Source organism: Natrix helvetica (assembly GCF_964273705.1).
Source record: "Natrix helvetica genome assembly, chromosome: 1".
NCBI classification, from domain to species: domain Eukaryota; kingdom Metazoa; phylum Chordata; class Lepidosauria; order Squamata; family Natricidae; genus Natrix; species Natrix helvetica.
The window spans coordinates 309,933,402-309,993,093 of NC_138548.1; the positions used below are offsets into that span (position 1 = coordinate 309,933,402).

Genomic DNA, 59,692 nt, shown 5'->3' on the forward strand with positions numbered 1-59,692 from the left:
GGTAGTCTTTACTTCATTCATTCAGTCATAGTTACTTCGCCTGAGAAAAGTGTTGATTCTGTTCTTATAGTCTATGAAAAATTGGGGAGCAGAATTAAGAACATTTGAACTGAAGAGGCTTCTCCCAATAGGTCACAGTTAATAAGAACTTCATTGGAACAGCTTACATCCTGTGACAATATCTGTAACACCATCAAACATCTACATCTTCTTATCCCAGGTCCTTGGGAAGGACTTGATAGGTGGACAAAAATGCCAAATCTACTCTGAACATCTGGCTGACCGTGCAACAAATCATAATAATAAGGGTGATCCAATTACAGACCAATCAGTCTGACTCAGAGGTGGGTTCCTACCAGTTCGGACCCAGTTTGGCCAAGTAGGTAGTAACTCAACCTGCCACGCCCCCAAACTAGTTCTATCGGCAGCGCTGTAGACACCGCCATCTTGTTTTTTGCTTCTGCGCATGCACAGATGTATTTTTTCAGTACTGTGCATGCGCACATAGCATGCATCAAGCATGTGCAAAGCACATGCACTGCGTATCCCTGAGCGAACCGGCAGTGGCAGTAGCCGGAATCCACCTCTGATCTGACTGATGTCATATATCTTTTGCCTAATATTCAAGGCTGGACAATTGAAAAGAGTTTATTAGTAAAAGAACAATCCTGTTTGAGACCTCACTATTCTACTGTTAACCACTGGTTCATTTTATGTTATTGTATAGAAAAATACAATTAAGGAGTTAATTGTTTACAACTTCTATAGACTTTGGCACAGGCCTTGATTCAATAAACAGAGACATACTCGGGGGTGGGGGGTGAAATGCGGCCCTGAACATGAAACCTAGATTCTGTGTCTGTCCAAGGTTTGAAATTCAAACTCTTATTTACAGGTATTTATAGGCATGCATGGCTCTCAAAAAGAGTACTGTACAGTGTTTGCATAGCTCAGCCATCGTTTCCAGCCCAGACTGTTTTCTAAGTTTAGGAGAGAAAACAGCTTGCTCTCTTGAAATCTCTCTGCAATCTTTCTGCTCTGTAAAAAAAAAAAAAGGGGGGGGGGAGATTTAAAAAACCACAGGTCAGGCACAGGACAAGGCATACTGTCTACAATGGGGATCACATGACTGAGGGAACACTGCAATGGTTATAAATGGGCCATAAAGGCAATGGTTATTTTTTTTCAGCACTGTCATAACTTTGAATAGTTGCTGCACAAATGGTCAGTAAGCAAATTATGAACAGAACCATGTCCTTTATATCAAGGGTCCCCAACCTCCATTCCATGGACTAGTACTGATCTGCAGCCCACTGGGAACTGGGCCAAACAAGTGACGGACATGTGTGCAAAATTTCAGGGGTGTCAAACTCGATTTCATTGAGGGTCACATCAGGGTTGTGTTGGATGTGGTGGGGTGTGGTCAAGGTGGGCATGGCCAGGTAAATGACAATCGTGGCATCTGTGGTGGCCCAGGCAGGGCTGGGGGGGATCCTTCTGCAGCCTTCTGCCAGTGAAAACAGAGACCCTTCCGAGCTCCATTTTCACTGGCAGAGGAACATCAGTCCAGTCCGCTATTTCCAGGGTGGCCCTATGGTACAGATCTAAGCAACCCGCAGGGCGGGTTCAGCCTTGAGTTTGACACCCCTGCTCTATTTGCATATGCGCAGGATTTGGTTGTGTGTCCCTTCCCCAACTGCTGCTGCCAGTCCACAGAGTCAGAAAGGTTGGGGACTGCTGCTTTTTATCAAAGACCATCCAGGAGAGAGTAGAATTTGATAGTTATTCCCCAACTCTGGAATCATCGAAGTGATCCTTGAGGGGGGGGGGGGGGAACACATTTTTAAAGCTGCTAGAGAAAACTAGAAGTTATGGGCTGCCTTTTGAAATGCTTCCAAATCAATAGCAGAGTCTCCACTGCTATTCCTTCCCTACTTTATTGGCACTGGGGCTAAAAACTGGGCAGTGAAGATATGTCAGAACCATTGGAAATCTACAATATTCTATATCTTCTCATTGCTGTTATATAAATCCATACAAAGCTGGAAACTATGTCAGCTTCAAAATTGAAGGCAGTGTATGTCTTCCCTTCAAATTCCTTTCTTTCACAAATGCAACTTTACACACCCAAAACCACACAATCACATATACAAATATACTGCAGGATAATATTACTTCCTTTATTTTTAAAAAAAAAATCCATTTATTTAGCTGCCTGGTTATCAGTGGCTATTCAGTTAAACATGTATCCAAAAATCTGAAATATTGTTACTATTGTATTGTTCTGTAGAACAGATATCAAAACTTGACTATTCTGCCATCTACTGATTGAAATAAAATTTATAAGAAAATAGTATTTTACCATTAGACAAATAAAAGTAAGTTCTGTTCTTGAATTAACATTATTTTCAAGTGTATTTATTAATACTGTACTCTTTGTAAAGTAGAACTAAAGTAGAACTTTGTAAAGTAAATGTTGGACTAGAATGAAAGAGTCATAAATTTCTACATGAAACTCACTGATTGACCCTTGTTCAATTAATCTCACAGGTGGCTGTGGAAGGATAAAATGAGGGATCTCTATACAAATCACATTGAGCTTGACTTCCCAGAAAGAAATGTAGAATATTGTATAAATCTAATAAATAACTAAGTCAATCAATGTCTGTGGATTTTAGGAGGAAAATAACCTTCTTAAAGCATCCTTGAAATTGAGCTCAACTGCTGAAACTACACAGAGATTTTCCTGTAATTTTCTGGACATTACCTGGTTTGTCTCCCCCCCAAGTACTAATTATAGTCTATCCTGCTGAGTATTTTTTAGATCAGCCAAGATCAGTCATAAACAGTACAGCCATATTAGTTCAACCACATTTTCAGTCATTGAGCATTTTAAAGTGGAGCATAAAACTCAAACACTGCTTAAGATGCCTTAAAAATAAAGGTGGGATACAAATAAATAAAATAAAAACGTTTATCAGATAAACTGCTTTACTGTAATCAGTTATATGAAAACCTATTAAATCTTCAAAGTTTGCTATTTGAATCCTTTCCCACCCAGTGAAGTGAGGGGAAGACTTTAGGTAGAGCCGGCATAGCCAAACTTCACTCAGTATCAAGGATGCCACTGTTGAGGTGGTCAACAGTATTAAGTACCTGGGAGTACAGATCACTAACAGTCTGAACTGGTGTCTCCACATGTCATCCTTAGTGAAGCGTGAAAGCCAGCATATGCGTTTCCTGCGTCAGATGAGGAGAGCACATTTTTCTCCTTCTGTCCTGGCTACTTTTTACAGAGGCACAACTGAGAGCATCTTACAAACTGCATCATTGTTTGGTTTGATGGCTGCAGTGCCTCAGAGAGAAAGTCAATTCAGAGAGTGGTAAGGACAACCAAGAAGATTATGGGAAGCTCACTTTCTGTCATTCAGGATACTGCTTATAAGCGCTATGAGCTTAGAGCTCAAAGCATTGTCAGAGACCCCACACATCCACTTCACGGTCTGTTTCTGTTGCTCCCCTCTGGGAGGAGGTTTCAAAGTATTTCTAGCAGGACTATCAGATTCTGTAACAGCTTTGTTCCCTATGCCACCTGTCTGGTAAACTTGCAAGATTCGTTTTTCTCCCCATGTACATGTATACATTCAAACTAGTCTGTGTTGTTTCTTCGTGTCATATAATATATGTGGGTATATATCAGAGATGGGTTGCTAATTTTTTCACTACCGGTTCAGGCGCGCTCCCACCCACGCGTGACACTTCTGCACATGTGCAGAAGTGTCTGGGTGGTTGATTGGAGCCTCCCGCTGCTGCTACCGGTTCACCTGATCTGGGCCGGAGTGACAGCAACCCACCTCTGGTATATACATAATTTTGAATTGCAGAAAGTTAACACCTACCCTTCTCCTAGATCCGTGATGGTGAACCTATGGCACATGTGCCAGAAGTGGCACGCAGAGCCGTTTCTCCTGGCACACGGAGCCATCCACCAGTTGTTCTTCCAGGTTCGGGTGCAGCAGCCAGCTGGTCTTCACACCATTGGCATGCCAGAAAGCAGAAGAGGAGCCACCCGGTGTGCGTGCGCACGCCAGGAAAATGATCTTTTTGTTTCCAGGGCTGCACATGCGCGTCGGCCATTTGGTGATCTGATTCCTGGTGCGCATGCACACGCAAAAACCACCAACAAGAAGAGCAATGGCCGCGCGTGCCAAAAGACGTGGAGACGGGATCCTGGCCGTCGCTTCTTAGCAGAGCAGAGCTGTGGTTGGGGCTTCCCTCCCTCCCCGCCCGAGTGGGCTTCTTGCGTGGCCCCAGCCCTCCAGGCCATGGCTCATCTGCGGTCCAAAGTGCCTGGCCGGCTCGGGTGCCCCAGAAAAGCAGCGGCAGCCACAAGTGGAAGGACAGGAGCAGCCGGCTCCTGCCTATGCAGCTACTCCCATACCAGTCAGAAGCAGTACAGTGACAGCCGCTGGGGGCGAGGGGGCAGCAGCAGCAAGGACGGGCAAGGGCTTTCCTCACTCCCCACCAGATCGGTCTCTTTGCACGGCACCAGCCCACAGCACTGACATGTGTTCTGTCCCATGATTCTAATAAATATGCAGATTCAGGCTTGACTGTCTGCCACGACTAATTACAGAGATAAAACCACCCCTTGGCTAGGAGCCTAGAACGCTATCTTCAAGAAACCAAGATTAGACTTATGGAATGCTTTCTCAATGGCTAGTAAAATGGACTGTTGTTTCCTGCAAAGATTCCCCTCCTGTCGCTCCACCTATAAACTCTTTGGGAGGGGCCACAACCTTAGCCAACTGTCCCTACTTCCTTCTATGATGTCTTCTCCACAGCTGTTCCTTTCTCCTCTCAGCTCTACGCACACGCATATCAGGGACAGCCTCCCTCTGTTCCTCTTCACTGCTCCCTGACTCAGATGCCACCTGGTGGCCAATAGGCCTCTCTAGTTCCTGCTCTGACTCCAAACACCCTCCAGAGTCTTCATCATCCTCCAGAGCAGTCCCACAATGGTCTGAGCTGTCAGAGTCCACCAACAGCTCAGCTGGTCGCTGCTGGGCCACAACAGACATATATCCACGGTCTGGAGCGCCTGGCTGGATTGGGTGCCCCAGAAAAGCAGCAGCAGTGGCAGCCACAAGGGGAAGGGCAGGAGCGGCCAGCCACTGCAGCCACTTCCACACCAGCCAGAAGTGGCACTGTGAGAGCTGCCGGGGGTGAGGGGGTGGTGGTGGCAAGAACGGGAAAGGGCTTCCCTCCCTCCCCACCCAAGCAGGCTACTTGCACTGCTCCAGCCCACGGCTCTGATGAGGATCCGTGGTCCGGAGGGCTGCCACTTCCAGCTGGGATATATTCTGCCAGGCCCTCAGTGGCGTCTTTATGTGGGTAGCTTGCCTTCCTGCCAGCAGCTCCTTCAGCGTCCCGGCTGGAAGCAGCAGCACAACAGTCACCGTTACTAGGGGCAAAAGGGTGGCGGTGGCAAGAACGGGCAACCGCCACCCCTTTGTCCCTTCCCCAGCAGCAGCTATTGCCCTGCCGCTTCCAGCCAGGATGCTGGCAGAGGAGCTACTGGCAGGGAGGCAAGCTACCTGCATAAAGACGCTGCCGAGGGCCTGGCAGAATATATCCTGGCTGGAAGTGGCAACACTCTGGACCACTGATCCTCATCAGATCCCATGCCCTGGAGCTATGCAAGAAGCCTGCTAGGGCGGGGGGAGGGACAGAATCCCGGGCCTGCCTGTTCTTGCCATTTCTACTCCTTCGCCCCCGGTACCGGGACACCGCCGAGGGCCTGGCAAAATATATCCTGGCTGGAAGCAGCAGTGCAACAGCTGCCGCTACTCTCATTCTCTTTGAGAGCCACCTTGCTTGCCGCGGCGTGAGGCGAGCGCTGCTGGGAAGAAATCAGCGGGAAGGGGAGAACAAAACAAACTTCTGTTAGGAATGCTTTCCTGCTCTCCCCCTGATTTCTCCCCAGCAGGGCTCACCTCACGCGGAAACAAGTGGTGTGTGTGTGTGTGTGTGTGTGTGTGTAACGGGGGCTGGATGGGATGGATCAGCTGAGAGGCTGGCAAAGAAGCCTTGACTTCCCCACTGCTGCGACTCTGGGAGGAAGGAGGCAGGGATGCTGGCTGGCGCTCATTTCTCTTATTGCTCATCGCCACTCGCTCCCTGGCCACTGTCCCAGCCCGCCGTCCAGCTAAGCAGGGTAGGCGGGGCCTGGGCTGCAGCCACCAGGGAAGGCGGTAATGCTCCATCCTGCAGGGGTGGCGGCAGTGAACAGTAAGGGAAGCAAATGCCAGCCAGCATCACTGCCTCCTTCCTCCAAGAGCCGCGGCAGTGGGGAAACCAAGGGTTCTTTGCCAGCCTCCCAGCTGATTGGTCCCATCCAGCCCTTTACACACACAGACACACACACCGCTTGTTGCCACGCGAGGTGAGCACTGCTGGGGAGAAATCAGGGGGAGAGGGAGAAGGCCTCCCTGGCAGAAGTTTGTTTTCTTCTCCCCCTCCCACTGATTTCTCCCCGGCAGCACTCGCCTCACGCTGCGGCAAGCAAGGTGGCTCTCAAAGGGAATGAAACAGGCGCAGCGCTCTTCCAACAACTGAGGAAGGAAGAAGAGCCAGGCCATCGGCTTCATTCTCTTTGGGAGCCGCCTTGCAAAATGGGGAATTTTCTGACATTTTTCAACCAGAGCCAGCCCAGCGCCCTATGCACATGGGCTGCCAGGGAGCCCCAAAGCTCACAACCCCGTCTCCTGAAGCAAAAACAGCCTCCCCCAGCCTCCTGGAGGCCCTCCAGAAGCCGGAAATGGCTTCAGGAAAGCCTCCGAAGGCTGGAGAAGGCAAAAAACGCCCCCAACAGACCATCTGAAAGTTCAGAAACAATCCGTTTCTGACTTCCAGAGGGCCTTTAGGGGGGCGGGGGAGTCCATTTTTGCACTCCCCAGGCTTCAGGAAAGCCTCCTGAACTCTGGATCCTGGGGAAGGGGGTGCATACGCATGCGCGGGGGTCACATGCGCAGTTGGGCAGGGAATTGAGTGGGCACGCGGGGGGGTGCAGTAGTGCCCACACGCGCAATTCTGGCACTCTATTAAAAAAAAGGTTTGCCATCACTGTCCTAGAATGAAATATTCTAGGAAACATTAAAAAGGTAGAATATTATACCTCCCTGGATGAGAAAAGGAGATACATGCTTTTGGAAAGTAGCCCCCATCCTTAGGATATAATAGGATTAGCCCTCTACCCATCTCACCACATGGCACCTGGGAAGATTATATCACCCAGCAAGATTCAACGAAGCCTGGAACTCAAGACAACCTACAAAGTTACCCCTGCATGGCCCCATGGGAGTCTGACAACCAATCAGAATACATTTCTTGCCACAAGACCAGGAAGCAAGTTCAAAGCCCAACCGAGGGTATAAATCTCTCTCCCTCTCCCACCCATGTGCTCGTTTTTGCCCAGGACCCCAAAAACCCACGTGGTCCTGTCTACCATTAAACCATCTTTCCAAGCACTCTCCATGTTTCCAGTGTCGAATCCAACCCAGAATCGACATTTCTTCCAACAGAATGTATGCCTGTGTTTATTTATATTGTCATGTTTATGAAGTGTACATTGGAAGTGAAAACCCTCGGAGAGCTGTATGCAATGAAATTTCATTTTAATGTATACCGATCAGTGTACGTTCAAAGTGACAATAAAGTCTAAATCTAAAGGGGCTTGGGATTCTATATACCTGTCTTTGGTCAGGATAACTCTTGGAAATCTGAAAACAAATGGGCCAAAATTGGTGTGGCGGAGAAACCAGCAAAATAAAATTCAAGTTGAAAAATGTAACCAATCCAGCCACAGCCAGCAAAGAAAAAAAAGTCCTAAAACAATACGCCCAACACTTCCTAATGGAAAGTCAATTGTCCAGCAATTTGGAACGTTGCTGATTTCTCCACTCTAAGGCCGTACTTCCTCCTTCCCAGTCATGTGACCAAACATAGAACTATCAGTCAGATTGGAAACAATTTCAGAACAATTCCAGAATCTGTTCTCTGAATCTTTTCTGTATTTGTTCCAACACCTTCCGGGTTGGTTGGTTTTTTTAAACTCATGATGTAATTCCTCCATGCCCCGCAGCTAAACCGCAGGGATGAAATTTCTCTGGTGGTCCAAATCAGCCTTCCCCTACCTGGGGTCTCCTGATTGTGGACTTCCAACTCCCAGAATTGCTAGCTGGGGGGAGAGGGGGAGTTCTGGGAGTTGAAATCCACACGTCTTAAAGGTGCTGAGATTTGAGAAATATGGTTCTGAAGCAACCCTGATGCCTAAAGGACCTTTTAGAAAAGAAAAACGGGAACGCTCAGCGCTACTTTGCCTCCGCTTCGGAAAAGCGTGCCCGGAAAGCATTTCTATCGGCTCTTCCGCCAGCGCCAGCGAGCGAGAAAACGAGGTCCTCCTGGACTACAACTCCCACAATGCTTCGCAGGCGGGGAGCGCTACCCGATAAGCGAGAGCGGAGCTCATTGGTGAAAGAATCAGGGCAGCCGCAGGCCTATCAGCTCGTCTTTCATTGTGCGGTGGCAGCAACCGACATACACACATTAAGCCGAGAGCAGTTCAAGAGGGGAGGGTGGTGCTATTCGTGCTCCTCTTGCTGCCGCTGCCGCTGCTGCTGCTACTGCTCTCCGCCCGCCCGCTCGCCCGCCCTTGCAGACGAGCTCCTGCGCTCTTCCGCGGAGCAGAGACGCAGCCATGAATCTGGGGTAAGGAAGCGAAGCCCCGCGGCAGTGCCACGTTCTTGGGTAACCTCGTCCTTTGGAGTGAGAGCTGGCGGGAGGAGGCGAAATCCTCTGCCCTCCAGCCGCAGCGATCGTCCCTCTTTGAAGCCTGGAGTGGCTTTCCCAAGGGGTTGGCCAGAGCTGCTCCTGCCTAGCTCTGCCCGCCTTGGGAGCCCGTCCGTTTCGCGTGGCAAGTGTACTGAGCTCGGTTGGTTGTGCGGTGTGTGTATGTGTGTGTTTTATCATCCTTGCAAAAACAACGCCGTGCGTAGTGATGTTGAGGCTTACTGGGTAGGAATGCCGGCTGCCCTAATCCACGCCAGGAGCTGGACAGTTTCAGCTGCAGGTTTTTCTCTAGGTTGTCCCAAAGGTGCTTTTTTTTCAAGAAGGAACTGGACTTTCTGTTTTTTCTTTGAAGACGTTTCGCTTCTCATCCAAGAAGCTTCTTCAGCTCCGACTGGATGGTGGGGAAAGGAAGATGGGAAGCAGTGAAACGTCTTCAAAGAAAAACCAGAAAGTCCAGTTGCCTCTTGAAAAAAAGCACCTTTGGGACAACCATGACCTGGATGACTGAGAATCTCCATAGACGTTTCTCTACGTGTGACGTTTTGATAACCATCAGATATTTGGAAGTAAATCTTATTGAGTACTGATCGGAGTCCTACAATCTAGAATTCATGAATTCATTTTTTATCCCCCTGCCCCCCCAACCGGTGAATTCAAGTTGTATTCTTTTTATTAGGGAAACAAAAACACATTCCATGGAAAATAATTGCTCTGTCTAACAACAACAACAAAATATTAGTGCCAGGAAAGAAGGAAAGCATTTACACAGAAAAGGGCTGGGTTAAAAAAAATAGGTTTGGTAGGGTGAGGAAGAGATGTTAGCAGGAATCTCATGAATGTGGAGAAGACAGCAGATCTGGCTGTGAGCAATTGCAGCCACCCCAAATTGCATCACATGTAACAGACTTTCTCTTATTGGATGTGGGAGAACTTCCATGTGGAGCCTCCTGGCTGCCAACTACCAGCCTATTCTTTTTGAAAATGATAAAACAAGATTGGTCATATTAATAATATTAATAGTTGCAAAATGATATTATCTAGACCACTTGTGCATGAGGCAGGTCATTGTTCTGTAATACATTTGTGTGCAAACCTGAAAGAGGTTTGTAGACCCCTTTTCCAAGGAATAGAGAAGGTCATTCTGTTGTGCGACTTTCAGTTGTTATTAGGTCCAATATCACATTTGTCTCTTCAACCTTGATAAGGGACTTTCCTCTAATTTGATTACTGGATGGGTACTTTATTAGATTAGGACCTGGCAGATTATATTTATGCCTTTATATCTTAAAATATGATTATTGTTCAAATATAGTATATGTAAGTTTGCTATTAAAGACTGTGGCTTCCTTGCAGAAAGTAATTATTTGGAGCACATGATTATTTGATTATAGAAAGCTTTAGATTTCCCAACACAATTCAAGTCATGTTTAACTGTGATCCTTTTGTGACTCAACAAATAAGTTAAGCAAAGATGTGCAAAATTGGACATCCAATCTGTTATTCATAGCAAATATTAGTAGCTCAGTTCTGTTTCACCCCTATGTTATTTGAAACAGCTATGAGGTTCTATAATAATGACGACGACTACTACTACTTCTTCTTCTTCTTCTTCTTCTTCTTCTTCTTCTTCTTCTTCTTCTTCTTCTTCTTCTTCTTCTTCTTCTTCTTCTTCTTCTTCTTCTTCTGTCATATCCCTCATTGCACGTTGGTGATCATGTTGGTGATCCTATTTTTATCAACAGCTGCACGAAAAAGTGCTGCTGAGTTTTGTCCAAACCAGTCCCTTAGATTTTGAAGCCATTATGTTCGTCTTTTGCCTGGATCTCGTTTGTTTTCCATCTTTCTTTGGAGGATTAAGTGGTATGCTGTATTTTTATTGGTGTTGCATCACGTTCCAAAATATTCTAACTTTTGCTTTTTAATGGTTTTGATGATTTCCCTTGTCTTTCCCAGGCGGCTTATCACCACCTCATTTCTGATATTGTCAACTTATACGTAACAGCCACCTGTAAATACACATTTCAAATGTTTTTAGTCTCTTCAAGTGGCTTTCTGTCAGATACCAACTCTCCACTCCGTAGAGCAGGATAGAAAAGATGTAGCATCTGACGAGCCTGATTTTCAATTTAGGTTTATGTTGTGACTACAGAAGACCTTCAGTCATAATGAATGACTGAAACCTTCTTTCTCCTACTCTGCAGATTTACAATTATATGCAGAGGCTTTATTCTGAGAAAGGAAAGATAAGAGATGGCTATGTTTGCACATCATGCTAAGCTAGGAAGTTTTAGCTGCACTTTGTTAAACAAACAAAGCTGTGTTTTAATACAATGTGTAAACCTAGCTACAAATTCCACAGTGAACCATGGAGACCAAATGTGCTATGTAGATTGTTGATCGTTGCTTCTTTTCCAAACCAGTCGATCTAAAGTTCTGAAATCAGTTGTGAATAAAAATATTTCAGAACTTACGCTTTATTTCCTTTCTCCACCCCTATGTGGAAGAATGTTTTTTTAAAGGCCTGTGATACAGTCCAGAAGTAGACATATATAGCATAGGTGATGATTTTCCTAGTTCTCTTCCCATAAGGACTAGAAACACGTAAGCTTAAGGATCAAAGGTTTATGCCTTTTTCACTCACTTCTGTAAAATGGCTTTTGGAAAGCTCTTTTTTAGCTTTTGTGAATTTTTAAGGCTAAATTTGCTGGCGGCATAATCCCCACAGTTGGCAATCTATTTGCTGATAAGAGAATGGTTACAACAACCTTTAGTGGATAATCAGGATTTATTATTGATTATTTTAGTGTTGTCAGGGTTCCAAGTAACAGCCCCCACCAAAAGAAATCTCCCAGGCATGAGTTTCCTCAAAGGTCCACTTTATTTGAGATGTCATATTGGCACATCTGAGAAAAGCCGAATCTGAAAGTTTCCAGGTTTTCCCCACTCAAGTGAAAGTTCAAGTCCCTGCCCAGCATCCACATGTCCATCTCATGGTCCAATCAGGCATCGTCCAAACTGGAGATGCCTTACAGTCACCTCATTGCAGCTGTAGGGCAAAGTGTCCTTGACTCTCTGAGAAAGGAATGTTATTTCAACTATATATCTCCCATGCTCCATATAATCCCCCATCCCATTTCCCCACAGTAGAAAATGTGGCAGGCCTGAAAGCTCAATGGCTTCCAGGTCTGACAAGTATCCTTTGTTGACATTTTAGTTATGACAATGTACATATATATTGTAATATGCATAGTTAAGGTTAGATTTGGTGTTAAAAGTATGCCATCACCAAAAACAGAGGATGTTTTTATCTAATTTTCAAAGATGTTTTCTGGTTCATGGCCAGGTAAACTTATTCCTTCTAGTCAAGTTGCACATGCTAAAACTGGATCTGAACCATTTCTTAAAGACTGCTGTCTCATTTGAGATGATATATACATTTTCAGGAATATAGAAGTTATTGTGTCTTCCCCTGTTACAGTAATTTCTGTGTGTATGTGCGTGCCCGTTACCATATACCGTATGTGCTCAAAATCTTTCCCCCAGTAAAGCAACAACATAAGATTTCAAAAACAAGTTAAAGCTTGCAAACAGGAGTTGCACAAAGTGTTAATGAATCAGTGTTGTGCCTTGCATTTAAAAAAAAACTAATGCCATATCTGTATAAGCATCTGAGAGTAGTAAACAGTTCATTTTCCTCTTTTAGGGATTGGGTTTAAGGTTTCTTTATTTTTACTCTTAGAAAATAATGTTTTTATGCCTGTTGTCTCTAAAATGATTTTTTTAATGGGATAATCTTATTCTAGCAGTTTGACTTTTGTAAATATACTGGATAATTTCCATTCTGTATAATATAGTATTGCTTTTTTTAGGAATTTAAGGAAAGAGAGATAACTTTAAAAGTGGAAAGGGAAAAAACCAGAATATGTCAAATTGCATGTAGTAATCACTTTTCTTTAAGATCTTTATTATTTTCTACAAACAATGAACTACATTTTATTGATTTATTTAAAAATTATGCTCCATACCCTATTTTTTCCAAGCTGATTTCAATGATAGAAACAGTTAACTTTTTTTTTCTTTTTTGATTACAGGGATGGTTTAAAGCTTGAAACTGAAATACTGGATGGAAAACCTAGACTGATAGTGGCTCCTTGTGGTATGATTATTCTTATATACAAAATTAGTCCATATTAATGATCACCAGCAGTTTTTTGCTTGCTTCTTTTTTTAAAAAGCCTTAAATTTTTAATCACCTTAATCAGATATAATCTAATTGTTTGAATTATTTTTCACTGATTACTTCTGAAAACAGTAATTTTCCCAACTTAGTTCATCTACAGATATGTGGATTTCAGTCCCCCAAATTCTTATCTATCGCTGCATGATAGAAGAGAGTATTTGTAGCTCAAGGTTGAACTGTGGGATCCTTGGTGCTCTCTAAGTTTAGTGGTTTCCTTGCAGATGTTTCATTATCAGTTGTTACCTACTTTGGTAATGAAACATTTGCAAGAAAACCACCGAGCTCAGAGGGCACCAAGAATCCCACACCACCATATATACTCATTGTGTAGGTACCCAGGAGTGGGTTTTTAAAATCTTATCTATTTGGAATGGGTATGCTGGGGATATGGGTATGGGGGGGGAAGTGTGTGTGTGTGTGTGTGTGTGTGTGTGTGTGTGTGTGCACATACTGTATGTTCTGATGAAAGGGTTGATATGCCTTAAGGCAGAGGTCCCCAAACTTGGCAACTTTAAGACCTGTGGACTTCAACTCCCAGAATTCTCCAGCAAGCATAGCTGGGAGCTGAAGTCCACAGGTCTTAAAGTTGCCAAGCATAAGGCCTCAATTATGGTTTGATTTTGATCTAAATTATATATAGGCCTGTACTGTTGCTAGAAATGTCTCTGAAATAGGAATATTTCAGGAATATTCTCTTTTCAAATTGTTTTATCTCCTATAAACTATAAGAACTGTCTGATTTACGAAATTTATGGTTAGGGTTAGAAGCTTCGTATTTCCCCTTATGTATGATTGGGATTAAATGTAAATCCTTTTATTTATTTACTTTTAAAAATGGGGGCTGCCCCACTCGCTTTCACTTTAATTGGTTGTAAACCTGAGCGTGTTTCCACTTTAGTGAACAGTCTTAAGAATAAATAAACTGTATTAGAGAAATATTGCATTTGATACATAGAGTATGCAAGTAGTCCTCAACTTATGACCGTAATAAACCCCGCCCATTATAGTTGTAAGTCATGATAGTTGTAAAGTGTGTCATCACATGACCAACACAATTTTATGACCTTTTTTATGGCGGTCATTGCACAAATGATCGTGGTTCTTAAGTGAATCTGCTGTTCAGCGAACACTGTGTTGTTAAGAGAACCCATTGTTCACTATGGGGCTTTTTTTTGCCAAAACTAGAAGCAAAGATCAGTTTTCAGCAAAAATATCATAAATTGGGGTCATGTGACTGTGAGACATTGCATATGGCTGTAAATGAGACCACAGGGAGGTGTTCATCAGAAATATGGAACTGGGTTATAAGTACCGTATTTTTTGGAGCATAAGACGCACCTTTTTTCCTCAAAAAAGAGGCTGAAAATCTGGGTACGTCTTATACATCAAATACAGCATTTTTTGCCTCCCGAAGCCCCGCCCCTTCACCAAAATGGCCATGCATAGCCTTATGGAGGCTTTCAGAGGTCCTGGGGGCTGGGGAGGGCAGAAATGAGCAAGAAGCAGGCCGTTTCTCCCCCTCCCCTATCCTCCAGGAGCACTCTATAAGTCTCCATAAGGCTATGCATGCAATTTTTTTGACAAATACGGGCCCGTTTTCATGAAAAACTGGCCATTTTTTGCCTGTTTTTGGTTCCCCCCCCCCGAGCACTCTGCAAGCCCCCCCCCCAAGGCTATTCATGCCTTTTTTTTTTTTAACCAGGCTCGTTTTCACGAAAAATGGGCCGTTTTTGGGAGGTACGCAGCATGCAAAAACTTTTCCCTTTTGGAAATCTCTTTTACTGATTGATGAGAATTATATTGATCAAGTACTGCGCCAGCAGAAACAAGTCTTAGGTGCTGCAGATTGTCAGCAATTTCCTTCTCCAGCACATGGATAAATACACCTGGAAACCTCTGCCTACTCTCTCTCTCTCCCTATCTACCTACTGTATTTCTCTCTCTCTCTCTATTTCTCTCTCTCTCTCTATCCCCTTACCTACCTACCTACCTACTCTCTCTCTCCCTACCTATCTACTATATTTCTCTCTCTTTCTCTCCCTCTATCTACTTACCTACTTTTTTTAAAAAAATTGCCTCTTCAAAACCTTGGTGCGTCCTATACTCCAAAAAGTATCTGTTTGGGGAGGGCTCTGTCAGAATCTTGAGCGTTTACAAGTCAAGGATTACCTGTATTTATGGATGGAAGAATATGCTTCATATTCACTTAAATTTCTAGCCTTCTTAGTGTCACTAGGATTTTGCCAGTCAAGTTGAGATGTAAGTTAAAATTATCCTGGACCTTTTTCTAATGTGCTTTTTTCTCCCTTTCATAGTAAGTAACTCGAAACCAGGCATAAGGGTAAGTCTTAAGTCCTGCTTATAATGTTGAAGGTGTGAAATCATTCTGTTTAATTTCTTTGATTGCAAAATAAATTGTACCTACATGTATTGAAATTTCATTTTACTAAGAAAGTTTGTAATTTAAGAAAATCTGGTCAGCAACATGTTAAATCTCATTTTTGCCCTTAAAGCCCTAAAATATGTGAACCCATGCTTTCTTAAGATCTGTGTTTTCTTATAAAAATGCAACTGGCTTAATTCCTTGGATTTTCCAGGCAAGATGTAGGATTTAGCTATTACTTCAGGAACCTTCTATTCAATTCCTTTTGTTTAAAGGTGTATGGGTTTTTTTAAATATAAAAAAATGGCTTAGGACAGCAATGGTGAACCTTTTTTGGCTCATGTGCCATAAGGGGGGGCGCAGAGGGGTCGTGCGTGGGTGTGCCGCACCCATAATGCAACGTGCAACCCCACAGTGCATATGCACGCATCAGAGGTGTTCCCCCCCATTTTTTGCATGTTTTTTTTTTGCCTTACCCGGGCTCCAGAGGCTTTATAGGAGCCTGGGGAGGGCAAAAAGAGCTTTCCTCTCCCCTGGAGGCCCTCCAGAGTCTTCAGGGACCTTCAGGAGGCTTCCCTGAAGCTTCCAGAGGGCAAACTTCCGGTTTGCCCATAGGGCTGGTTTTTGGCACTCTGGAGGCTTCAAGGAAGCTCCTGAAGCCTCCGTGGGGCGGGGGGGCTCTTTTTGCCTTCCCCAGGCTCCTATAAAGCCTCTGGAGCCTGGGGATGGCAAAAAATGGCTTTAAAAAGGCTGAACTCAACTGGCCAGCAGACGCATACGCACTGGCCAGCTGACAGGGCAACGCCTCGTGTGCCCTGACAAATGGCTCCCGTGTCACCTGTGGCCCGTGTGCCATAGGTTCGCCATCCCGGGCTTACGACATTACTCTCTGAAGAACAAGAATATAAATATATTGCATATATTCAGTTTTTGGTTTTGAAATGTATATTAAACATCCATGGAGGATTGGGTAAGGTAGGTGAAAAGCTTTCTATCATGTGTTTTTTAATTTACAGTCACAGACATACACACATTGTCTGAGTGTCTGTCTGTCTATCATCTATCCATATATTTCTATCTCATTATGTACTGGCACTTCAAAAAGCGTACTTTATTTTGGTAGAGGTTGAGGTAGGAAACTATTATTTCCATTAAATTTATTTTGCAAACACCCTGTTTCTTTACTTGGGGAACTAAAACATTTGTACAGCTTAAAACAAATTCCTGGAGGAAATAATAATAGTACTGTCTCTATTCCATAGATATGTAATAAAAACAAGATTTTAAAATACACGACGAGATCAAAACCAAATGGGCATATTCTGAAATCTGCGCAAACATCCTCTGACAAGAATGAATGTTTAACAAAACAGAAAACCGGATCAAGACTTTCACTGGCCAAAGGTAGTAAACATCCTGAAACTGTGATGTTTACCAAGGATTTATCAAAAGGACCCTGTCATAAAGATGATGCTTTTATAATCCAAAAAGACAATGCAACTTCAAAGCCAGATAATGTCAGAAATTCAGTTAAGAAACCTTTGGCATCCAACAAGAAATTTAAAAAGCATTCTCTTTCTGTTGAGGATCTAAGGGACAATTTGGTATGTTTAACACAAGAGCAGCTGGAGCAGATTTTAATGGCAGTAAAAGAAGGAACCCAAGGAGCCACTCAGGTTCTGGATGAAAAGAAAGGAGATACAAGTAAGTGTTTTTTTTTCTTTACCCAATTTTTGGGCCTTCTTCGTGGGGAGAGGAAAAGTAAGAAAGCACATTCATGCCTTCATTTTAGCATTGCAAATCAAGAGAGACAAAGCAAAACAAACAAAAAAAGAGCACTTTAAAAATGTGTATGTAAATTAATTTCTTTTAAATATCTTATAGTGACACTTGCTGAATTAATTAACTAGGTTCATTAAGTTCTGTTAAGCCAGTGCTTCTCAAATAGTGGGGCGGGCCCCCCAGGGGGGGCCCGAGGCTCTGTAAAGGGGGGCTCAGCTCAAATTATTTTATATATTTTTGTTTTGCAGGTTAAAGTTTTGTTTAATATTGTGTTCCTTTAAATCCTGTGCTCCTTTAAATCTTTTCTGCTACAGTTAATAAAGCTATTCTTTGTTGTAAATTGATCCACATTTCTTTCTTTTTTTATTCTCTTATACGTTAATAAGGATACAGTGTTATGCAGAGATGTACTTATAACAATTTTATAGACAAATGATACTATTTACAGTCGCGCGGGGGGCGCGAAATGTTTTCTTCTTCCTAGGGGGGGCATGACAGAAAATAATTGAGAAGCACTGTGTTAAGCTGCTAGAGTAAAAATACTAACTTCAATTACTAACATGTATTCACCAATGATACAGCTTTTACATAGCTATAATTAATTCCTCCTTGTTCTTTTATTTATCACAAGGTAGGTGCTATTTCTCTGCAAGGGCCCACATTTTAACAAATAGTTACGTTGCATGACTCTGCAGTACTTTGGCCTTTTTTACATTTTGGTGAATTTTAGATTATGTGGGTTTACCAAATTAGAGCTTTGATATACCAATTTTAAGGTTTAAATCGTTAAATCACGCTGTCTCAAATTGCCATTTTGTTGTTAGGTTTGTTGTTAAATTTTAGCAATAGCAGTAGGAACCACACAAATATGTCTTGGCAGAAGGCAGCGTGCTGTTGTCCTTCTCTGATTTAACAAGAAAGTTTCAGTTACCAAACAGCTGTGACATTTTACTCTGTATGGTTTTTAGATTGTTTTGATGTGTGGCCCTTTGTAAACTGATTCAAGATGCTTTTTATAATAGGTAGAGTAAAATATTACCACAATAATAATAAAAACTTTATGCATATCATATTCAAAAATGCTTTTGGAAATGAGTATTCAATAATGACTAGGGTCTGAAGGATCTTGGCTTGTTCCAATCTGAAGTGCTGCACAGTTCTTCTGAATATTTTGGAAATGTTTGTTCAAATTTCATTCACAAATTGGTCACAATTTTAATTTTAAATATATAATCCATTAGGAGAACTAAAGCAAAGGATGGTGCAATGGTAAAGCTTCTGTTACTGCTTTATTGCAGCAAAAACAAGGAGGAATCTACTGCTTCTGCTGCTGAACTAATATTAAATCCTTTTTTTTTTCATTCAGACACCAAAACTCTTGATGATCAGACTTCAGAAGATCATGTAATGGGATTGCTTCAGAAAGTCAGTGATGCTCCATCTCTTTCAAGTGAAAGTAGTTTCTGTTCAAAAAAACCTCCAGGAATATCTAGACATGCTGAACAGAAAATAATAATGTAAATACATTAATGTAAATACATCTTACCAGTCAAAAATCCTGATCAGTTTAAATTTTGCTTTGGGATGCTCTTGAAAAAAAAAAAGTTCATTAGCATCAGGATGAATGGAGAAGGGACCCTTGTGTACTGTGTATCAGGCTAGATACCTCTCCTCTACCGAGCCAGTAGGCGCATTGGACATTTTGAGGGCACATTGTGCATGCTCTCGGAAAGTGGCTGCCATCTGGGAGTTTATAGGATTTTTTTCTCTCCCTTTCTCTTTTATTTTTTTCTGGGCAGGCAATCCCATTTCAGACAAGACACCAATTACTTCCTGATATATATTTATATGTAATATTATATACATGATATATACATTATATAATATTATATACATAAACATGCTTAACATGCAGTGAACCCTAGAGTGCTTCATGTGCTCAGGTTATCCAGTGCAAACGAAAACCAACATTGCTTTAATCTGTCAATTTAATTTGTCAATTTAATTTTTCAGTCAATGTTCAATTTGTTTATTTAGGGAATGCCTTTAGAATGGAAATATAGTGAAGAGGACCTTTCTTTCTTGCATAAAATGAGTTGTGTTGTTTGGTAAAATTCTAATGAGCAGAATGCTTGGACTTCTTTCTGGTCCTAATAGTATAGCATAATGTATGGATTTCTAAGTCATATTTGTTTTAATATTAGTGGGTGTTATGTAAAAGTCTGTTAAATTTTCTTCACCAGGAATTCATGGAAGCCAGCTGACATATTTAGTACTCTGGGAGAACGAGAATCAGATAAAACCTTGTTAGATGCTAAGAAATCTCAGTGGAAGAAAGAACTAGGTACTGTATAATTTGCTGTGTTTCTACATTATGCAATTGATAATTGATTAGCATTTAACGTTAAATATTTTGTTTCTGAAGTAACAGGTGGGTTACGCTTGTTCTAGTAGTACGGATTTCGTTATTCAGTGTTTAAATATTTCAATATGTCAATATTTTTCATTATTTTTAGACTTAATAAATATAGAAATCAAATAATTATCTGAAATACACGCATCATTTCCAAGTCTTTTTTCCCCTATACTGCTTTTTAATAAGATAGAAAAAATGTGGTGGAGTAGTTTCTAGCTCTACTTACTTCCATTCTAGATGTGGCATCTCTTGTAATAATAAAGACAGTCCCAGTCAGTTCTGGCACATCTTATCCAATGTGCTGCAAGTGCAACCAAATCCTCACCCTATTCTATGCCAGCGAGAGAAATAAAATGGCACCAGCACATGTGTTTTTAGATTAGAAGGAAGCGTGTCAGCTAGGTTTTGTTTGCACGTTTTATTTATTTAGAGTTTAAAGAGGGTTTGTGTACTAGAACTGGTATTCAGGATTGTTGGTTGCCAGGCCTTACTGTTTGTGATGCTTTGAATTGTGTTCTGAAGGATTACTGAAATGAAGGAGCAGAGTCTAAAGATAACGAAGTGCTGGCTGTGAGCCCTATTTTATTGCACCCATGGTGCTGTGGAGGACTAGAGGGACAGTGAGCAGCATCTGTGGTGCTGAAACACCATAGAAGTTGCCATGACCTGGTCAAAGCTGGTTGTCTTGAGGGTGCTTGTATCAATGGATACTATATTTTGGACCCCACCTTGGAAGATAGCAGAAGATTGATAAAGCAAGGCAGCGATTTTTCATCAAGAAGTCAAAGTGGTTGATGGAAAACTGTTAAAAGTTTTTGATAAAATGGCCAGCGAAACATGGCAGAAAAACACTTTTGTTAGAGGTATCATTGCAGAATGTAAGCTATTTTGAGCAAAGCTGCATTTTGCAATTGACTGATGGGTGATTTTTGTCAATGCCAATGTATTCAAGTGGTGTTTAAGTAATTTTGGGATTGCGCTCAAGATGGTTGTTGTTGTTGGTGGTAGTATTAAATAAAGTATATTGTTGACAATGCTGTTCTTATAGGCATTTTTGACTGAAATGGTAAAAACATTATAAGATATCTGTAATCTAGAGACTACTTGGCCCTCATCCAGTAACTAGGCGCTACATGCAGTACATTGAAGTATATTGAAGAAAATGGTATATGGATATGGAAGAAGCAAAGATGATATACAAGGATAAAAAGAAATGGAGAGATATAGTGAATGGTTGATATAAATTAGATTTAGCGCTATTTCCTTTCCTCTTTTCTTTTCTTTTTTCTCCATATCTCATACTTTAATTCATTTGCCTTACTGTTTCTTACTCTTGTATTCTGAAAAAGAATGGTGTGATTCTTATTTTTCAGGTAAATAGAAAAAAAGAATGATAGTTCCCTTGTTTAAACTGAATTGAGTGATTGTATTGATCTCTGTTAACCAATTAAACTTTTTCCATTTCCTGGGAGAGAAAATAAATAACTTCCCGATGAACTTGTAAATGATAAAATAAAATCAGATTAAAATGCATTCTTAAATTCCATTTGTGATGCAGTTGAAGAAATGTATTATTAACTGAAACATCTATCATCAAATGTGTTACTTCTAGTTCCTGTTTATTGAACTAAGCCATTTAAAATTATGACTTAAGAAATGGACTTCTTTCACAACAAATGCCGATATAACTAGAGTTTAGGACATGAGTGTAGGCTAAATTACATGTAATGTTAACGAAGAATGTTAAAAGGTCAAGTCATCTTGTGGTGATATTAGAAAGACTTGGAAGGAAGAAGGGTAATATATACAAAGCTAAGGACATTTCTAGTCTCACTTCCAATGTGATCAACCATTATTTAATGTCATGTAATGAATGTAGCTGATAGCAATTGCAATGATTATTTCTGTCTTTAAAGATGAACAGGTAGCTTTAAAGAAGAAACTAAAAGAAACCTTGGAAGCAGACTCCAGATACCACCCGCGGCAGGTAATTGATACAGTGAAAAGATGCTTAGAAAAAGGACAAAACAGTCAAGTAAAGATAAAAAAATAAAACATGTTTACTGTATCCACTGCTGCTTGTAAGAAAAATGCTTATATTTATATTTCTTTCTCTACTGCAGGGATGACGAACCTATGGCATGCATGCCACAGGTGGCTCACGGAGCCATTTTGTCAGGGCACGCGGAGCATTGTCCTGTCAGCTGGCCAGCGCGCATGCACGCGCTGGCCAGCTGACTTCAGCCTTTTTTTGAGGCCATCGTCCTCCCCAGGCTCCGGAGGCTTTATAGGAGCCTGGGGAGGGCGAAAACAGCCTCCCCCGGAGGCCCTCCAGAGGCTTCAGGAGCTTCCCTGAAGCCTCAGGAGTGCAAAAAAACGGCCCTATGGGCAAATCGGAAGTTCGGGAACGGACTTCTGGTTTGCTTGTAAGGCCGGTTTTAGCCCCCCTAGAGCCTTCAGGGGCCTTCTGGAGGCTTCCTTGAAGGCTCTGGAAGGTAAAAAAATGACCCTATGAGCAAACCGGAGAGCCTCAGGGGGGCGGGGGAGGCTGTTTACGCCCTCTTCCTATAAAGCCTCTGGAGCCTGGGGAGGGCAAAAAAAGCATCCAAAAAATGGGGGGGAGCACTGGGCATACACATGCGTGCTGTGGTCACACATTGCATTATGGGTGTAGCACGCCCGTGCACGATCCCCCTGCACTCCCCCTGCTTTTGCCACGCAAGCCAAAAAAGGTTCGCCATCACTGCACTACTGCATGCTGTTAAATAGAATAGATGCTTCCATTTAACGTGCATTTACCATATTTTTCAGATTATAAGACACTTTTTTTCATCCAAAAAGAGGCTGAAAATCTGGGTGCATCTTATACACTGAATAGAACATTTTTTGCCTCCTGGAGCCCCACCCTTCACCAAATTGGCCGTGCATAGCCTTATGGAAACTTTCAGAGAACTCCTGGGGGCTGAGGAGGACAGAAATGAACAAAAAATGGGCCGTTTCCCGCCCCCAGCCCTCAGCAGCACTCTATAAGCCTCATAAGGCTATGCATGCAATTTGTTTGACAAAAAACGGCCCCGTTTTCGCAAAAAACAGGCCTTTTTTTCTCGTTTTGGGGGGGCACTCCCAGGAGCACTCTGCAACTCCCCCCCAAGGCTATTTATGACTTTAAAAAAAAAAAACAGGCCCGTTTTTGTGAAAAACGGGCCGTTTTTGCAAGGTTTTATTATTTTGTGGGTAAAATTAATTACATAATATAGGAACGCTTATAATGTATTTGGTTTTAACATTCCTCTTAATGTATAATGTTTGAATTCACCAAAATACCTTGTTATAGATGATGTCATCAGACAACTTGACTCCAGCAGCAGAAGATATCCATAGTCACAGAACTTCAACCGCTGAGCCGAGTGACACTTCTCCCACTGTGTCCAGTGGTCGAACTGAACAGTTCTCTAGTTTCAGTTCTCCTGATTTGCCGGCTGCTATCCGAACAGCATTTGTGTTAGGGGTAAGTGGATTTCTGAGCATTGTTCTATATGTTTTTTAAAAAATTATTCATGAAATGCCTTTCCTTGGCAGTTTCTAAGAGATTGGTTTATGACAGGGGTGTCAAACACAAGGCCCACAGGCCACATCCGTCCCATGGGGCCAGCCTAGAAATATTAAAGGAGCGGCCACAGTGCCTCTGTCAGCCAAAATGGGGGGCCTCCGCATGGCCCGTTTTTGACTGTCAGAGTGCTGTAGGAGGCGTCTGTCCCATCTCCTCCCCCAGCCCCGCCTGCCGGCCCGTGGAAAAAAACTACAGTGCTGATCCGGCCCTTGAAGAAATCCAGTGGGACACCCCTGGTTTATGGGATGTCACCTGGAGTTGCCTTGATATACTTTTAAGGCAAATCAAATGAATCCACTTCGGGCCATACTTTTCATGGGTACTAATTTAGTTACAGTTAAAGGATGTGCAGAAAATGAAAAATGCAATTAACTGCTCCTGATATTGCTCCTACCAGTGGAAGGGGATGGGCCAGGTCCTTTTGCGTCCACACTGCATCACTCTCAAGCCTTCTTTAAATGTCTCTCAATCTTGTGAAGATTGAGAGATATTTAAAGAAGGCTTGGGAGTGACAAAAATTGGAGGAAACTGAAGAGAAAATCCTATCACATTAGCAAACTTTTACTTGTTTCCGGTTGATTTCATTCGTTGTTCATTTCATTCATTATGGTTGTCAAAAATAATCTCCAACTTGATTTTATTATAAATGGTCAAGATGTAAGGTACTAAACGTATGTAACTTTTCAAACCATCTCCCCGCTCCCTCCCTCTCTTTCTCTCTTTCTCTCTCCCCCCACCCCTCCCTCTCTCTCGTATACATATATATACACACACACACATCAAAAACCGCTGCATATTGATTGTACACTATTGTGAATTCTTTATTTATTTCGTGCCATAAAGTTCCTGGACCTATACAGGTTATTCAGATACATAAAAATGGTAGATAGAGATACAGATCTCTAGGTAGTCTTCAACTTACAACCACAATCGGGACCAGCCATAAGTTTTTTAAGTGCCATTATAATTTCGAGTGGTTGCTAAACAAATGGCTGTAAGTCAAGGACTACCTGTATATTCAAAACACGCAATAATTATAATTAAATTAAATTATATTAAAGTTTAAAATTAAAATGTCCCACCTAATCGGTATCTCAAGTTCAAAATATTTGATGGTTCAGCAAGGATTTTAATGCTGATACAATTTTATAAAGACTTAGTATTACCTAGTAGATAATTATCGATGTAAGGAAACAAGGGTTGTCACAAATGAAAGAATACTAATGGTAACTTGAACACATAATGCTCAATGAAATATTTAATTATGTTTAATGGATAATCAGTGACTTTATTCTTAATTGTAAAAACCGTTGCACAAAAACTTGTAACCAAACGACATGCTTGATGAAATTGTTTTTTTTTTCTCCTCCTTGCTCTTGTTCTGTATGTGTTGTTTTGTCTTTTTTAAAGAAAAAAAAGAAAATTTATTTTAAAAAAAAGAAAGGATTTTAATGCAACCATCTTGAGGAAATAACTAGTTCAAAGACAGGGCATCTCAGTACCTCAGTACCTCAGTACCTCAGCAGGGGGTTGGACTAGAAGGCCTCCAAGGTCCCTTCCAACTCTACTATTGTATTGTATTATTGTATTATTGTAAATTACAGTCAGAAATATTATGATCATTACCCACAATATGTAGGGCAAAGGTTAAAGATTAAAGTCAAATTGGATATACTGAATTTATTTAACTTCCTCCTTTTTTATGTAAGTGTATGTCTACTTATTGATGAAAGTAAGGGGGTAACGAAAATAACCAGTGTTCTTCTTTTAGGAAGCAACACCAATAGAGCATCCTTTCAGTGCTGTGAAACGTGAACAACAGAAAAAATGGCTTGAAGAGCTTGATAAGCAAAAGGAAGCGGACAAGTTGCGAAAAATGGAAGAAAAATGTAATTTTTTGAAGGTAGTCATGGTTATAAAGGCCACTTTAAGGAAAAATGGAAGGTCTAATAAAAATATTTATCCAGCTGTTTTCTTAGAAAACGGAATTATAGCAACCGAAGTACAAAACTTGCATGTTCAAATTGCCCAGTGAAAATAAGGATTCCACTTAGCAAAGAAAATTTGAACCCTGGCTACTCAGTTCAAGAACCCTCAAAATAAATGGTCCAGTGAAATCTACAAATGCTTCTCAACAATTTGTCAATATATCAAACATTCCTGAACTCAAAACAGTCCTTGCTTGGCGTGAAGGATGCCTTTAATATATTTCGGTGGAATTTTTGAGATGTAATATTATATTGTCCAGAATATAATCCTAATCCCCTTGCTCCTTGGTTCAACGAAGTCTGCCTCACAGCTAATCAGATGTGTTGGAGCATCCACAACCTTTAAGCTACCTAATGAACTTACTTTATATCTGTGTCCTATAGCCCAGACTATATAGCCCTATGGAAAAAGAGAAAAGTGGAAATATAAAAGGCTGTTTGGAAGAAATTGGCACAATCCATATCAAAAGTCCCAGTGTTTTAGTGGCATGTTATCAAATAGTTCCCCTAGATTGAGTATTCAGTCCCATTCAAGATGGGATGCATATTTCTATGGCCCTGTTTAATATCCACTCTAGAGATTCAGATCTCTTGCCCATAATCTCAGAGCATCTTCCTGACTGGCATCCCGCCACCATTTCAGAGACCTCCCAAGTTTAGGGAACAATTGATAAGTGAAAGTTCCCAGTGGCACTTCTGAAATCTGATTTAGATTTGTGGGGTCCTGGCTTGGTCTTCCTATTTATGTATATTGATAAATTCTTGCAGGTGCCTAAGGAATAGGGCTGACCCCTATTCTTGATGCCTGGCCAGGTGGAGCGTTTTTAGGAATCCAAAGTGACCGCCTAATTTCTTTGAGGATGGCTGCCCTGAGCAAGCAATGAAATGCGCCTGCTTGGAAAACAAATCAATAACTGTCCAGATTACTCTTTCCACTGCTGTCTGGGAGTTCGACAATGAAGTCCATTGCGATCTCTTCCCATGGTCAGCTAGGGCTGGCCACTCATTGTAGTAGTCCAGGGGGGTTCCCCGGTCATGTTTTCATTGTTGCACAAGTAGCACAGCTTTTTACATAATCTTCCACCTCTGACTTCATCCTAGGCCAACATTTAAGAAAGTTTATAAACTTCAGTCTAAACCGCTAAGCACCCTGTTCTGTGATTCTGTTGTGCCCCTAACACTTTTGTTTGAGGTTCATAAAAGAAAATATGGACATATATTTAAATATTATTTTCTTTGTATTTCTTTAGGGTGAAGAGCATGACAAATGGACAATACATTTTGATTCTTTCAAGAATCATGTGAATTCATTTACACAATATCCTTTAAATACAACGTATGAAAAGACCCCTGAGACCATGCAGTTCTCCCAGGACAATACAGCTTGTTCATCTTCAGCTTTGTCTTGTCTCACACCTACAGAAATAGAGATTCCAGGAAAAGCAATTGGAAACTATATTTCGGAGCCAAATCAAAAAGCCAGGTGACTGCTTAAACTTTTCCTTCCAGGTTCCAATCTGGCATTAATTAGCATAACCTATACAACTGTTCTTTCAATAAATTAATTTTACTTGTACTTGCAACTCTATGTGCATAACTGTAGAATATCTTTTTTTCTTGAGATTTGTCTCAAGAAATATATACTTTTTAGAGAATAAAGCTACTTGTGTGAAATTATTTTCAATATAATAGCTAGTCTCCTGAAATGTCACAGGACCTTTTTGCAATACTTTTGAATGTTTATGTATTAAGGGGGTTGTAAGTAGCTGGTAAATCCAGCATTTCATTGTATTTTTCCATCTTCTCTTGGAGAAAATTCAAACTGGGAAAGGAAATTAGAAGTTTATTTTTCTCCACTCAGAGCTGGCTGCAATTTGTTAGGGTAACAAGGACTATAGAATTGAATTTTCTGATTGAGGCAAGTATATAGTCTCTACTGAAAAGTCCTAGGAAACTTGAAATCAGTAAGGTAAATTTGTGAGAGGGAAAATATAGGCAGTTTTTTTTTTTCCAGAACCGCTTTGTTCAGTGAATGTAGTTTTATTTTTGCTAACCTTATCTCTGTTTCTTTATCTGTTGATTTCTAACAATTTTATGTACATCTAGGCCTCCTATAATTTAATTCAGATCTCTCAGTCCCCTAGTTAAAAGTGAAAAAGTGACCCTGGAAAATATTGAAGGGTGGAGGGCGTAGGAGGATGGAAGATTCTAGGAAAAGATGTGGTGTTTTGTGACAAAGAGCTACAGTTTGTTTAATTACATGTCTTTCCAAATTCCCCTGTGCTGATAGTTTCCTCCGTTCAATGACTGCTCTTCTGGATCCTGCTCAGATTGAGGAACGAGGAAGACGACGCCAAAAACAATTAGAACATCAGGTAAAATTACTACAACGTTACCTTCTAGTTTATTGATCTATGTTTTTCCATAAGTAGAGAAAGCATTAGCACTGGATTTTTAAAAAACCACAAATGGAACAAGTAACGTGAACTGTGCCAATGGAATGAAGTTTAGAATGTGATTAGGACCATGACACAGCTTTTCTCAACCCAAAACTAATTATTTTTAAATAAGTTTATTTATGACAGATACATTTCAAATCTCTTATCTGTATCATTTCTTCTTTGAATTTTTAAGGGAGCCAGGTGGTGTCAGAGTTTTTATAATTTTAAGAATGGAGGTACATTTTGAGACCTATGACTTCATAATCTTTTTGTTGTTTATTTGTAATAATAATAATAATAATAATAATAAATATTTATTTCTTAGCCGCACCCTCTCCCGAAGGACTCGGGGCGGCGTACAACAAAACATAGGAAATAAATATATCGACATACATATAACAAAACATATACCAAGACATATATACGACATATACAAGGAGGAGGTGAACTGATAGATAAAAACAAGTAAAAACACAATGTTTAAAAACCCCTAAATAAATTGAATGCAATTAAAATACCCCAAATAAAAAACCCGTCAGGAGCGATATAGTTGGATCAAAGTTGAGCCAGGCCAGCAACTTGAAAAAGGTGGGTCTTGAGCTTTACACGAAAGGAGCGGAGGTCAGAGGTATTCCTAATATCCGGGGGGAGGTCATTCCACAGGGCTGGGCCCGCCACAGAGAAGGCTCTACTCCTAGGCGCCGCCCCTCAACACTGTCTGGTGGACGGCACCTGGAGGAGGCCCTCTCTGTGCGAGCGGATTGGTCGCAGGGATGTATGGGGCAGAATACGATCCCGCAAGTAACTAGGTCCTAAGCCATGGAGCGCTTTAAAGATTGTTATCAAAACCTTGAAACGCACCTGATAGACCACAGGAAGCCAGTGCAGCTCGCGCAGGAATGGTGTCACATGGGAGTACCTAGTACTCCCCATAATTACCCGCGCTGCTGCGTTCTGGACCAACTGTAGCCTCCGGGTGCATTTCAAGGGAAGCCCCATGTAGAGAGCGTTACAGTAGTCCAAGCGAGACGTCACCAGCGCATGAGTGAACCATCACTTGACCCTTTTCTCATGCATCCATTTAAAGCAGAAATTGTCCTAAACAAAACGATGGTAAGTGTTGTCAGCAGTAGAAAACACCATCTCCCAGCTGCTGCTCTTGATTTCCTTTTTGAGAAACCTCTTCTAAGCTTGCTTGAATTGGAGAAGCCTTTCAATTGAATGCAGCAATTTTTGAGTCCCAGTAGCTTTACTGTATGTTTTCAGGAGTAGGCTTCCAAAATTTCAGCAACGGGTTCTCTGCCCGGTTGCTGGGTGGGTGTGGCCAGGGTGAGTGTGGCTATCGGCCTCCAGCACCACGGCGGTGGGGTGTTCTCGCCTTCCCCAGGCTCCGGGGGCTTTCCTTGAGCCTCTGGGTGGGCAAAAACTGCCGCCTTTGGGCTCCAGAGGCTGGAAACAAGCCCTTCCAGAACTTCCAGGAGGCCTGTTTTCCCCCTCCCCAAGCCTGTGCACGGGTCCTGCACTTATCTTGCATCCAAAACGGGCTGCGTGAAGACACCTGGGAGGGGTGGGATAGGCGGGGCCAGCCAAGTGGGAGATTTGGAGGTTTTCCGAACTGGCCATAATGTTAGCTATGAGTTCTCCCGAACCTGGGCAAACCCGTAGCAGCCCACCCTGTATGTTTTTCTGTATATACTGTATGTTAAACCAGTTATACCAAAGACCGATACAAAGTTTTAATGACTCAGAGTCAAAAAAGAAGAAGAAAGATACCTAAGCAAAACAAATTAAGAAGATAGGAAGATAGAAGCTTTTAGTGTAGATTAAAACGTGTTATAAATTTGGTTTTCTAGAAAGCTATAATGGCTCAAGTGGAAGAAAAGCGAAAAAAGAAACAGATAGAAGAGGAACAAAGAAGACTTGAAGAACAAGAAGAAGAGTGCCGGCTTGCTAGAGAACATGAATTGATGAAGAAACAGTTTGAAGAAGACCTGCTAAAGCAGAAACAAAAACAGGTAAACATTCACATGTTCCATGGCAATAAACTATCAATCCACACCAGCCTCAAATAAGTGATATTTGGTGCAGATGAGAGCTTTCTGTTTATTAAAAAGCATATTGAAGGGAAAGGTTCTGTTTCAATGGCTTTATAGCTCTGAAGATACTTTATGATAAAGTCTAATGAAATTGCTGGGATTGGAGAGATTTTTAAAAATTATTAAGAAATCCCCATAAGATTGGGCAAAACGGTGTATGCCTGCCTGTCAGGTTTTTATTTAAGCTGGGTTTATTTACCCTCAGACTGAAGAAATATCAAAAATTAGCTGAAATTGAAAAATGTCCACTTAAGCCTTATTCAAGCAACAAGATATTTCTGAATTTTTCATTTTTATTTTTGCCCCCATTTGCTTCTTCACTGAGGGCTGAAATCTAGCAAGGCCAGAATTAAGCCCAAACAAAATTTAGCAAAAAAAATCTGCAACATTCAAGGCTTAAAAATAGATGACAAAAATCCATTACTACTTATGGTCAAGAGAAAGAGCAGAATTTGAACCCTGGCACTGACTAATAAATATGGCTAGATTTCTAGATTTTGTAGTAGGTGATGTTTTGTATTGTAAAAGCATCTTCCATATTTGTAATAAAAACAACTTACCCCTTCCTTGAATCTTCTGTTGCTAAGCTCATGATGTGTATGTGCATTTGTAGAGAGAGGTTTATTGCCATGCCCAAGGTAATGCTCTGATATATTTATTTCACTTAGTTTCTCAGTTCTGTCTGTTTGTCCCTTTGTCACTTCTGATTGCTATTTACCTTCTTCCTCCCTTGGCAGCATCGCGTTAGAAACATCTTAAGAAATACTTTATCTCTTTCAGATACTCATACAGATTTCTCCTTTGAAAATCTTATAATATGCAAAAAAACATACAGTGTTTTAAACAGGTTTAGTGTTTATTTTTACAGTACTCTTGCTGAGCATCTATAACTTTTTTCATCCTATTAGGAAATCATGACCCTTAAAACAAAAGAGTTGTATCAAACAATGCAGAGAGCTCAAGAATTAGCTCAAAGATTAAAGCAAGAACAGCGGATTAAAAATTTGACTCAGAAAGGACATGACACTTCAAAACTGCAGAAGAACCTTGGTGGCGGTTAGTATCATACTTAAAAATAACACAGGGATGAATTAAAATACGTTTCCATGTTCCTTGATGTGAGAAACTTCTTTAGAATACATATTAAAAGATTTCCCAACAGCAGATTTTTGAAAATGTTTTGGAAAACACTTTGAATACAGTCTCTTCTTTATGCTGTATTATAACTAAATTTAAATGCGTGTAACCAGAATATTACGCTTTTTCAATATAGCACCACCTCACTTTTTCTCCTCAATTTTTCTTTTTATAATATACTTCTGTATATTTTTATCGAATTCTTTTCTTTTACACATATGCTGTTTTTTTTTAAATGCTGATTTCTTGTAATATGTACTGTGTTTCCCTGAAAATAAGAGCTAACCTAGCCTTTTTAAAGCATGCTCCTAATATAAGCTCTACCCCCAAAATAATTCTAATCCTAATATAAGCTCTACCCCAAAAATGATTCCCAGTTAAGGTCATCAGCCAGGGGTTTGTGTGGGTGGGCATGGCCAGCATTGGAAGCGGCGAAGATACTAGCTGCATCGCACAGGCCATGGGAAAGCCTAGAGTGAATGAGCTGCTGGCGGCCACATGAGGCTCGTCTTTGTGCAGTGGCAGCAGGCGGAGGCAGAGTCATGGGTTGGAAGCGATCCCAACACGTCGCACAGGCTACAGGCAAGCTAAGAGGCACGACACATCGGGATCGTCTGCCTTTCCCCCGTGCCTCTGCCTCCACCTGCTGCCAGTGCCACTGCGTGAAGACAAGCTCCCACAGCCACCTGCCCGCTCCATCCCACTGTCTCTTGGCTTGTCTGCGGCCCGCACAGTGCATCAGGATCACCTGCCTTGCCCCCGCACCTCTGCCTCTTTCTGCTGCCGGTGCCACCGCGTGAAGATGAGCCTCTCACGGCCGGCCGGCCACTCTATCCCAGCAACTATCAGCTTTCCAGTGGCCTGTGGAGCGCGTCCGGTTGCTGTGCAACCCCATATTGCACCAACCAACGGGCTGGTGGGCTGCTGCTATTGCCAGACAGCGTCTGGCCCCATGTGCTTGCTGCCTCTGATCACCCTGATACCATGTTTTCCCAAAAATAAACAATGTGGGTTTTTTGGAGAGAGACAAAAAAATAAGACCAGGTCTTATTTTCAGTGAAACAGGATATATTGGCCCATCTTTTTCGTTTGAAGAGACTGATATTGGGGTGGTATTTTCATAAGTATGCATGTTAATTAATGCCCATGCACATATATAATTTCCTTCTTCCTACTCCACCACCTACCTTACTAAGTAGTATTTATGTTAAAAGTATTGACAAAAACAAAGGTTTGAATTCAGCATTAAACTGATGTTAAGTATATAGAGTTGGAGTATTCTTTGACTTTTTTCCTCTTTAGGTGATGCAACAAAGGAGAATGATTACTCTGACTTGAATGGGATTTTAGAGACTCTTGATGATCAGAAGCACTGTTTTTCAGAGACTAACAATGAAATAAATGAGAGAAAGAAAACTAATTTCTCTCCTCAGAAAGACACAGCTGTGCAGACAGGTACATTAATTCATTGTGCAACTTTTTCTTTACGTATTTCTCCACCCTATATTGCCTTTGGCAGACTCTTGTTCAGGGCATTACCCATATACCCTTTTGCTAAGTGTAACAGGCACACACATTACTGGGACACTTTTGCAGATTTTGTAGCTAACAAAATATTGTGCATTTGTTCGGAGCTGGACAGTCTGCTGAGATGATTTGAGAAACGTTCGAGAGAGCATCTGGAATTTTTCCAAGTTTGTAGAAACTGAGGAAGTAGATAGGGTTCCCTTAGCATGAGTCCTTCCTGCTCTGGATTGGATTTGTGCCCCACCTGTCTCCTTTGGGGCAGTTGGATAAAGGGTGACGGCTGAAACTTGGGAAGGTAACCCCTGCCATTAAAGCAGTTGTGTAACCCCTCCTGAAGGAGCCATCTCTCAATCGCTCACATTGGATAACTTGTACACAATCCACCTCCCTCCCTTTTCATCAATTACAATGGCTCCTAGAGAAAACCTGTACTCTTTTCAGCTTGAATTCGTATGTAGACCAGCTTGAATTCGTATGTATTTCCTGTGCGAATGGATGGAAAATTACTCTTTCATAAAATGTAAAAGAAGAATTATAAAAGACTTTAAGTCAATGACTCTTACTGCAAGCCTCAGTAGCAAGGCCAAATAAAAACCACAAACAATAAAAGAACTAAATCACTGTGTGTCAGCGCGATCTGAATGTTCAAGGAAATAAGCCCACGCTCTGGACAAATTGTAAAAGACAAGATAAAGTAGATCCTGTTGTAACTAGGCAGGGATAATCACACTTGTCATGAACACAGAATGTAAGGGATCTTAGGGTATGTTGTGATGTTTTAAAATCTCACAAGCCTTTATTTGTTTCTTTCAATGTATAAACAGTCAAAATAGAATGAGACAAAGCAGTGTACAGACAAAAGTACATCACAGAATGCATTAGAAAAACCAACTGTGAGGGAACTAATCAAAACAAAAATCATTTCATACGCAATAATATATCACAATGTGAAATACAGAATAATAATACAGTGTTTTTTTCCCCTGGAAGGAAATGTTGCTTTGCCAGTTCTATAAGGGAAACTATGTTAGACTAGATTTATTACCAATATAATGCAACTCTCACTACAATATCATATTGGAGCTGATTTCCATTGGATTTAGTGGTCATATACTCACTTTGGATGAGATCACTTTAAGAATTTGAATAAACATTCCCAGTTTTAAATTTTTTTTTACTAATGCTGATTTTTTTTCCCATAAGGTTATCCAGGTCTAAATTTCCCTTCCGGACTGCCTTAAACTCTTTTTCCAGCCCAGCTGTCCCCTCCTCCAACACCACAATTCTCTGTTTATTTTCTGTAGTATGATGTTGTACCCCTCTGAGTTCGCCTTTGAGATCTGCCACCTCCTTCTTCAGTTCGTTTTGACTCCTCGTAATTTCCTGAAACATTTGGTTGACAGATAATTCTTTTGAGCTCTCTCCAGCCTCTTCTTTTTGTAACAATGAAGTAATTTTGGTCTGCTGCATGGTTGGACTGGAGATTGCAGAGGCAGGAGCTGAAAATGACTTGCCCTTTGGTGGCTTTTTAGGTCCCATTTGTCTGAATTCAGAGATGATAAGTCTTTTACAAAGAAAATGGCGTCAGCGGTTTTTTTTTCTTAGCTGGTATTCAGAGTAAAAAGTTTAAGAGTAGTGTTAATTATTATGAGTGATGTTTGAGTAAATATATTGAAGGAATTATTTAAACTTACTTTTTTTTTTTTGCTAGAGTTTGCAATCACTGATTTTCCCACCGATTCTGAAATTTCTCCTACGCCAGCAGGGGAAGGAAGAATGGACTGTGCAACTCCAGATGTTGCTGTAGAATACATAATGGACCTCAGCAATAAAAGAAGCAAGAAAGAAGCACAATATCTAGATAAAAGGATTTCAGAAAAAGAGAATATTATCAGCTGTTGCAGTCGCTATGAACAGTGTTCCCCAAAGCAGAAACATCCCAAGGCAGTGGGGAAAAATGGGAAAAAGATGGACTGGAACATAAACAAACCTTGCAAAAGATACATTCCGGCCTCTGAGAAATATCCCAGACTCCAGCAAAAGCAGAGGGAAGAAAAGAAAGCACAGCGACAAATGGCACTGCTTCAGTTGGTTGAAAGAAACAGCCCTGGTAATCTTTGCAAGAAAAAAAGTGTTTCTCCAGATAGAGCCCTCTCACCTCACCAGGAAGATGAGGTCAAAAGTAAAGTAAGTGCCTTCAAAATGTGAGAATGGCCTAATCATAAACCATTGCCTCAGACAAGTATAAATACTTGCAGCAGTGGTGAAATAGAATAGAACAGAACAGAATCTATTGTCACTTCAAATGTACACTAATTGGCATACCTTAAAATGAAATTTTGTTGCATACAACTCTCAAAAGTCACCACCTCCAATATACACTACATAAACATGACTAAATAAATACAAAATTATGCATATACCCACATATATTATATGACACGAAGAAACAACACAGACTAGTTTGAATGTATACATGTACATAGTGAGAAAAACAAATCTTGCAAGTTTACCAGACAGGTGGCATAGGGAACAAAGCTGTTACAGAATCTGATGGTCCTGCTAGAAATACTTCGAAACCTCCTCCCAGAGGGCAGCAACAGAAACAGACCGTGAAGTGGGTGTGTGGGGTCTCTGACAATGCTTTGAGCTCTAAGCACATAGTCCTTACGAGCAGTATCCTGAATAACAGGAAGTGAGCTTCCTATAATCTTCTTGACTGTCCTTACCACTCTCTGTATAGACATTCTGTCTGAGGCATTGCTGCCAATTGACTGTTACACACTGAGAAATGGAGAGTAATTGAAAATACCACAAAATCAGCTATAAATAATTGAATTACATTTTTTGAGAAGAACAAAATAATAGAGCCAGTTTGGTGCCATAGTTAAGGCAGCAGCTAAAAGGACTGTGAATTCTCGTTCTGTCTCAGACATGAAAGCTGGCTAGGTGACTTTTGGCTAGTCACACTCCCTCAGCCCAACCAATCCTATTAGGCTGCTGTTGTGGGGAAAATAGGAAGAGAAAGGATATTATGTATGTTGATTTATCTTGATTTACCTATGAAGTAATGAAGGTTGGATAAAAACTAATTAAAAAATGCAAATTCCTCCAGCTCAACCTCAGAAGTATTTCTAAGAATGATGTATGCTGCTGTCCAGTGCTAAGTATGCTACTGGTGCTACATTACACCAACACCTCTTCTTCTTCGTCCTCTTCTTCCTGTTCTCATATATGAAACTACAGTGATTAAAAGAAGAAAAAAGAGCAATATATTAGTATAATAAAATTAATTCAGTCCTTATATTTATCTAATCCAGAACACATAGAAATGCATTGTTGCATTTTCTTATTTTTACTATATATATATATACTATATTATATATATATAATTTTAAAACAGTTGTGTGTGTGTGTTCCAGCATAACTCTGGAACACCTCGAGCAATTTCAATCAAACTTGGTACACAGATGGTTTACTCTCTGGAAACAAATACTGTGAGGGTAAGACACCCCTAAAGCCCCTTGGTCCCTTTGGGGAGAGGGGGCGGTATAAAAGTCTAAATAAAAGTAAAGTAAAAAAGTTGGTGCGAGTGTTCTGTTAAGAGGCAGCCTGTTGTTCCTTAAAATGGTTTCTACTGTACTGCCATAAAACGGCTTCTACTGTGCAGCGCAGTGGAGTTGCCATGGTGACGGCTTCACAGTACTCCACAAAGGTGCTCCCTCTGATAAGGGAGAAAATCCAACATTAGTAATTACTTTGGGTCTGGATATTTTCTCCCTATAAATAAATACGGGGCAATGTCCGGTTATCGGCTAGTACACTTTTAAAACATTGATAGAGGGATAAATCTTGAAGGCGTTAACATCAGGAATATTTTCCCCCATGTATGGTCAGTAGAGCCAGGGTTCTTAATACACACTTCATTTTCTGTTGAATTTAATTGATTCTTTAGATATATTTTTTATGCTTCTTGAAATTTGGACCCATTTATTTTCTGAAGTTGGATATTTGAATTTCTCGTTCCACATTTCAAACATATGACCAATGTTTACCTTCATCACATTTTTTGTTTTGAATAAAATTGTATTACTGATTTCACTTCAAATACAGTGTCTCAGAGAGAGATTTTAGAATTCCAAGTATCTCTGAAACTGCTAAAGTATCTAGATTATATTGTTTGATCAATATATGTTTTCATTATATGTATTGCCAAGCCGATAATTTAGCTAATTTATTTATACTCAGCGTAGTCTGAAATCTTTAAAGTGAGCATTATCCATAAACTGGTGTAAAGGTATTTATCTCTTGTTTGGCCCCAAACTTCCAATAAAACAGTTTATCCTCTGTCTTCAAATTAGGTTCAGATCAAATTTCTCACGTGGATTTAGACCAAAAGTTAACCACTTAATTTAATAGTTAAAGTTAGTTTAATTTAACTGACCAAATATACCTGGCAGCTTTCAAAGCTTGAAAAGACAATCTCAGTTGTCTCTGCTATGACAAATTTCCTTCTAATCATCCCAAAGTGAATAATGTTGGAGAAAAAAACATTCTCATAGGCTGTAAAATAAAGGTCTAGTTTTAAAGTGGAAAATCTGAAAATATAAAGCATCAGCATCATGGGACAATTTAGGTGAAGAAATTTGAGCATCTTTATTTGGTATTAGAATTTTCATTATTATTTATTTATATAAATTGAATTAATATTGGAATCCTTCTAAAACTCTGCATCAGTCTAGAGCAGACCTGTCAATGGCGGTCCTCGGGCCGGATACATCACGCACAGGCCACACCCATCCCGGCTCTGCAAAGGCAAAAAAACATCACGATCCGGCCCGTGATGGGATCGAGTTTGACACCCATGGTCTAGAGGTACAGGAGGGCCATGGGTAACCACCATTGACCATTCAAACCTGCTCTGAATGAGTGGTAATTATGACCGGTCTTCAGAGTTCCAGCCATCAACAGTGTCTCACAGACATGGTTGTCATTTGTAACCTTATTTTCCAATTTCTGGCAAGCAAACTCAATGGGAAAGTCAGCAGGAGGTTGCAAATGACAGTTACGTGACATCTTGCTTAACAATTATTTTCTTAACAATGGCAGCCAGGATTGTTGCTAAGCAGTGCAGTCACATGACATCTTTATTTACGACTGTCATTTAGTGACAGCAATTCCAGTCCCAGATACCATCATTAACTACTGTACTACCTGTAGAGATCTGGTTTGTCCCAGACTCCAAGAATACATTTAGTATAAATAAATGTGAATTTATTCATCTCATTGCCTGCAGCATAGCTATTAGCAGAGTGCTAAAAATAAGGGTTCATTATAAAATACAGTGTGGTGAAAATAACTTTGTTTATTTTGGTCTTATTTTAGGAAGAACAATTCTCAAAAAAATTATTTGACCAAAGGTTGGTATTAGCATGTCTTTCTCTAGTAAAGTATTGGTTTTGTGTCTGTGTTTACATATAATCAAGTGCTTAAATATTATGACATTGTATTTAAAAGTAAAATTAGCATAAATTCCCAAGTTTTAGGGGAGGGAATTGCACTGAGAAATCAAGAGTACATGAGTTTTTGTTATATCAAATATCAAACAACTTCATCTTCACTCATAGCTCTTTTGGATTACCCATAAACGAAATAAAGACTGTTCATGTGGAAGATCTGCATTTTCAAGATTGCATTTAAATATAAGCAGAAATTAATAGTAGATTGATAAAATGAAGAAAGCTCTGGTTGAGATTATTTTCTGCAGCTTGATTGTTTGTTTTAAACAGATCTGACTCTCCACCTGTTCCAGCAGTTAAAAACAGATTACAGCAACAACTAAAGACCTCTGATTTCCCAGTTCATAACGGCAAAAATGGAAGCCCAAAGAGTATTTCTACAGATCAGCATCAGAATGAAAGGCCTCTTCCAACTGCTGAAGCTGAAAGGCCTCTTTCATCTCATTTTGTTCCTTATGTGCGAACAAATGAAATATATTACCTTGATCCAGATGCACCCTTGACTAGGCCCTCCACGCATGAACCACAGTACCAAGAGCTGAACGGTATTGCAGTAAAGAGTTCAAGAAATGCTTATGGTTATTGAATAAAGTTTTTAATGTACTGCTTTGTTCTACAGTGCTGTTTTAATTCAGTACTTGAACAAAATGAAATATTTGTTTAAGAGAAAATTATTAACTTTAAACCTATCAATCTAAACATAAATATATTCAATTTGTAATCAGATGTTGAAAGAGAAAATTTATCCATGGGGTCACTAACAGTTAACCACATAGATCTCATGTTGAGCCCTGGTGGCGCAATGGTTAAAATTCAGTATTGCAGGCTAACTCTGCCCACTGCCAGGAGTTCAAAGTTAACTCAACCTTCCATCTTTCCGAGGTCAGGAAAATGAGGAGCCAGATTGTCGGGGGCAATATTTGAACTCTGTAAACCTGTTAGAGAGTGCTGTAAAGCACTGCAAAGTGGTATATAAGTCTAAGTGCTATTGTTATTGCTGTTCTATCAGTACATGTAGAATACTGCTTCTTTGAAACTTTTTTTGAGATTGGCTAAAAGTAAACTAAATTATTTAGAAGGCTATATATGAATTCTCTTCCACAAAAATTTCAAGCTAAGACATATTATAATTTATTCATGCACAATATTAAAAATGACAATAACTGTTTACAGTACAATTAATTGTATCTATATTTATCTTTAGATACTTACCATCAACCACGGCAGGCTTTTAGCTCTGATCACATAAGGGATCCTCTTTTTAATCCTAATATGGTGAGAGACAGGCAGCAAGCCATACTCAAAGGACTTTCAGAGCTGCGAGAGGTAATAATTGACTTCAGTGTAGTAAACTTGCTGTTGACTTTTTCATAAAGTCCACTGATATCGCATTGTTTACCATTGATCATTTGTGTTGAATTTTTCATTCTTAAGATTGCAATGTTTCCAACTTGTAAAAAAAAAAGGACATTTTTTTTCATTAATCGGTTATTATAATATGTTTACATGTAATGTGCTTCTACATAATTCATATATGCTGCTTCTGATTAACTTTTCTAAAGCTTTCATAAAAATATGAGATTTAGCGTCAGGCAAATTGGGAAGAAAATTGCTTCAAACTCCTGGACATAACAGAACTGTTCCTTTTATTTATAATCATGTTTCTATCTCTCAAACTGCAGAAATTATTCATAGCTGAGAGGAGATTGAATTCCATCGCATATTTACTAGGAGACAGACACTATATTCACAACCATTCTTCTATGATTAGTGAGGTTGAATATTTAAAATTGATCTCCATTTGTTGAAGAAATCCCTTTTGTAGTACATACTTACAAATAAAACTATGCAGTGTCCTTGTTCCAAAAACTGGTAGAAATTCCTTCCACAAATTTTCTTTCCCTGTTGTTATGAGTTAGTCTTCTTGAATAAAAAAGAAATTATAAATGTTTTTTACCTTTAGCTCTCCCAGTTTTGCCTCAGTCACAATCCTCTTGCCTCTCTTTTTGATTAATATAATAGTCAAGTCCCAGGAAAAGTGTTTCTGACTTTTTGCAGGAATAGAACTATAGTAATGTCTTCTACTTTTAAAAGTTCTTGTATTACATGTGTTAAGAGTCTTCATATTAATTTCAAATTGTCAACATCAATATATCAGTATATATGCAACTTTTTATGCTTTCTAAATGTTTATTATGTCCAGTAATTTTCATTTTAAACATTGTTTCTGTTCTTTAATGTTGAAAAATATTTCCATAATAAAGGTGATATTCCTAATATTTAAAATGATACATTATGTGTCCCTTCATTTAGGAGAATATCACTATTCTTATTATTATTGTTCATTGCAGTCAGCCAGATGTTTAGACTGGAGTTGGCCTTTTTATCCACCTATCCAGTCCTTCCCAAGAACTTTGGATAGGCAGATGTTCTTGTTTGATAGTGTTAATGGTGTTGTCATCTGCTTTGCCTGCTATATTTTTTAATGTACCAGACTTGTAAATACTTTGCTTTGCCATGTCTCTTTTCTATTCTTCATTTGGTCTTTCTTGTAGGCCAGTTTGGTCTCTCCAGTGTACAGTAAGACTTCATGGTGTGCTAGATTCAGTGCATCTTCTTCACTGTCCTTCAGATATTCTTTCAATGTCAGTATTATGTTTTGATTAATAACTAGGATAATCTTCCATTACTCTTCTAATAAATATAACTCCCTCTCTTGCAGTGCCTTTCAGAATACCCATTTATGATGGAAAGTGGAAATGTTAATTCATTTCCATTTGCCATCATAAATCCAGAGCAGAAAGAAGCAACTAATACATCTGAAGCTGCTTCTGTTACATACTTTCCCAGAAATGGTGTAGTTTATTTATTATTTCAGATGTTTCCATTTTCTGTTTATATTAGATTGAAGCATGGTAGAAATAGTCTTAGTTGCTGTTACGGTGATTGTACCATCCAACTGTTGTTTTAGCTGTTTTGGTGGCATCCATTCATTAAAGATGCTCAGGCTTTTCATGTTGATTTTTTTTTGAAGAAACAAACTACATATTTATGCCCAGGTCTCCATCACCTATTCATATTTCTATTGTTTCATCTCTATATTTGTAAATCATCTTATTTTCATGCAGTATAGAAAAAAATAGAGTAATTACAATCTTCATCTAGTCCTTCTGTATTTTGCAAAGCTTACCTCAAAAGGAAATAAGGTGAGATGGATGGATAGATCAATGGAATTACTTTTATATCCTCTTTAATACTTCTATATTTTTGTCCATGCCATTTATCAGCCTAACCTATTCCAGTTATTTATTTCTCATCTGTAAATAGCATTATTCTGTCTTAAGTATTTGTGTTACTATTGTTTATCCAGGAAACAAAAATGTACCTGGGAAAGATAAATTACAAATGTGTCTAATGGAAATGTTCTGCAATGGTAAAAGATAAGAGTATTCATTAAGTCTATCTCTTTTTTCAGTGTAGGAAAATCAACTAGAGCATTCCTGACAGATGTAGTCTCTGCTTCAGCACATCCCACAAAAAGGAATGTACCACCTTATAGTCTGTTCTCCTGTCTAACTGCTGTGGCCAATAGATTATTTTCTAACATTCATTGAGAACTTAAATCCCTAATTCTGTGCCTTGCATGCTAGGATGATGGAGGACAGGGTTTGACCTTCTTTGACCTTTCAGGTATTTGAAGAGTGCTATCATATCTCACTTCAAAGCTAAACAGTTTTTTCAATCATAGGGTTATTTTCAGCAATGAATCCCTACGGTATTCTTTGAACCAGTCTGCCATTTGGAAGTTTTATTTTTGCTGGCAGCAACTAAAATGGTCTTTGCTGCAACCATATTACACTATTGATTCCTATTCTGGTTGGAATCAATTATGATTCAAAGTTAATTTCAGATGTCCCAGTGCCAAGATGAAAACGTTCCAGGTGTTTATAACTTGGGAAAGTTACACCCATTTCCAAAATGAATAGTTTTTTTTTTATGTCTTTCTATTTAATTTTTCTTCCCTCCTCCCTTTTTTTAATACAGCTGGATATTGGATAAGCATTCCCTTCCACTGTTCATGGAGAAGATTAGGTAAAAAAGGGTGACTAGAACATGGCTGAGGACTTGATAGTGTTGCAGTCAATCCCTTCTCTGAATTGATTACAAAGCAGTTTGAGTGGTTTTTGAATAAGCTGCATATTTTTTGAACACGTATTTTCAATGTGACTGTCATTGAGTACTAATACCTGATTTGTTTTTCTTCATTGTTGTTTTGAATACACCTGAAGAATCTTTTTGTCATTCTTGATACAACCCAAACTCATTAGCCTTTATCTTTCTTATATATCTGTACAGTTGGAAGTCTGTACAGATGAGTCTCTTATTTGGTAACCTCCCACTTTCTTCCCATTGTCTGATGTGCCCTTTTTTTGTTTTCAAATCATCACAAACCTTTTCGTTAACCTAGTTTGACCTCCATTTTTTCTTCATTAAATTTACCTGCAGCTGGGTTTTAAGATTTTATTTTTTTAGGAACTCATACCAATTTCTGATGCAAAACTGGGAGAGCTAAAGGTGGAGAACATATTTATAGTTTCTTTTTTATTCAAGGTCAATTCATAACGAGATGGAAAGAAAATCTGTGAAACCAATCCTATATTGCCACTTGAGATGACCATTTCAGTTTGCCTAACCATTCTTTATTATTGAATCTAATGTCATCTTTTGTATTTCTTTGGAAATGTCTAGTTGTCGTATTTTAAAGCTTAGCAATATTCTAAACTTTGAAATATCTAAATTTGTAACAGCTGTATTCACATAACACATCAAGCCATGGTCCCATCCTAATCTCTAATTGAATCCTTAACTCCATCATTGTTGAATATACTCGATAAGGGTGTCAAGCCTGCAGCCCAGATGTGCCACACTCTGGCCACACCCATGCACAGTTTAGTGAAGGGGGGGAAAGTCGTGATACATCACTTGATGACGCGAGTTTCACACCCCTGTTCTAGATCATATCCATGGCAAAAAGTGTGTCAGGAAAGATGGAAAAATTCAATTAGTCTTGCAGAAGAAAGGATTCATGACCAACTTCTAGACTTATATTTGTATCATCTTATTGGAAGATCTCACCAACCAGGGAGAATGGAGATCCAGATGTAGGTAGTCTACATTTGCATAGAATTCTGTCAATTTCCTTAGAAGTCATCTGCTTAAAAGTTCTCCCAGATAACCTTGCAAGATATGTTCATCACCTCTCTATGGGATCTGTCCAGCTGAGACCAAATTCTCAGCAGATCTAAGTGACCTTCTCTTCCAGATGTGTAGAAAATTCCTCATAGCCTCCCTTTTCTTTCTAGCTATGTTCATTCAATGGGATCTTTAAATGGGCTGCTGGATACAATTCTGCAGATGTAGTAACAACAGCTCATCAATATTTAGACTGAAACCTGGGCTTTTCCTGCTTGGTATGATTAATTTTCCGCCAGCATCCTTCTGAGTGTTTCCTCTGTTGCTTCATCATCCAGAGTTTACCAAAGAGTTCCCTTGGATTGGACAGCTGGAAGAGCCCGCTTAGGACAAGGCCACTAAGGCCTTTTTCCCAGTGAGGAAATGAAATCAACTGGACTGGCCATTAGAGCTTTGGGAAGATCCTCAAACACTCTTTGAAAATCAAGGAATTCCTTAAATGCCTAGAGAAAACTGATCAAATGGGATCTCCTTGTGGAAGTTGGTAGCACCAGTCAGTTGCAAAGCAATCAGAGCATGATCCAACTATGAAAAGGACAGGTGATCTTAGTCTTAGATCACGTCACATCTGTCCTCAAATGAAAAATGTTAGGTGTTGTAATCTTCCATGTGTCAAGCTGTCAATGATACGATTCATATCTATGTTTGCCATGGTGGCAATGACCTCTTAGGCAGCCTCTGACCCATTTCCACCAAGGAAGGCATATTAAAATCTCTCAGCACTTTAAGTCTGAGAAATTCTACCACCCACTGAGGAAATCAATAGGTTTCAACATACCAGGTAGGAATGCTGTTATAGTAGAGCAGTCCCAATCTGCTTCTAGAGCAGTGTTTCTCAACCTTGGCAACTTGAAGATGTCTGAACTTCGACTCCCAGAATTCCCCAGCCAGCTGGCTGGGGAATTCTGGGAGTTGAAGTCCGGACATCTTCAAGTTGCCAAGGTTGAGAAACACTGCTCTAGAGCTCAATATTAACAGGGCATTATCTGCAACGCAGTCTCCTAAATGCTGTCAGTATCCTGAATGATGATAGCTGTTCCACCTGAAATCTAATTGACAGTTTCCTCAGAGAGAGAAATTCTCTTTCGTTCATTTAGGCTCTGTAATTAAACTTGCGGTGAGAAGGAATCTTGATCTTGTTTTGTTACATTGAATATTTGTACAGAATCTACAATCTACTTTGTTAGGGGTACCAAGAGATAATTAAACATAGATGTAATTTTATCTTCCAGGAAAAGCACCTTATCTTTAAATTTCATTGCCATCATTTTCTACATGACTGAAGAATTTACTTCCTAATAAAGCAAATATTTTAAAAACTGTTTAGCATAACTCTTTTCTAGGGTAACTTTACTATTACAGCTATCTACTGTAGGTTGCGTGTAGATTTATGACTGCTGTTTAAAATGGTTCAGTGTTTTGTAAAAGCATATTCATTTATCTTTCCAGGGGCTCCTCCAGAAGCAGAAAGAACTGGAGACCTGCCTTATTCCAAGTCTCATGTCTCAAGAAGAAAACTTTATTTTACCGCTTTAAGAATTTCAGCTATGATGAATGGATGTTTTGCTGTGTTGGCACTTTATATTGTAATTATGAACCAAGTTTGTAGAATATGGACTTTTGTATATTTAGGATAATCTTTCAGTGATGAAGAATTTTATTTCACATGAAATGGTATAATAATGTGACTTGTTTACACAATATTTGTACATCTAATTTAAATTTTATGTGAGTATTTAGCATGAGAAATAAAATACTTGAATTTCCTGCCTACCTGAGTTGCATTTTAATTGACAATGTAAGCAGTGATTCAGATACATCAACCCATGTTTAATAGCTGTTCCTATAAAAATCTTACTTAAATGATTTTAAGCATAAGCAGTTTTGTGTTCATATGGAGTTAATAAGAGCACAACGAACTCCCAGGCTGTGACCTATATGTACCGAACCATAATGAATGCCATATAATTGTTTTACATTAAAATGTTAAGCCGCTTTATAAACATTGCATTTTACATGTATCATGCCTTACATATATTTAAAGTGAACAAACAGAAATCTCAACTCAAATTTAACTAAAATGGGTTGTTTTAGTAACATGGTTCCTTTTCCACCTGGCAGTAAAGTTAATAATTTAAGAAGAATATGACTATACAATAATGTTCAACCAATTAATACTTTTTTACCTGAATAAAAACTGATAATGTGCATATTATCTTTACTTTCTGCACCCAATATTTATTGTAGAAGAATAGAATTCATGACAAATTGTTTCGATTAATTCCTTCTCTTAAATCATTAATCCCTAATTAAAATCATGTTTTAGCATTTAATCTGAATCAAACATGAAAATGACACCAATTAGCAAGTATCACATATATGAAAACCTAAATGCTCAATTCTGCAATCTTTCAAGATACCTGTCAGATTTCTTCTAAGAGCAGCATCTTATTTGGAAGAAGAGAAACTAATCTTTCATCTTTCATCAGCCTCAAACAGTCTTTCACAACCCCAGAAAGTCACTAGAGGGGCAGGATTAAACCTCTCACCTTCCATCATCCGCCCCGCAACAACAAAAACAAACTTCAAAACCATCCCAACATGGAACAAGGGATTGAGTAGTTCAGATGCAATGGAGTCCACATAATAGACATAACAAAGTACAAGCAAATAATTTCCATTTCCTAAATCTGTCTTTAGCTCAATGTAAGTTCGAATTTGTACTGCCTATTAATGGAGGACGGCATTGTCCTTCAAACTGACCCAACATCTTCAGGAACCACTGAAAACAGGCTGTATATTTAAAATATGCAGATTCATCACCTTGTTGGCTTGAAGAAGGATACATTTGCCATTTTTAATCAGACAGCCTGTTCATATACAGGGATTGTTCTTAAATTAGGCATTCTTAACTCAGAAATTGGCTGTATATTGCCAATGCCTTAGGATTGCCTCCAATGGTTTCTAAATTTGATATAAAAATGAATAAAGTAATATAAGCCCACTCTTGATTCAGAAATGGAGAAACAGTAAGATTTTTCAGAAGCTTTTCTTCAAATGGTTTGCAGCTTGCATTCAAAATTCTATTGGCAGAGAGCCAGTTTGGTCTAGGCAGCTTTGGGCAACAAGCATCTTGGTCAATTCCTATCAGAAATGGATTAGCATTACCCTGTTTCCCCCGAAAATAAGACCTCCCCGGATAATAAGCCTAATTGAGCTTTTGAGTGCATGTGCTAAAATAAGCCCTCCCCCCAAAATAAGTCCTTTCCGAAAATATTGCAACACAGCAGCAGCCATGAGGTGACCCCCTCTCCACCTCCTGTACCTCAAAAATAATAAGACCTCCCTGAAAATAAGGCCAAGAGCTTATTTCGGGGCTCAAAAGAAGATAGGACCCCAACTATCTTCCTTTTTACAACCTAAAGCTTCCAAGGGGGAACAGCAGTCTCACAAAATGTTTCATCAAATGTTCCAGACACTTTTAAAGGGACAGGATGAAATTAAAAAGCAGTTGGCAGACTTAAAGGAACAACTCAGAGAGAATCAACAACAGACTTTACAAAATAGTCAGAAAATAAACGCCATGGAGGAGGGTGCTGTGGGGGTGGGAGAAGAGGTGAAGGCACTACAAAAAAAAATGCTGGAATTGAGAACTACATGAAAAAAATGGAATTTGAAAGGATGTCTTTCTTTCTTAGATTTCAAAATATACCTGAAATGGAGGGTGAAGATTTAAGGGAGACTATGATAACAATGCTAGAAGATTATATTAAAAGAGATAAACAACAGCTAGGGTGGGATATTGATCTGATATATAGAATTAACTCAGCATATGCTAGAACACACAATGTTCCAAGGGAAGTTCATGTTAAATTTTTAGAAAGACTACAAGAGATGAGATTCTAGGGGCTCAAAGGGGGGAACCTTTAAGATATAAGGATAAATAAATAACCATTTTAAAACAGATACCAAAAAGAATAAGAGATAAGAGGAAGAAATTCTTCTTTTTAACTAAAAAATTGTATGAAAAAAATATCTGGTTCAGATGGCTAGTTCCAGAAGGCTTGTTGATTTTCTGGGAGGGTGGTAGAGTGAGAATTAATACAGTGGTGGAGGCAGAAACCGTCATGGAAAAACACAAGAACCTTCTAGATGAAACAAGAGACAGTGCACAAGATATGAAGGGGGGAGGAGCCATGGCTCAGCCAACAGACAGGGGAGAGGAGGCAGCAATGAGACTTAGGTCACAGAAATGAATTAAAAGTACATTGCAATTGTTAATACAATAAAATGGTTAGAAGTGATATAAAGTATGATTGAAGATGTTAAAGAATTTGAAGTAAACCTAAACTGCTAATATGTATGTAACAATGATATTTTGATATATATAAAATAAGAGAGAGATGTAAGATCCCGGGGAAGCACCACCTTCCGTATGATGTAGCTGTCAAAAATTTTCTCCATACTTATGTACCCTTTTCCCAAAAATATTTGTAAAAACCAATAAAACTTTTTTTAAAAAGAAGATAGGACCCTGACCCTGTTTTTGGGGAAACACAGTAAGTTGATCAAAAAAAAAGTGGACCTTGCACTTCCATGAAAATGCCAGGAATAAAACAAATTCTGTAGAACTGGTCTATTGTTTTACTTTACAAACCTGCATTTACAGGTGGAACTATATCCAGATAACTCAAATACTGAAACATAAATGCTAAATTACAAATGTAAAAATCTGTCATTTGGACAGAGTTCAAAATCTGAAAACCAAAGTTTTAACTCAAACTACTTCATTTTAACTATAACCAACAGAGAGAAAACATCTGGTATACAGAAGCTTCTGGTATTTCAGCATTCTTTCACAGCACTATTCCATGTATATGTTACTGTGAAAGTCCGAAATCTGGTGAATGTCGACATTCACCAGTGAATGAAAGTCCGAAATCTGGTGAATGTCGACATTCACCGGTGAATGTCGACATTCACATAGTCGCTTGGTGTATGTCCTTATCCTCTCGACACCCTTACCCTAATACCCTTACCCTAATACCTCGGCTCCTCACTTCCTTTTAAGCGTCTTCTATTCGCGGGCTTTTTTTTTTTTAAAACCTGCGATCCTGCGCGGTTAGAACGAGTAGTTTCCAGGACCGCGATTTGAAAAGCCAAAGGAAAGCGTTACGCTGAGATTTCGGACTTTCACAGTAACAATATGTCACCGTGAAAGACCGAAATTGGCAGTGACGTGTGGTCAGTGGAGGCAAGGGAGGCAGGGCCTCACCTCTCTTCATGGAATAATAGTATATAATATTATATACTATATATATATAATATTATATACATCCGTCCGGCCGTGCCCGGGAGCTGCGGAGGCAGAAATGTTGTCGGCGCCTCCGGATGACGAACCAGTCGCTTGCTTTCGTCATCGGGAGGCCGATAACATTTCTGCCTCCACAGCTCCTGGGCGCGGATGGACGGAGGTAGCCAGAATGGCGCCGAAGCAGTCCGGCGGGCGAACGAGCGAGCGAGGCAGCGAGATCTTCGGTCACTCGTCCACCGGACTGCCTCAGCGCCATTCTGGCTACCTCCGTCCGGCCGCGTCCGGGAGCTGCGGAGGCAGAAATGTTATCGGCCAGCAGTCCGGCGAGTGAGCGAGCGACGCAGCCTGATCTTCGGTCGCTTCCAGAGCCGGAGCGGGATGGAGCAGCCACCGCCTTGGAAGTGAGTCGCACGGACGGAGCTTTGGGGCTGAGGAGAGAGGCAGGGACGGAGGGAGTGGGGGGAGAGGAGCCGCCCCCCTCACCCCCCAGGCAATGGGGAAAGCTTTCCCGAAATGGGGGGGGTATCACGGGAAATAAAAAGGGCGCGCGCTGGGGGGGGGCGAAGGAGGCTGGCGTGCCTTAGAGGCGGGCGGGCAAGCAACGAAAGGGGCAGCGAGGGCGGGTGGTGGCTGCAGGCGGCAAGGCTTGAGCGGGGTGAAAGCGCAGCCCCTTTCGTTGCTTTCCCATTCACCCCGCTCAAACCTTGCCCGAGGGAGCTGGGGATCGGGCTTTGGGTTGGTGGGAGACCTTGAAGGAGTGGGGGGAGGAAGGGACTGGTGCCGGTGGAGGAAGCAATGCTACGCCGCGATCCCCTTAATGTTCACTCAGGAAGGCGGAGAATGAGACCACGTGTGCTGCACACATGGTCCCATTCCCCGCCTTCCTGATGACGTCACCAGCCTCCCCAGCCATAACCCTCACCGCACGTCACTGGAAATTGGTATGTGTCGACATTCACCGGTGAATGTCGACATTCACCAACATTCACCGGTGAATGTCGACATTCACCAATTTCGGTCTTTCACAGTGACATATACATTCCTTCTGTAAAAACCAGATTTTAATCAGCCCATCTTAACTGATCACATGCCATCAATGCTCACTCCTAGCATCCACAAATATCCTTTCAGCTTATCTTATTAGATTTATAATAGAGGCTAAAAAGAGGAAGGAACATGATGCAAACTTTTCTGCAAAATAATAAAGATATAAATTTAATTTAAACAATTATCAGATTAAGGAGTGATAAGAAAAATAAATAAAAGTACTTAAATATTTCTGGTAGCAACTATTTTATATTTATTAATTTAGAAAGTTTGTATTTATGGTTCCCCAGGCCTGCTGACAGAACCACATCTTTAGGGCCTTCCAAGAGAGTGTTAGAGTGGGGGCCAGTCTAATCTCTGGAAGGAAGAAATTCCATAGAGGGAGCCACCATAGAGAAGGCCCTTCTGGGTCCCGCCAGATATATCTCCTTAAGGGACGGGACCCACAACATTCATTGCTTTCCCACTCTAGTGGGTCAGGTAGATGTGACCGGCAAGAGACGGTCCCTTAGATAACCTTGTCCCAAGCCACGAACCATGTAGGCCACTGCATTTTGCACCAACTGGAGCTTCCAGATGCTTTTCAGGGGCAGCCCCATGTATAGCGTTTTTTGCAATAGTCAAGTGTTATGGCCCAGCAGGAGCCATTGGAGCTGCCACCAGACTCCGACAGCGAGGGTCCCTATGAGTTGGCTCTGGAGGATGTGGAGGACCCTGGACAGGGTTCCGACTCCGAGCAGGGATCAGAGAGGCTGGTTAGCCACCAGGAGGCACCTGAGGCATGGAGCAGTGGTGAAAGCCAAAGGGAGTGTGCTCCTGATGTCATACCTTGGAGCAGTGGGGAGGAGACAAGGGAGTGGTTTCTGGATGCCAGGCAACGGAGAGCTGATAGACGGAGAGAACAGCTACGCATTTACAAGAGATGATTGGATGCAGGTGCTCGTAATCAGGCTCCTCTCAAGGCTATTTAAGGAGGGACTTTCCGACAGTTGTTTTGCAGGAATCAATGGATCATTAGAGTTGGAGATGCTTTCAGATCTGTGTCGTACCTCGGCAGGCAGGATTGCTGTCAAGGTGGTATCTGGACCTCGGCAGGCTGGATTGCTGCCAAAGAGTTATCTGGATCTCAGCAGACTGGATTGCTGCCAAAGTGTTTGCTGTACCTGGATTGCTGCCAATGTGCTATCTGGACCTCGGCAGGCTGGATTGCTGCCAAGGTTTAAACTGTCTGTAATAAAACATCTTGCAGAGACCTTGTTTCGGAGTGATTTGCTATATGAAAAGGGGGGAGTCAGAACAGTCAAGACTGGAGGTGACTAGGGCATGAGTGATCGTGAATACTGTACAAACTGTAGTTGCATGAAGGACTTTCTGGCCATGACTGCCACCTGCTCTTTGAGCAGGAGTTGCAAGTCCAGGAGAACCAAAGAAACTCAAACCCAGAGCTACTTGTTCTTGCAAGGATTCAGTTTCAACTCATTGCTCCCCATCCAGCCCCTAACAGCCTCCAAGCATTGCGAAAGGGAGGTCATGCCATCGCTTACCTCACCACTGGCTGAGACATACAGCTGATTACCATCAGCAGATAAACATTTCAGTCCATAGTGATGGATGATCTCATCCAACAGTTTCATATACAGTAAAGTAGTGAGCATACAGCTTATATAACAGTGTAAATGTGCTGTCCCCTTAAAATAACACAATACACAGCCATTAATATCTAAACTGCTGGCAACAAAAGTGAGTATATCCCTAAGTGATAATGTCCAAATACCTGTAGCCATTTTCCCTCCTGGTGTCATGTGACTCGTTAGTGTTACAAAGTCTGAGATGTGAAGGGGGAGCAGGTGCGTTAAATTTGGTGTTATCGCTTTCACTCTCTCATACTGGTCACTGGAAGTTCAACATGGCACCTCATGGCAATGAACCCTCTAAGGATCTGAAAAAACCAATTGTTGCTCTACATAACGATGGTCTAGGCCCATGATGGTGAATCTATTGTCAGCTTTGGCCAGCCCAGAGGCCTGGAGGTGCCATTCAGGGGAGAAGACTGGGCCAGCTGCCAAGACTCACCATCCCACCTCCACAAATTGAAGGAACTCCTGCTAACAATCCATGATTAATTGCTAGGTGATTTTCACTCTGGGTCACAAGGTGATGGGTGTGTGCACACACGGGGTGCGGTTTATCTTAATTACCAATGTAGCTATAAAAGGTGGTGGGGAGCACCTGGTGGCAGCTCTGACAATTTATTCATTGCCTTAGTGCTTTGTTGGTCAGTTCGTGCTGAAGGAAGAATACAAACTGCATTTACAAACCATTTCTGTGTTTGGCTGGTTTCATTAACTCTTCAGAACCTGACAGTTTGTCAGAGCTCACACCATGGCTGAAGGTAGTGTTTGGGTTGGAGGCTGTGGGCTTGGAGGAGTCTGCCGTAGCAACTGATACAACTGTGCTGGAGGCTGTGTCAAGGCCAGCAGGAGAGGCACCATTGGATGTAAGGTCTAAGGACCACTTGGTGGCATGGAAGCCTACAGCAGAACCTCTAGAGGATGATGTGGGTCAAGCCCATGCAGGGGATTGGTGTCTGGGCTTGCCAGCGGCTCAGGACCACAGAGGCTTACCACCCCATGCTCCTCAGCTCACTTCTTTTGGAATCCATTTTGCCCAATGGCGTGAAAGGTGCAGTTCAGATGATGATTGGAGTTACACCACCGCGGTGGACAGCCCAACTTTACAGATGCTGCAGGAAAGGTTTGGGGCAGTGGGCTTCTGAAATAATGGACATGGCAGTGGTTGGAGAGGGTCCCTGGAACATGGATTCCAACAGGCAGGGGGAGTCGTTGGACAGTCCAGCATAACCAATCCAGAACAGTATGGTGCCCAAGGGGCCGCAAGAGTAGATCAATACAGGCTACGTTTGACAGTAGCCCAGGACGAGTGGCCCTCTTCTTAGGCCAGGTGTTAAATCACATGGATCGTCACAGCCATATGTATACGTCACAGTGGGACATTGTGATGGCCGGGATGGCAGTGATGGACAGAGAGGCTGCTGACTGGGTGGCTGATCTGTATTGGGATCATGCTGTGGAACTCACGGACATTGGTCTGTTTCTGATGGCACTGTGGGAGAGGTTTGAAGATACCACAAGGATCCAGCGGGCGGAAGCAGAATTGCAGGCTACAAGACAACAAGGGAAGCCAGTAGCTGAATACATCAGAGAGTTCCTGCGTCTCGCCAGCAAAGTGAGGATGTGGCCAGAGAGGTTGGTGGTGCATTACTTTAAGACCAGTCTTGACCGAACACTATGCCAGGCCTGCGTCTACAGAGGGTTGCCACCTAGACTGACTGCATGGTTCCAGGCCTCCACGGAATTAGCTATAGAATTCCACGAGGATAAGCCAGGAAGGGAGAGGGGTAGGCAAGGACAAAGACTGCAACAGGTGCATCGTATCACAGTTGCCCTAAAACCCCCGCAACCCACAGCAGTTTCCATGGGGCAACCTCCATCCCCGATGGCAGCTGGACTGACAACGCCCATCCGGCCACCCATAACATGTTTTGGATGCAGGAGGCCGGGGCATAGACCGGCAGTCTGCCATGAGACCGGTCCTACAGCATCTGTGAGCACATCAAGGAAAAAAAGGGGTTGGCCAGGAAGAGCATGAGGGGCAGCCAGGAGAAGTCACACGGGGTGAGTCAACCAGTTCCTATACCAGTTGACTCCAGCCCATTGGGTGATATGCTCAATACCGGTGGAAGTGATTGGGGGGAGGGTTCCGACCCAATAATAACTAAGCTATCAAACCGTTTGTGATATAGGTAGTGGTGGAAGCGGCCAGGCAACGACAATGTACAGCCCTGATCGATTCAGGGAGCACTCAGTGCTTAATGAATGCCACAGTTGCTGATAATCTGGGGGTAGGCCTCAGGAAGTTGGCTAGGCCTATCCGTTTCAAACAGATGGACAGGTCAGGGGGCCAATCAGCTACACATGTAATTGATCAGGTGGTATTGCAGATAGGGCTCCATTGGGAGGTCTTGTGGTTTGTAGTTGTTCCCAACATTACGGAGGATATTGTACTAGGCCTGGCATGGTTGGACAAATGAGGACCCACGATATGGTGGGGTGGTGGTAGTAGGCATCTCAGAATAAGCCTTGGTCCTGACCCCCCTTCTCATGAGGTGCAAACCACGGCCCAGGGCCCAGTGGCATTGCGAGCTACAGTGCCGTCGGTTCATACAGTTGGGGAGGAGCGATCCCCTCAGGTATATGCAGACTTATGAGATGTATGCAGCGAACAGGAATGTGATACTTTGCCCTCTCACCGCTCCACAGATTGTTCCGTAGAACTGCTCCCCGGAGCTAAAATGCCAAAGCCCCAGATATATTCTATGACCCCACAGGAGATAACAGAGATGAGGGCATATACAGAAAAGAACTTAAAAAGAGGCTTTATTCAGCCAGCTAGATCAAGGGTAGTCACCCCTGTTCTGTTCCGGGAGAAAGATGGCGGCTTACGTCTCTGTGTCGACTTCCGGGGCCTTAATGCCGTCTGTGTGGAACATCTATACCCTCTTCCTTTAATGAAGGACATGCTGGCTAGGTTACCGAAGAGACATATATTCACAAAATTAGATCTCAGGGAGGCGTACTATAGGGTACACATTTGGGCCAGTGACGAATGGAAGACAGCCTTCAATTGTCCTCTGAGCAGTTACCAGTTCTGGGTTATGCCCTTCGGACTGCAAGGAGCCCCAGCAGTGTTCATGCAGCTTATTAACTGGTGCTGCATGAGCATATATATCAAGGGGTACTCATCTATTTAGACAATATCCTTATATATACCAAGTCCATGGAGGAACATATAATTCTTGTACGTCAAGTGCTTAAAAAGCTGCTGGATGCACATTTATACATTAAATTGTCTAAATGTGAATTCCACAGGACGCAATTGGATTACCTTGGGTTCCGTATTTCACCCAAAGGGGTGGAGATGGACCCTGCGAAGGTAAAGGCGGTGTTGGACTGGCAGGCTCCAAAAACCTGCAAGCAGTTACAGAGTTTTTTAGGGTTTGCCAATTTCTATCACCAGTTCATCCCGTCCTTTGCCCAAGTGGCCCTTCCACTAACTAACCTCTTATGCACCAAATATCTCATGACAAACCCTCAACCGGGAAGCCCAGTTGTGTGGACAACAGCATGTCAGCAAGCGTTTGAGCGTCTGAAGTCCTGTTCTGCACAAGAGCCGTATTGAAGCATCCAGAGCCCACTAAGCCATTTGTGGTTCAGGCAGATACCAGTGATGTAGCAGTGGTTGCAGTCCTCTTACAAAAGAACAATGAAGGAGTCTTACAGCCGTGTGCCTACACCTCAAGGAAGTTGACAGGGACTGAACGCAACTGGCCCATTTGGGAGAAGGAGGCGTTTACGGTCCAGTGGGCCCTGTTGACGTGGCGACATTTACTAGAAGGGGGAGGGATACCCTTTGAGGTCTGGACGGACCACAAGAATTTGGAGCCCTCCAGACCTCGCGAAGATTGTCGCCAAAACAAGTTAGATGGGCCTTGTATTTTCGGCGATTCAAATTCCAATTAAAATATATACCAGAGAGCAAGAACTTCCTAGCTGATGCCCTCTCCTACAAACCACTGTATCATAATAAAAGGGAGGATCTAGTACAGGCTATCATCCTGACCTCACAGCCTAGGGTGTTAGCCACTCAACAGGCTCCATTGGCACCAAACCTGCATGCCCAGGGGGAAGACCTCTCCAGAGCAATCAAAGGAGCACTCCCAATGGACCAGTGGTTTCAAGAAAATCAAACTTTATTAACACAGCGAGAGGGCTTTGCCTGGAAGGGGTGGAAGTTATATGTACCAAGTGAGGTATGGTGGGCGTACTGCAGTGCTGCCACATTCGCTCAGCTGGATATTTTGGATTCCTCAAAACTCTGCATTTAGTAAATCGCCAGTTCTGATGGCCCCACATGAAGAGGGACATAGAGGAATATATAAGGAGTTGTGTTGTTTGCACTACCATGAAGGTCCGCCCTGACAGGCTTCCTGGTCTTTTGCAGCAGGTGGCAGATCCAATTTGGCCATGGGAAGAGATAGCCATGGACTTCATCATGGATTTACCGGACAGCCAAGGGAACAAGGTTATTTGGACGATAATAGTCCTGTTCTCCAAGCAGGGTCATTTTGTAGCATGTACTGGCCTTCCATCTGCTAGGAAGCTGGCCAAACTCTTTATTGCCCATATCAATAGACTCCATGGCATCCCCAAAAGGATAATTTCAGACAGGGGAGTGCAATTCACTGCCCGGTTCTGGCGTAGATTCGTGGCAATGGTGGGGTCTTCACAGGGACTTAGTACAGCCTTCCACCCCGCAACAAATGGTGCAGCGAAGAAGGCAAATGTGATGGTGGAGCGCTACTTGAGATGTTATGTCTAGTACCAACAGACCGATTGGGCTGAACTCTTCCCCTTTGCAGAAGTTGCATATAACAATGCCGTGCACAAAAGTATGGGGTTTACCCCATTTCATGTGGCTACAGGGCAGGAGTTCATCCCAATTCCGGAGTGTTCTCAAGTGTGCCCAAATGACACGACCTCTCAGGAGTAGATAGCCCGGATGCAAAAAGTTTGGAAAGTGGTGGAGGATGCGTTATGTCATTCTTTTGCCACATATAAAAAGAGTGTCAATAAAAGGCGGAAGGCGCAAGGACCTTTCCATGTAGGCCAGAGGGTATACCTCTCCACTAAATATCTCAGGCTGCCGTTGCCATGTAAGAAACTCGGGCCCAAATTCATTGGGCCTTTCCCAATCGTGCAAGTTATTAACCCAGTCACAGTGCAACTAAGACTCCCCCCTCTACTGGGGAAAACACATCCAGTCTTCCACTGCAGCCTGCTCCGATCAATTCAGGCCTCTGATATAAGAGATCCGCTACGGCCGCAAGCCCCAGTTACTGTAGATGGGAAACAGCACTATATAGGGCAAAATATACTAGATTCCAGGTGGCACAGGGGACGGTTACAACTACTTAATTAATGGAAAGGTTATCCCGTTGGAGGCATCTTGGGTTCATAGCAAGGACTGTAGGGCACCCCATCTGGTAGCGAGATTCCACCGCAGACATCCCACAAAACCGGGGGAAAGGAGTCCTTCAACTCCTAACTAACTGTAATTTGTAGCTCCCCAGATGCTGTCTCCGTGGTAGGGGATCGCATGTCAGCTCCAGCCAACCCAGAAGCCTGGAGCTGCCATTCAGGGGAGAACACTGGGCCAGCTGCCAAGACTCACCGTCCCACCTCCACAAGCTGAAAAAACTCATGCTATAATCCACAATTAATTGCTGGGTGGTTTTCGCTCTGGGTCACAAGGTGATGGGTGTTCACAAGCGTGAGATGCGGTTTATCTTAATTACCAAGGAAGCTATAAAAGGTGGTGGGAAGCACAAGGCGTCAGCTCTGACAATTTATTCATTAACTTAGTGTTTTGTTGGTCAGTTTGTGTCGAAGGAAAAACACAAACTGCATTTACAAACCGTTTCTGTGTTTGGCTGGTTTCATTAACCCTTCGGAACCTGACACCTTTGGCACGTGTGCCACAGGTGGCATATGGAGCCATTTGTTAGGGCACGCGAGGCATTGTCCCGTCAGCTGCAGCATGCATGCGGGCGCTGGCCAGCTGACTTCAGCCTTCATTTTCGGCCATTTTTCACCCTCTGGAGGCTTCCCTGAAGCCTCCGAAGGGCGAAAAACAACCCAACGTGCAAACTGGAAGTTTGGGAATGGACTTCCGGTTTGTGTGTTGGGCTGTTTTCTCCCAGAAGCGCCTCTCTGCTGTGCTTGGTTGGTAGGGGGGGGGGGGTGTTGCAGCTTGGCCAAGGCTTTGCCGAAGAGGAGGATAAGTTGTTTCTGGGGGCACGGAAACCCCAGAAGTTCTGGGAAGAGAACGGAAACCAAGGTCCACTTCTACAGGTGCACCCCGGGAAGCCTTTTGCCCACCAGCCGCCCTTTCTCCTGCTCTCTGCAGACGATCTTGGAGGCAGAGAGATGCTTTGGCGGGTCGGGTCCTTTCGCCGCTTGCCATCTCTATAGCACGATTTTCAATTGACCACGCTTGAGGCTTTTTTGTCGTAATTCTACTGTTTTGCCCCAAACCTGGCAATTTTGCAGTTTGGGTCAAGGCATAACGTGCCTTATTAGCCTCTTCTCTCTCCTATCAAAAGACAAATAAAAATGAAAAGGTGGAATAGCCTCATGATGCTCTTTGATACACCTCCTGTCCTGCAGTTGGTGAAGGGGACCCGCCGGGAATCGGCCACCCCACATCAGCTATGGCCATGGAGGAAGAAGGCGGCCAGCCCAGATTACACTGGGATAATTGGAAGGCAAGGGCTGCCCTTTCCACAACTGAGTTTGTGATCATTCTCATTTTAGTGGCTGGACTAGTGCACTTGGCAATTTGACAAGGGGAGGACTGGCCGAATAGAGGCATGCTGTTCTCCTTGCAGAAAGTGAACCAAACCATCCAAGTGGCCGAAAAGCACTGGGAATCTTGTCAAAATCATACGGTAGGGGAGGATTTGGATTGCTAGAGTGGGGTGGGAATCGGGGAAGGGAGCGGATCCTGGAAATCTGCAGCCCAAAGGAAACATGGGTCTAAGAAAGCGAATTGCACTTCCATTATGTCTATTCTTTGTACTGCAAACCAAGTTTCTGTTTCTTTTTCCAAAACTCCTGAGATGTGTTATGATGCACTCAGCTAATTAACTGCACGTCTGAATATAGCTGTCACCACTTATCCTTGACAAGAGAATGGCTTTTCAGTTTTGAAAGTATTTTTCTTTACATGTTTACTCAGAAATAAGCCCTGGTAAAATCACGTGGGGTGGCGGGGCTTACTCTCCTAAAAGGCTGCAAAGCAATCTAGGTTTTTTTCTTTAATGCTTAAGAAAAACGGCCCTATGAGCAACCCGGAAGTCCGTTCCCGAACGTCCAGTTTGTGTTTGAGGCTGTTTTTTGCCCTCCGGAGGCTTCAGGGAAGCCTGAAGTCTCCGGAAGACCTATGGAGGGTGGTACCATTTTCGCCCTCCCCAGGCTCCTAGAAAGCCTCCGGAGACTGGGGAGGGCAAAAAACAGCCTCAAACACTAAAAGCAGGGGGAGGGTATGTCGCGCATGCATGTACGCAGGCAGGGTATTGCATGCATTGAACTATGGGTGTGGGCATGCCCGTGTACAACCCCCCTGTGCTCCCCCTGTTTTTGGCAGGCAATGGCAAAATGGTTGGCTATCACTAGTCTAGGCTATAAGAAGATTGCCAAGACCCTGAAATTGAGCTGCAGCATTATGGCCAAGACGATACAGCGGTTTAACAGGACAGGCTCCACTCAGAACAGGCCTCACCATGGTCGACCAAAGAAGTTGAGTGCCCATGCTCAGTGTCATATCGAAATTTGCTTTGGTAAATAGACATGAGTGCTGGCAGCATTGCTGCAGAGGTTGAAGGTGTGGCGGGCCAGACTGTCAGTGCTCAGACCATACGCCACACGCTGCATCAAATTGGTCTGCAGGGCTGTCGTCCCAGAGGGAAACCTCTTCTAAAGATGATGCACAAGAAAGCCCACAAACGGTTTGCTGCAGACAAGCAGACTAAGGACATGGATTTCTGGAACCATATCCTGTGGTCTCATGAGACCAAGATAAAGTTATTTGGTTCAGATGGTGTCAAGTGTGTGTGGCGCCAACCAGATGTGGAGTACGAAGACAAGTGTGTCTTGTTTACAGTTAAGCATGGTGGTGGGAATGTCATGGTCTGGGGCTCCCTGAGTGCTGCCGGCACTGAAGAGCCACAGTTCATTGAGGGAACCATGAATGCCAACATGTTCTGTGACATACTGAAGCAGAGCATGATCCCATCCCTTCGGAGACTGGGCTGCAGGGCAGTATTCCAACATAACGACCCCCAACACATATCCAAAACGACCACTGCCTTGCTAAAGAAGCTGAGGGTAAAGGAGATGGACTGGCCAAGCATGTCTCCAGACCTAAAACCTATCGAGCATCTGTGGGGCA

General features: G+C 41.7%; 1 protein-coding gene across 1 annotated transcript; it reads left to right on the plus strand.

Annotated features, from left to right (window-relative positions):
* The first annotated feature begins 8,544 nt into the window (after positions 1–8,544).
* Positions 8,545–45,015, plus strand: CCDC66 (coiled-coil domain containing 66). Its single transcript, XM_081939576.1, has 19 exons — positions 8,545–8,769; positions 12,942–13,006; positions 15,406–15,431; positions 16,736–17,177; positions 18,622–18,772; positions 19,499–19,599; positions 21,588–21,658; positions 23,006–23,179; positions 25,053–25,184; positions 26,520–26,752; positions 27,560–27,644; positions 29,564–29,725; positions 30,715–30,862; positions 32,246–32,398; positions 34,182–34,657; positions 37,856–37,890; positions 38,260–38,534; positions 39,194–39,315; positions 44,692–45,015. The coding sequence occupies exons 1-19, from the start codon at positions 8,759–8,761 to the stop codon at positions 44,776–44,778; spliced, it is 2,949 nt and encodes a 982-aa protein (XP_081795702.1). The 5' UTR covers positions 8,545–8,758; the 3' UTR covers positions 44,779–45,015.
* Positions 45,016–59,692: the final 14,677 nt, after the last annotated feature.

What these genes read in the sequence shown, in the direction of transcription:
- CCDC66 (XM_081939576.1), top strand. An exon ending in ACTGATAGTGGCTCCTTGTG is followed by an intron (nt 13,007 to 15,405) that starts GTATGATTATTC and finishes TCCCTTTCATAG; the next exon opens with TAAGTAACTCGAAACCAGGC. An exon ending in ACAGTACCAAGAGCTGAACG is followed by an intron (nt 38,535 to 39,193) that starts GTATTGCAGTAA and finishes ATTTATCTTTAG; the next exon opens with ATACTTACCATCAACCACGG.